The 72,089-nt window shown below is 37.7% G+C and overlaps 1 protein-coding gene across 1 annotated transcript; it reads right to left on the reverse strand.

Moving 5' to 3' along the window:
• Positions 1 to 2,580: 2,580 nt before the first annotated feature.
• On the reverse strand, positions 2,581 to 33,231 carry F9 (coagulation factor IX). Its single transcript, XM_047537173.1, has 8 exons — positions 33,079 to 33,231; positions 28,025 to 28,188; positions 27,799 to 27,823; positions 23,774 to 23,887; positions 16,488 to 16,616; positions 14,222 to 14,427; positions 4,977 to 5,091; positions 2,581 to 4,624 (listed from the first exon to the last, which is right to left on the reverse strand). The coding sequence occupies exons 1-8, from the start codon at positions 33,164 to 33,166 to the stop codon at positions 4,077 to 4,079; spliced, it is 1,389 nt and encodes a 462-aa protein (XP_047393129.1). The 5' UTR covers positions 33,167 to 33,231; the 3' UTR covers positions 2,581 to 4,076.
• Between the last annotated feature and the right edge of the window lie 38,858 nt (positions 33,232 to 72,089).

Genomic DNA, 72,089 nt, shown 5'->3' on the forward strand with positions numbered 1-72,089 from the left:
CATAGTCCTTTGTGAGCTGTGACTCCTTCACTAGCCTCCACAGTTTGTAGGACATGTGGATGGATGTCTGTGGCTCTAACCCGAAGATTTCTAAATTTTACAAGCCTCACATTTCAGAAAGAGCCCTGATTCCTGATTGCTTTTCTCAGGCCTGTCAGCAATTGTAGCATTTCTGAGTCATGCACAGTTGTACTAGACTCACAGCTTCAGTGGGCCCTTTTTAGTCTTTTATTTTTCGGTACTGGAGATTGAACTCAGGGGTGCTTAACCACTGAGCAACATCCCCAGCCCTTTTTATTTTTTTTTTATTTTGAGACAGGGTTTTGCTAAGTTGCTTAGAGCCTCACTAAGTTGCTGAGGCTGGACTCGAACTTGTGATCCTCAGCCTCTCAAGCTGCTGGGATTACAAGTGTTTGGCACCATGCCTGGCTTTCACTGGGCCTTTGATGACTTCCTCAACCATCCAACTACAGCCCCTGGAGTATCCTGCAGTCTTGGTGTGCTGTACATGCCTTCCCCAGCATGGATGCAAAGAATAAAGTTGAAATGTTGCTGGAATGGTTGTTTGCCAGATGATACCCAGGAACATGCTCTAGATGTCAAATATCACATCTGGAAAGCCCAGTTCTCACAGCTGGGCTAAACACCAGACATCAGAGTCACATGTTCACGCTACATGTATTTACTTAGTACCTGCTGTGAGCCAGGGTCTGTAGATTCAGTTTGACTGCTGCTCCACATTCCAAGTACCTGTTGGTCTTCTTGATTTTGTCATTTGTTTATCAATTAGAGCATTACTAGTAAGAATTCAAGTCAGTTTTCAGCCTCATGCTGAATGAATTGCCATCAGTGCAGAAAGTCCCAGCTGCCCTAAAAATAAAGACAGAGTTAATGTACTCCAGTTGAAAGCACTTCACTTTCTTAGCGCAGGATGGGGGATGAGTTCTATTCCTGGTTCTGCCATTGTGTTACCTTGACTTTATCTTGACCTTCATTTCCTCATCTGTAAGGGTGGAGTGGAGTGAATACTATTTAATGGACCTTGTATCTTTGATATTCTTAGATTGTAAGCATTCAGAAGTTGTTTAGAATTTGTAATTAAGCAATTTTGTAAACTGGCATGTCATGGTCCAGGAGAGTAGGGGAGAACACCCTTTCTTTTCCCTTGAAAGAGAAAATCAGAAGGAACTTTGCTTCTGTCACCATAAAGCAACTAATATTAAAGAAAAAAAAGCTAAAAACAATCATACTTAAACACAATGACTGTACTATGTTACCACACTTTTCTTCAGTCAGCAAGAGTTCTATTTTAATCTGTCACTTCCAATATTATAGCAGCATGTCTCAGCTCATTTAGGTTAAGTAGCTAAAGTGATTTTGAAAGCACTAATGATCCTTGTGTGGCATCTGCAAATGCCCTAACTGGGCAGAGCCCAGCCAGGGCCTGGCTCAGAGACTGCTGACTCTTTTAGGGGCGTTTAAAGGTTCCACATGTTTAGTGGTGATGACATGCCGCAGGTGACTTATGATAAATTCATTCATTTTTGAGATCCTAGGAAAAAGAAGAACCATTGCTCAGTAATTCGTGGGCCTAGGAGCTCCTCCCTCTGCCACAGGGAAGGCCAATCACAGGAGGTGTGAGGCCAGTTCCCCAGGGATGCCTTTGTAATGGGTGGTCTCCATGGCAACAAGACTAGAGGGTCTCTTTTCCCAATTGCAGAGCCCTGGGGCTGTAGACCTTTAGTCATTCAGTTTTGAAGTGAAATACTTCACGCATCTACTGGCATCCTCCTTAAACATAAGGTTGACAATTATAGTGTCTCCTCTTTCCTTTAATCAACAATAACAAATGAGTTCTTTCATGTGTTAATAAAACCTAAACCTCAAGCATTGTTTTAAGTATGCTCTCCTTTCCTGATACTCAAAGCAAAACTAATTGCTACTCTGCAACAAACATGGATTCAGATACAGTGGACTTCTTTACTGTGTACTAATGTTTTATACATTTCATAAAGAAATTTACATACATATTTAAGTCCCCAAATATATCCATGTTACCTCACATTTAATCAACATTATTGGTGTTTGGTACACAGTAACCACTCTCATTTGTTGCATAAAAGACTGAGAAAAGCCAGATATGGCAGCATATGACTGTAATTCCAGTGACTCAGGAGGCTGAGGCAGGAGGATTGCAAGTTTGAAGCCAACGTGGGCAACTTAGGGGGGGGTCCTTGTCTCAAAATAATAAAAAGGATTGGGGATATAGCTCAGAGGTAGAAAACCCCTGGGTTCAATCCCCAGTACTAAACATGTGAGTGCTCTCACACACATACACACACAAAGACTGAAAATTTCAGACTGTCAAGGTCACAAAGGCTTTTGGAGAGTATCCTGTCAAACTCTCTATACAAGTGGAGAAATTGAATTCCCTAAGGAGTTGTGATTTTTACAAGGTCATTTTCACAGCTAGTTAGAACTCATTCTAGGTGTATTGCATTCAGACACATTATTCTGAGTGTTTTGCTGAATGTAGCATTTGGGATACCTCTATGTGAACTATTTAACAAGAAACATGGAGAAATTTGAAAATATGTTTATTGATGCTTATGACTAAGTAGAAGGACTTTAAAGAAATCAATGAGTGAGGTGTGTCTGGGAGTGTGGTGGGGGCAAGGGGTGGGGGTTAATGTGGTTCCAAACATGATTTTGTCACTAGTCCCACATCATCAAATACAGAGTGACTGAGTCACATCAATTAAATTCATAAAAGCCCAGGTATGAACTGGAATGCCAGTTTATTAATTCACAAGTACAACATGTTGGTTGGTCAGCAGCCCTCTAGGAAATTTAGTATAGAAAGATTAATCATAATCACAAAGCTCCTCAGTGAGCACAGAATCAAAATGGTGAGTTGGTTATCTGAGCGCAATGACTCAGGTCTTTGAGCCTGTGTGCCCTTCTCCACTGAGAGATGCATTAGCCAAGGAGACCATGCTCATGGTCTCTGATCTAGGCAACTTCTTGCTTGACTCCAGGTAATGTTGGAGATACACTGCTAATTTCTTCCTTGAAGATTCTGCTAGTTCTTAGTTGCAAATGGACTGTTCTTTCTGTTAGCATTATTGTTTTCAGACAAGGGATAATATACCTTCGTTGCTGTCGGCTTTTGCAGTTAGTGACGTGCCAGTCTTGCCCTGATGGAACCATCTTCAGTCGGACCTCCATAATCACCTAGTAACAAACTCTTAGGGAACTATTCTGGATGACTCATTGAGATACACACACACACACACACACACACACACACACACAAGCTTAACTCTCTGAAAGGAACTTTCCCCTCATGTTCTTCAGTCACCTTCCTTCATCCCTATGTTCTATAAAGTCAATCTGAGACTAAATCAAAAGCAAGCCAGGTTTTAAGAGAGGCACATACCTAAGCACAGCGGTGAAACAGAATGCTCCCCTTCCCACCTTTAATGAATAGAGGGGAAATGACAGAGAGGAGTAAGAAAGAGAAAAGCTGATATGGAGATTGGGAGTCAGAAAAGATAAAGGATTCAGGAATAAAGATAGTGAAAAAGAAGAAGTGCTTCTAATGAGTTTTGGCCTGTTAACTCTTCCTGTGTTCTCTTTATGAATGTGGTGCTGGCCTTGTGATGGACAAGACTAAGGATCCGGGATACAGACCTAATAAATATTGATGTTTTGATGAGAGAGGCAAGGAAGATTTGGAACATGGAATGTGGCTAAGGAGGGAGAACCAGGTGAGCTACCACAGTGGAGAACCACAGTTCCTGTAGGGCAGGGAGAAGAATGTCACAATTTTGTTAAGGGTAGAGCCCATAGAAAATAGTCATGATTTCCTACCATACTGCATTTCTCTAGTGATTACATTTTCTAATCTACTTTCTCTAGTAAAATAAAAATGCTAGATGGAATTCTCCCCTGCAAAGAGAAAAGACAATGTTTATAGAATGTATATATTTAAATCTAACAAGAGACAAGGAAGCGATTAAAGGGCCCAATCCAGTTCCAATTCCAATGAATCAACCTTGGGAATGCATTTTTCATTAAGTGAGCTTTGTCTTTTCCTTAATCCAATTGACATACCGGGATACCTTGGTATATATTCCATATTTGCCTTTCATTGCACATTCTTCACCCCAGCTAATAATTCCAGTTAAGAAATTGGTCCCTTCCACTTCAGTAACATGGGGTCCCCCACTGTCTCCTTGGCATGAATCTCTACCTCCATCATGGAAGCCAGCACAGAACATGTTATTATAGATGGTGAACTTTGTGGACCGAAGGCATGTGGCTCGGTCAACAAGTGGAACTCTAAGGTACTGAAGAATTGAAGCTGATCTCCCTCTGTTGAAGATTCTTCCCCAGCCACTCACGTAGCCAGATCCAAATTTGAGGAAGATATTTGTGTATTCCCTGTTGGCAATGCAAATAGGTGTTACATAGCTGTTTAGTATTAAGGGTTTATCCAGTTCCAGAAGGGCAATGTCATGGTTGTACTTATTAATAGTTGCATTGTAGTTGTGGTGAGGAATAATTCGAATCACATTTCGCTTTTGCTCTGTATCTTCTTTCTCTTCAATGTTATATTCACCTGTTGGAAATAAATTTAATTTTCAGTCACAGACTTTCATATCATCAGATTTTCTGTGTGTCTACTTGGTATCACTGAAAACTGGCAACCAAGTCTCAAAGATCCAAATCTTACACATTTGGTGGGAAAATTAATACAACAATGAATAATTATACCCTATTGAGATTAGTGATTTACTTGTTCATCAAAAGAATTGTGGGGCTTGAAGGATGGAGCAAGTTAAGTTTTAACCATTTCTACTATTGGCCCAACTTATTTAGCAACAATCCTATTGGATCTTAGTAAAATATGATGCATCAATCACATGGAGGATTTGGCAATGGTATAGATGATTATCCTTTTGTTTATTTACCTGCAACAACCTCAATTTTAACACCAGGCTCAATACAGTGGGCAGCAGTTACAACCCATTTTTCATTAATGATGGAGCCGCCACAGAATGCATCAATTTTACCGTTCAAAAGGACCTGTGGAAACAAATTAAGAATCTTACTGCATAATATGTTTGTTCCAGAACAAAATAAATACATGTGCTATTAACAGGAGTGGGCAGAAAGTTGGCTTCTAGGTGCTGGCAGAAATGGAGGATTTCTGGAAAGTGTCACCTTTGCAGATGAATTAGTGTTTCTGAAGCTCAAACCAAAAAAGCCATTTCTATAACTATCTTGAAGAGAATGCACAATGAGAGACAGCGGTGATTTGGGGCCCTTGAGTTCCTTTCCCAGGTGAGTCAGATTCTCGGATGGAACAATTGCTTCATGGGGATACAGCAGGTATTTTAGGAAACACTGACTCAACTCCTCCAGATGAATAGGGATTATTGAGTCTCTTGTCTGCCTGTGGTGATCTCTTTGCTATAGGTCATCTGAAAAAGAAAGGATGACATATTCTTCCAGGATTCTTTTCAAGCCCCTTCCAAACTGGAATAGTATGAACTAGATTTAATGCTTCTATCAGGGCCACATGTAAAGCCACCGAGTCCGTGGGGCACAGTAGGACCCACATGCTCCTTCCATTCTCTCCTATCCATAACCCACCCTACCTGGCTGAATATGTAATCTGTCTTTGTGTTAAAAGGTCCAGTTAGCTGTGCTTGATTTGATTTGGGGGCAAAGCAGACAAAGATGTATCAGTGCTATGTTGAGCTTGGGCATCATTAGGTAAGAGGCCACTCCATTCATTCATCTGTATCTTCATTGCACAATCACAGAAGACACGAATATTTCCAACACTTTAAGGTCTAGATCAACTTAGAGAATTTCAGGTCCAATGTAAGCCAGGGCCTTCCTCCACCTATATTTTCCTGAAGAAAGCTGAGATTTGTGAACACTAGAGGGCACACTCAACATTCAGTAAACTCTTCAGGAGCCCATGAGCTCTTCGCGAGCAGATGCACTATTACTAAGGCCCTGGTAGTCCTAAGCACAAAGTCATTCATAAACAATGCAAAGTGGGTGGTCAACCCTTTTATGTGTGGGTCAGAGATAGTCCTTGGGGCATGTACTTTTGAAAGTTTTTCTGGTCCTGAATTCGACTTACTGAACACCTACTATGTCCTAGACACTGAAGCACTAGCCTCCCACCTTTTTTATTTTTTTAAAGACAATACCTTTATTTTATTTTTATTTATTTTTTTAATGTGATGCTGAGGATTGAACCCAGTGCCTCACACGTGTGAGGCAAATGCTCTACCACTGAGCCACAACCCCATCCCTAGACTCCCACCTTGAAACCTATAAGGCCAGCTCATTATAGGCCTCTGAACTTTTCCAAACCCTGGCTCTCCCTTTCTGTTGATTTTTACCTGAAAAAACTGTAGAACTACAGAAAAACCTCACATAATATTATAATAAACATCGTCGTGTCCATCACCCAGCTTTAGTAATCATCCTAATCGAGTGTTTATTTTGGGTCAATCACTGTACTGTTTTGTATACATTTTATATCAAAACATAATATCCCCAAAGAAAGGCAGTAAAAAAAATGTTGTCACAGGGCTATTGTGAAGATTAAAGGAGATAATTTGTGCAAATTGCTCAGCACTTTCGCCAGTATATAGTTAGCCTCAATAAATGTTAACTACCTTTATTGGAAAAAAATCCATAATATTCTTATGGAATGATATTAGGAAATCCATTCATAGATGCATAAAGTTTAGAGATATATATTAACTCCCTTCAAGTTAGTTAGTAGGATGCAGAATTAAGTCTGCCTGACTACAGTATTTGTACTCCTGAGCATCCAGTATCTCTCTAAGTGTGGTCTGTGGACCAAGGCAGGAGAGTCACCTGGGGTGCTTGTAAAGTGCAGATGTGGGGCCTTAAGTCAGACTTAAAATATTTAGTGATAGGGACTGGGGAAAATGAAGCGCTCTAGAATATTCTTATGTACAATTAAGTTAGACAAGTGTTTTATGCTCTACTGAATCAGAATTCCCAAGCCTTGGGAATAAAAATGCTCACTCCATGTGATCTACATACTTTGGGGGAGGTATTCAATGAGAAACAGAAATGTGAGTGTTTTGTTCCAAATCCAGGAAAAAAGTGCCACTGAAGATACTATAATACAAAATTTTTTCTTTTCTTCAGTGGTCATTCTAGAACCCCTTTTTTAAAACTTGATATTTAACGTCTTGCTGCCTTTGGCCTGGGGACATTTGCTGGGAGAGTGCAGATCCTTAAGGGTGCCCAGGGGTGGCACTCTACAGTTTAGCACACACACAAGACCCCCCCCCCCCCCGTGTGGCAGTCACAGGTCACTGGACTCCATCAGGGGAAGGTAAGTCAATCTTTCCTTGCCAGGGGGCCTATTGTACTACTGGCCTTCCTACTGCAGCAAACAATGCAGAGAGGTAATTCCTAAGGGATTGCAACCTTCAGGTCAGGATGTACCCAGAAGGGACACTTGGGAGAGGCTTGTCCGAACCATTCATCCTCCGATTGTTCTGTAGCTCATCCCTGTTCCAGTGTCACCTGTGACCATGTACCTTCCCCAGATAGCACAGAGTATGTGCACCTATTGTCAATCATCCTTGTGTCTGTGCCCAGGCCCTTGCCAGGGGAGAAAGTTGGCAACAGTAGCTGGCTAGAAACAAGGAGAGGGTGTATGTCTGGGCATCATGGCTTGGGGGTGGTTTCAGGGCAGGTGTGGGAGGGAGAGGCAGGGCTGGCTAAGGCACCAGGAGTAAAGGAGAGGGAGGTGAAGAGATTCCCTGGTTCCAAGGCCCCAGCACATGCTCTGTTGTCTTAACAGACTTAGTTATACATCACAAATGCAAAGCATTAAACTCCAGATATGGGGCCCTTTTCAATACAGAGCTCTCTGTAAGCACACTGGTCACAAGACCTTGTGTGAACTCTAACCCCAAGTGATTTTTATCACCAAGAAAATTTGGGCAACATGAGTCTATAATGAATGTGATGATTACAACTGAATGCATCTGTTCAAGCAGGTGGAATTAAGAATTCACTGGCTTGGATATCATGTTGCTTCTCCTTTAGCCACTGTTTGAGGCAAGGCAGGGGCTTTTAGTGGGGATTGGGTATCTCTCAGTTTAGTGGGCTACTTAGGTCAGATTGAATAAATCCACAGCCCCTGGGCACAGAGACTATGATGTAGTTTGTCTGACTCCTGCCAAAAACTTGCTACCTGGTGTTTCTATTGCTTTCCAGTGGATGTCTGAGAAATATGGTTGTTCTTTTAAGCCCAAAGAGTATTCATTGCCAACCCTGATTGGTGTTAGAAATTTTAGCAAACATCTTTGCCAAAAAAGACCTCAAATATATTTGCATTTAAAGATATTACAAATGGTATGGGTTTGGAATGCTTTCTTGGCCACCTTGGGACCACAGCTATCTAAATATTAGATATTTGAGGGATGAGCTTTCTACTTGGTCAAGGACAACTTTATGTTAAGACGTTGCTTCAGAGAACGATGGGAGAAAAGGAAAGCATACATTGTGAACAAGATAACTGAGTTCTGATCTGTTATACATTTCATAGTAGCCACAGCCTAATAGGAGCCTGTTTTGCCTCTTTTGGGCACACACATGCATACACATCAAACAACTGCATTCATCTACAAAATACATATTCACACAACTGTACTCACACTCTTCATGAAAATGCCAGTTCAGAGTACCAGTGGTTGCCCTGTTTTTCTCTTTCCAACCTTTAATTCCAACCTAGCCTTTCCCTGTGATTTCAGTGAAACTTTTATTCTCTCTCCCTTAACCACTCCAACTTTCCAATAACACTTGTTCTGTATCTTTGCTCTCTCATATACAAAGTAAAACCATTTCTGCATGACTTACAGCTTGCTCTGCCCACAGGTGTGGTTCAGTCAGCCCATGGCCCTAGGTCCTTTTACTGGGCATAGAGCAGATACTCACCTTGGTTTTTAATGGTTAACTTGAAATATAACATTATTTCAAATACATTATTATTTCAATTGGTTAACATTGAAATCTATTTCATCAAACAGTCTTAGAGAATAATAGTCTAAATGTTGTCCAAACTAGCTTCGTGGGGCCTGGTGAGATTTTATATGTCATATTCCTATTTATCATCTGAGTTATGAATAATACAGGGTTACCTTTTTCAAGAGAATATATTTCTATATTGTCCTAAGATCTCCATGTAACATCCCCCCACAAAAAAGAAAGCTCGGATTCATACAAATGGTAACTCTGCCTTCTATTTACCACTGACTTGTGTCCTAATCAAATGGAATGTATTGAATCAGCGAAGCTAGCAGTACAGGGCAAGAGTGCAGGTAAATTTAAAGATAGCTGCAGGCCAAAGCTGAGCGAAGCGGAGACTGGGGAAAATGTTAAAATACTTTAAAGATTTAGGCCAAGAATAGAATAAAGAATGGACAAACTGTTTCTCTAGACATTTTTTATAGGTTAAATAGTTAAATATTGGTAAATGCATATGATACAACGTAATAGGAAGAAAGCTTGGTTACTTGGCTTCCATATTACTTATTTTTTTCCACTGTGGTAGAATGATCTTAAGGCTATTAAATGTGGAATAAATATGCCTCATACAGAACTGAGGTTTGTGGTAAAACAGAAAATAGAGAGACCAGGTACTTCACGTACAGAGTTAGTCAGATCTTAATCCAAAGCAGAAAGTGTGTTTGTGTGGGGGGAGTTCTTGGGTCAGTTAGTGCATGCTCAGAATTGTCAGATGATAGGATCATGAGCTCGGAACCAAAACCAAATTAAAACTCTAGAATAACTGAAAAACAGTTTGTTCCTTCAAACCTGTCTCTCCCTGTGTGTGCACGTATGTATATAGGAACTATACACACATATATGTGTATGTGTGTGTTGCAGTGCTGGGGATAAAACCCAGGGTCTCTCACATGGTAGGCAAGCGCCCTACCACTGAGCCACATCTCCTACCTCAACCTCTAAACTTGTTTGTTATCAGAGATTGAACCCAGGGACGCTTAACCACTGAGTCATATTTCCAGATCTTTTAATATTTTATTTAGAGACAGGATCTCGCTAGGTTTCTCAGGGCCTCGTTAAATTGCTGAGGCTGGCTTTGAGCTCTCCATCCTCCTGTCTCAGCCTCCTGAGCTGCTGGATGACAGGTGTGCAGCACCACATTGGGCTCAAACCTCCCACTTTGGAGTTGTTGGTGAAAACAATCTGGTAATATAGGCGTTGCGATTTCCCTGTTTTCTCCGAGGTTCAAAATTTTTCATTTCTTCTCTTTGTAACTTAGGAAATTCAAGTCTTGTTTTGGTTTCCCCCTCCACTAGATACAGTAACTCTAAGAAAATCTCCTTTCTGTTCCCACATAGGGCACTTAACCTTGTAGATTCGACTCTCTTCGTCTGAAGTGGCCCTTCAGGGTGCCTGCATCCTTCCCCTCGGAGCCCAGCCGGCGGGGGCTGCGGCGGGAGTTGGAAGGAGGGCCCCGCTGTAACGGCTGCGCTCGCCTAACAACCCACCAGGTAGGAAGCACGCGACGCGCTTGCGCCTTTGGCGTGACGCTGGAGCCCGGATGGGGCGGGCTGCGCCGCTCCGGAACCGTCGGGGGCTCCTGGGCGGAGACGATAGTCTCCAGCCGGACGCGGCTGCGTTGGCCATTGCCTCCAGCCCGGCAGACTGAGGTGGAAGCACGAGAGTGAGGTAAACAAATGAGCGCGAGCGGGGACGGGCTGCGATTGGACGGCGTCCCTGCCGCCCCTCAGCCTGCTCTCATCTCCCGCCAGGTCAGCCAAGTCCTCTGAACTCCCCACGGGGCCACGCAGCCGCTACTGTCTGTCCCCAGGAACGGAACAGCTCCTCTGGTCGGCGGTTCCACAAATATTTGTTCTACCCACGTTTCCTCCCAAAGCCATCCAGCCTAGCACCCGAGTCAGTGGCCGGAACCTGCTGGGCTGCCCGCTTCCCGCTGAGACCGCAGGCTCTCCCGCGCCTCCCTGCCCATCCGGCTCTTGCACGCGGCTCACCGACACCTTTTTCTTTGACAGACTGAAATAAACTTTCGCAGTCCATGCAGACTGTTCAGTATTCGGGGTGGAAGTGAACTCTATGTCCTTCTTTGGGGGATTTCTGCTCACACCCTGAGTGATCAGTTTATCCCTCACCCCTGCCAACTTGAAAGAATCAGTTCTGAATAGAAGGGATTTTATGAAGCATCAGCACTTCCAAACACACTTTCCCAGGTGACATTCTAAATAACATTTCATATTTCAGAGCCAGAGATAGAATATGGTGGCCACTGAAACCCCAGCTGTTGTTCCCTTTCTCTGCATGGGTTGGTTGCAGTGTTGTCTGCGACAGATCTAGTATTTCCCATCCTACAGACTAACCATAACGTGGTGGAGCTGGCCTTTCCACTAAGGAGGAGAAAAGTGACTTTTGTACACTCAGTATCTCCAAGTTTTGAAAACCAAAAACCTTTCCTGGGGAACTGGGTAGCTGGGAGAGACCATTCTCTGGTGAGGGAGGAAACAGTGAAGGGTCTTTCTCAAGTATACTGCAAAAAGCTCAGCACCTTGCCTTAGGAAAAGAAGGAAATCTAGTGCTTTGTACATCCATAGTCAGTAGTCTTAATGCATATGCATGAAATAGGGAGTGAATGTATATGTGCACATGTATTTGTGAATAATCTCGAAAATGCCAAATGATCTTAGCTAGGTGGGATAGGGAAAAGGGATTTCTGGTCTTCTGTAAGAGTACAGTGAGAAGGGCATGAAAAGATTTGGAACAATGAGTATCATATCTCCTCACAAAACTGCAACTACCATTAGTCTCCTCTGCTTGAAAAAGAAATAAAATGTCTGCCAGAATTGTTAATATTTCCTTTAGGAAAGGCATTCCATTGTTAAAACACTGCCAAGCATCTGGTTCAAAGAGGGTTGGTGGGAAATAGACATTATGTAACTAAATTGAGACTTTATCCACCCCTTCCCCTGGTTTGGTTCACATTAAATTTGATTAGTCATTTCATTTCTGGTATGAGAAGGGGGCACTGCTAAGCTCACAATGCATGCATCCTGGGATTTAAGAAAAAGTGGAACTTTTTAAAAAGATGAAGTAATAGGGCTGAGGATATAGCTCAGTGGTAGAGCACTCAAAAAAATATGAAAGTGATATTCTGAACTAATAATACAGGTCCCCTGGCTCCTCTATTATTAACACTGCTTTATGTCCCACAAGCCCAAGGAGGAAAATTGTCATAAGTATTCAGGTAATTTGGATACTTAATGAATGAAAGTGCAAATAAGAGAAAGAATGAGATATGTGGATGCTAAGTAGAATGAAAACATAATTAGAGTGTATCAAAGACATTGTTCAGAGAAAGGTCAGTGGAAAAGGTCATTCTTAGGAGGAACTGTGAAGAACAGTAAAGATGTGGATGAGCAAAGGAAGCGGGGTGTGGTGGGTGAGGGAAACGGCCCTGGTAGGGTGCCTTTAAGTGGGGACTGAGGGACATGGTGTATTTTATTGGCTATAAGATGAGATCCAACAAAATATTGTTTTAAAAAAGCAAAGACAAAAGGAAGGAAAATATTAAGTCTCGGTTGTAATGTTCTGTCACCCTACAGTACCCTTCACTACAATATCCCCATGTTCTCAGGCCTATGTTTAATATCTTACATCTATTATATTGGAAAATGGCAAGCATTCTGAAGAATTTTGGATAGATACATAGCTAGTCTAAGAAAATTCCAGTGGTATTAAACCAGGAGACATTTGCCTGCTCTTGGCTTAAATTGTTACCTGTTTGATGGTTGCAAAGTCTTTAAAGCCATCAGTCTGTGATGGCAGAATTTCAAACCTCAGTAGAGGAAATATTTTGGAGTGAAGCATCCGTGAAATAACTACCAAATTATGATTGTGGCCACTAGGGAGTTTTTAAATTAGACTAAACTATTATTTATGCACTCTCCAGTAGAAATTTATGCAGTGATGGAAGTATTTTATTTACACTTGCCCTGTCCAATACAGTAGCACCAACTATATGTGTTTGTTATGCACTGGAAATGTGGCAGGTGTGATGGAGGAATTGAATTTGTAATTTTACTTACTTGTAATTAATTTAAATAGTCACATGTGGCTAGTGGTTTTGGACAGTACCACTTTCCATTAGGACCAGCCTGGCTCTTTCCCTTGAGGTGAGCAGGAGGTGGCTTATTCCTCCTCACAGATGGAATCACTTAGGTTTTAGCTGTAGGCAGTTACAACCCTGGTTTTACTACAAATATAGCTGTTGGTAGTTACATAAAAAATGTGCACAGGTAATTCTGTATATGTACGTTGTCTGTAGAACATACTTGAAGGACTATGTAAAAAACTCCACTATTTGGTGTTTTGAATGACGGATTCTGTAATATGTTTCCTTTGGACTAGTGGTTTTCAAATTTTAAGTGTGCTTCAGAATCACCTGGAGGGCTGGTGTGTACACAGATTGCTGGGCCTCACATGCTAGTGATTCTGATTCAATAGATCTGGGGTAGAGCATGAAAATTTACATTCCTAACAAGTTCCCAGGTGACTCATGCTACCACACTGAAAAACAGAGCAGTGGACCAAGCCCCCATCTCATATCCTGGCCCTAAGAACCCGTTCTTGCCTTAATTCTTCCTACATGAGTCTGGGATATGAAACTTTTTGACTCTCACTAGTTTTCCCAAGGGAAACTAGCAGTACCTTGAACTCAAGTACCTGTGACCTCCTTTCCAGACCTCCCTATTGTTGATCAGTTAGTTGCTTGCTGGAATCATGCTGTGCTCTTTTTTTTTTGTTTTTGCAGTGCTGGGGATTTGAACCCAGGGCCTTGTGCTTGCGAGGCAAGCACTCTACCAACTGAGCTATATCCCCAGCCCCCATGCTGTGCTCTTTTTGATGATGACAAATTTTTCTTAACCTTTTATGGTAGCTGTCCCTGGACTTCTCTTTCCCCAGATGCTCACCTGTTGGGAGCTTTGTCACATTGCTTAGTGCTGGAACTTAACCTAAATATTTGTCTCATCCCCCTAGGTCTTGCCAGTGGCCTAGCTTCAGCCTCCCACCTGGCCTGTCTTTTGCCAGCTGAACTCCAGTTTGACACACTATCAGTATAGAGTACCTGCCAAGGGAATTGACCTGGTTTGGCGTTTTCTCCACCAACAATCCGAGAGAAGTCATTAGATGGTTGGGTGCTTTGAGTGATGTTATCCAAAATGCTTTCAGCTTCAGTAGAATTCTCATAGTCCATATTAGAAAAAATAGTCTCAGCACGGGTGAGCTTCTTAGAAGCGTATGACACAGAAACTCTTCCACATGGAAATGGCACTAGAAAAATAGAAAAAAAAATAGTATTCCAATATTTATCATTGGCAAATGGAAGATGTATCATGAAAATGGAGAAAAAAAAGGCCCATCCCTGTTACTTCTGAGAAGCAGGCCCATGAACATTAAAAAAAATCTATAATCAATGAATATAGTTGATTGCACTATTTTCATGGAAAGTTTTCAAAGTCTTCATGGAAAGAACATTTGGCTCCAGAATCCATCATCTTTATGGAAATAGGTGTTCTGGAATCAAATTTGGTAAGACTTTTATAAAGTCCAATGACTGTTTAGTTTCTTTACTAAAGTTGTACTTCTAAGTGCTGTACCTGAATGGAAATCTAGTGCTTGGTGCCATGTAACTTTAGCTTAATGGGACTAATTAGTGAATGGAACTTCTGCTGGTTATCATTAACAGGATTTATTTTGTACACTAGAATGCCCTCTAGTATCCAAGGTGGATTTCAGGTGTTTGTTGAAGTGAGATCATTTTGATTCAGTTACCTGTCAATCATTAACCAAAGAGGTTACTAATGTGATTAATATAGCTGTATTTACCTGGAACCTGACCACCTCTTTTCCTTGAGTTGGTTTACTCCCCCTGTCCCCTGCCTCCCAATTATCTACTACTACACTGGGGACTACTAGAATTGAAATTTGTAGTCAAACAAAGTCACCTTATACTTCATTTTCATTTTTCACTTTTCTCCTAGCCACTTTCCTTATAACAGACATTTCTATAGCAACCAGCTGTGGCAAAGTATCATGAATGCAGCATGCGGTTGAGAAAACAGGAAATTAGTTCAAAATACTTATGTATAAATATACATGATCAACAATGGTGATAGAAAAGGGACCATTATCTTTGAAAAGGCAGAAAAACTTATTTTAGGTTTGGCCTACTTATTTTACTAAAGCAAAGGCTACACTCAAATGTAACTCATAATAGTTAAAGGTGGGTCTCAATTCTTTTTCTCTCTTATAACTTAGAAGGGCTTATAAGGACTTTACTCTGCCATCTGTCTACACTGGAAGGTAGCTTTTTAAAGTCAAACACACAAATGTGTGTGCACACTCGTATACACACACTCCTCCCAGGAAGGCGAGCTTTAAGGCAGTATATGTGAAGAACCAGGCAGAAGTTTAGGCGGACAGTCCCTGAAGCATTAGAGATTCTTCATTTTAGTTGCAGTATGTATATTTCTGGATTCTGTTCCTTACTTTAATTTCGTCTGCCCAATAAATTGCTAAAATAGGTATCAAACCCAGTTACAGAGGAATGGTGCATGATTTAATGCACCAATTTAATAAAATATCAGACTTTGGAAATGCAAAAGAAATTATATCTGGCTCGCTTCCCAAAAGGGTCTCATTCATCAAATATAATTGATCCTGCAGAGTTTAATGTTCTTCAGAACAAAGTTTCTACTGCTTTTGTCTTCAGAGAAGAGCAATATGAGAGTGGACTGGAGATGTGCTGAATACACCAATCAACTGTCAACATGGTGTCATGGTCAGCATGACTGGGAAGCATTGCTTTGTTCCTTCTGTAAGATAGTGCCGATCAGCCTAGCAGAACTTAAACAGTTAGTTGCTGGAACCATTCTGACACTCTGTGTAAACTCAGCTTGAAGCATAAAGTCAGGAGATAACTTTCTTAAACTAAACTAGTCAAGCCCTGACAGACTCATGCTTAAAATTCACCACCCTTCTACTAGAAATCTATCAGTCAATTATTTGTGTATCTTTTCTGGTATAGTACTATATTACTACATTACTTTGACTTGATGAATTACAAATGTATACAGAAATCACACAAATCAATTGCTTTGTGATTTAAAGGTCAGAGAAAAAATTTGACAGAAAAATTTAAGCTGTGCAAAATAACAATTTATATTTAAAATGATGATAAATTTTGAAAAACAATCTGTCCATTTCATGCTACTGATCTTTTGTTTGATTTCAAAAGGAAGTAGATGTAAGTAGAGATTAAAATTAGGGAGTTAAAATGCTAAAGGTTCAAATATAGATTTTTCTTAAAAAAAACTTATTTAGATTTTCACCTGCTGGTTCACAGGACTTTTGGTTTTCTGCAAGTCGGTATCCCTCAGTACAGGAACAAACCACCTTACTATCAACGTCTGTTTTACAAAACTGCTTGCATCTGCCATTCTTGATGTTGCATGTTGCATCTGGAAGAAAGCAAAATCAATAGTAATAGCATCATTTAACATGCCTTTCTAAAGGGTACTTGGGTGAACTGGGGTTGTGGCTCAGTTGTAGAGTGCTTGCCTAGCACATATGAGGCACTGGGTTCAATCCTCAGCACCACATATAAATAAATGTAAAGGTATTGTGTCCATCTACAACTAAAAATATATTTTAAAAAAGTACATGCAACTACTGACTCACATATGCATCAAATATAAGCTGAGAATATTCGTGGTGAGAAGCTTGGGAGCCTGGAGCTAATAGTGGAAAGAAAAATAAAATTCTCTGGCATAAAATAGTGGTAGTAGTATTTTGATTTGATGTAAAGCTGAATGACTAGATATTCTACTTTCACTAAATTATGGATTACAATTAAAAACCTGTTTATTGAAATGTAACACATTCAGAAAAGTGTACAAGACTTTTGTATGAATTTTCACAAAGTAAATACACCTATTTAATTGCTGCACAGATCAATACATAGGACATTATCAGAGCACCAGAAATTCTCCTGATGCTGTCTCCCAGTCTTGCTACCTTTCTTCCTTTTCAAAAGTTACCATTACTGCACTTCTGTGAATAGTTTTCCTAGTTCCTGACTTTCATGTAAACACATACTCACAATATATCCTCTTCTTTGTCTTTCATTTAACATTTTATAGATTCATCTATGTGATTTTGTGTAGCTGTAGTTCATTCACATTGCTGTGTAATATTCCATTGTATTAATATTACAACATTTATTCAGCCATTCTATTAATAGATATTTGGGTTGTTTTCCATTTGGGGCTTTTACGTATAATGCTTTAATAAACATTTTTGTACATGTATTCTGAAACAAAAGCTTGTGTTTTTGCTGGATTTATATGTATCAGTCAAATTATTGGATCATATGTTCAGGTTCAGAAGATAACTGCCAGGCAGTTTTCTGAAGCAATTTTACAAATTCAAATTTCTACCATTAGCATATATATATGGCAAATTTCTTCTTCCATTCTGGGACTTGACTTTTCTTTCTGGTGTGTTTTGTTGAACAGAATCTTTAAGTTTTAATATAGTCCATTTTATCAATTTTTTCCTTTGTGGTGAGTACTTTTTGTATGTAGTTTAAGAGATTTTTGCTTATCCCAAGTTAATGAATTTAAAACCTTATTGTTTTATATTTCACATTTAGATCTTTAGTTCACTTGTATTTGATTATGGTGCATGGTGTGAGGTAGGGATTCAGATGTATTTTCCCTTATATGGGTGTATAATTGGCCCATCACTATTCATTGAAAAGAATAATCATTCCCTACTCTACTGAAGTGGCATCTCTGTTGTAAATCAAGTTTCCATACATGCACATGAACTCTCCATGTTCCACTGATATATTTGTCTACCCTTGTGTCAGACTCTCTGTGTTCCACTGAGCTATTGGTCTACCCTTGTGTCAATACTACACTATCTTAATATATCTCTCTAACTCTTGATGTTTGGTAGTAAAAGTACTACAATTTTATTCTTTCTCAAAATTGTCTCCACTATCCTTGGCCCTTTGCATTTTCATGTATGTACATTTTAGAACTAGCTTTGTAGTCCTACTCCATATATACCAAAAAAATGCCTACTGTAATTTTGATTGGTGTTGCATTGAATCCATTAAGAGACAATTGTTATATTTACTGTATTGTATCCACTAATCCATGAATATAGCCTATCCATTCATTTATTTAGGTCTCCCCTAATTTTTTCAATAATGTTGCTTATTTTTGTGTATAAATTTTGCACATAGTTATTACTTTCATTCCTAAGCATTCATTTTTATTCTATTATAAAACTTATTTTCTAATTGTTGCTGGTATATGGACACATAATCAATATTTGTATGTCCAGCAGTCTTTCTGTATTTATTTCTTCTAATTCTTTGGGTGCTTTGGGTTTTCTATATATACAATCATTTTTCTGAAAATTATACTTTTATTTATTTTTTAAAAATATTTTTAGTTGTAAATGGACCTTTATTTTACTTTATTTTTAATTTTTTTTGTAATTGTAGAGGGACAGAATGACTTTATTTGTTCATTTTTATGTGGTGCTAAGGATTGAACCCAGTGTCTCACACATACCAGGCAAGTGCGCTACCACTGAGCCACAACCCCAACCTCACACTTTTATTTCTTTCAGCAAACAAGAAAAGCAGGAGCAGTCCCCTAATTTTCTGTAGATACTCCTTCTGCACTGAGGTGTAGTATCTGTTGCTTAGTTATTCTAGAAGTTGCTTGGCTTCCAGAGCTAGCCAGTTTAACAAGTTACCTCCAGAAGTAGAATCTGGAGATCCCTAGAAACTGGGGTGTTGAGAAGTCCATAAGGGCCTATAAACAACGTGAAGATGGATGAGATAGATAAGTATAAAACACAAGAGAATGAAATAGGGTCCTTTTAAATGCTAAAGATATTATGTGTTGACAGTGCTAAGCATTCCATTCTTACTCTGCTGTGAAATCTCCCTTGTTAATATGAAATATCTTTCTTTGTCTCCTGTAAAGCTTTTCATCTTAGATTCTATTTTGTCTGATGTTACAATTGCTTTGCTGGTTTTCTTTTTGTTAGCATTTACCTGATAATTCCTTTTATATTCCTTTCTCTTAGCCTCCTGGTGTAATTTTCTTTTAAGGACCTCTTTTGTCAACAGTATGCAAATTAGATTTTAACTTCAGACTGAAAGTTGTCATTAATACATTAGTCGAACCCCAATTCACATTAATTGTGATTCTTGGTATAGTTAGCTTATTCCTGCCATCTCAGTTTGTATTCTCTAATTACTGTGCTTTCTCTTTGTTTCTCCTATGCAGTCTTAATAACAGGAAGTAGCATGGTTCAGGGCTTGCTAGCTGAGACCTGCTCAGTTAGGAGAAATATGCTCTGCCCTTGGGCCTGTTTCTGTCTCTAGAGCAGCACTGGAACCCAATGAATATGAGACACATTCCACTTATATGTTCAACAACTATGCAGCTTTCAATAGAAATGCTAAGAAATGTTCAGTGTAGTTATCACGGACTGTTTGAAGAATGAGTGACTGTATTCAATACCTCCTATGTACCACCTTTATTCCTCTCAACCTCACCTATGTCTTTTACTGGTACTATAGTTATGGGCTCTACCTGTACTTTAGCTGACTTCACATGATTGCAGCTTTGAATTGCCTTGGCTTATATCTGGTCTAGGTGCATTTCACATCTTGCCTTGGGGCTTCTCTGCTGAAGTGAGGGATGTCATATGACTCTCTGGATGCCCAAGCACCCAATGGGAGCAGATGCTGATGAACAAATTCTTTCGCCTCTTCTTGTCTCTCAGGTGGACTAACCTAAGATCAGTTCACCTGGCTTTTGGAGATAGTCCCAGGAGATCAGTCAGTTGCAGTTCCAGGCAAGTAGTTTGATTACTGATAATCTTATTGGTTCTCCTTTCCTTATAGCCTTACTCTCCTGTTCCTTACTCTTGACTCCTATGACTTCACACCCTAATAAAAAAGCTTATGTTAACAGACTGTTTATTATGGGGGAACTCAAGCTAGCATAGTGACTATATGGTTTGGGAGGCTATCATGAATTTTTGAGTGATAAATCTAAATTTTAAAACTCTGGGCTATATATGCTAGCATAGACCTGAAGTAATACTTCAGTCCTTACTGATACTTCAGGAAATAAGGAAGGCAAGTCAGCTCTCATCAGGTGAACAAAGGGACTAGCCTGAGCTTTAATCTTTGTTACCAATAATCCATCAAGTGCTTGATCCAAAAAGATGATATTTTGTCTTTTTTATTCACTTATTTTTAGGACTATTTTCCTTAACAAATGCTGATAATATCCCTAGCTCTTTTCTTGTTATTGGCTATCATATTATTGCTACAAAGAAATACTAAGGTGTTCAGCCAAATCAAATACCACCTTTGGAATGTTCAGTCAATATGAGATTGTGATAAGTTAACAGAGGTGGGTGGTAGGAGTAGCCTCATTTTGTTCCAGGGCATGCACAGTGGGAATGAGTAAACGTGGTGTGGTTTTCCTCAATTCCCTTTCTGTGTCCTTGGCTAAGTAACTAGAACTCTTAATCATTGGAAAAATGAGGAACATTTGTCATTGCCTTTTGTGACCCAAAATGTTGCTGCCTCTCTTAATCTCTGACTTGGTTTGTGCATGTAGTGGGAAAGATGACTGCCTAATCAGCAGTCTTTTACCCTCAGGTAAAAGGCTCAGGATTCTAGAAACAGAACAATGGCATAGGGAATTCTGGGGAAGAGGTCAATAGGGCAGGACCTAAGAAACAATCAGAATGGAACTCATTCATCAATTATTGAGCACTAAGTCACATACTATGTTGGGTATGGGTTCTCCCTGATTTTGAGGCTGATTTCTGTGCCTAGACTGTCTGTTGAAGAGCATCAAGCATCTATTCTTCTTCCTGCATATTAGCATGAACACTATTTCTAATTCCCTTGTGCCTACTGACAAAAGTTATAGTTTTATTTTACCCTACTTTCACCTTCCCTGATATATCTACTGATGTGCCAAGCAAAACTTGGACAAAAGATGTTCTGTATAACAAGTTTACCAAAAAGTGGTTAAATTCAACATTCTTCAGTTAAACGTTCTTTTTTCCCCCTCCACAGAAATACATAGTAAATAAGACAGAAGTGTCTGTGATATGCTGCAAAAATGAAAAATAAAAACCCAAGTATTTATTGCTTGTGAATTTTTTCTTTTCATCCTACCTTACTGTGGGAAAATGCTTCTTGTATTCTTTAGAAGGGGCAGAGATGACTGAATCCTTATAGACCTTGATCTCTCTGAAAGAGATTTGGATTTGATGTGCAGCTGGGAACATATGGAGGCCTTTATTCTAGCCAAAGGACCCAGTAACCAATTAATTGCTATTCTTCTAACCAGAAAGCATGCCCTCAATGTTTGTACTTCTCTCCCCTGAGGAAGAACTTGATTGCAAGGGGAAAAGAAAACAAAAAGGTCCTGACAATGGAAATCTCCTTTCCTTTTCTAAGACAGGGTAAAGCAAGGCATTTGGGGCAAAGAGACTCTATAAACTGTGCTATCTAGTGGCTTTTGAGATTAGTCTTTAGTTCAGCTGGAGGCAACAAGCTTAAATAGGAGTTTGTATATGCTTTTGTTGTTACTTTCTTAGAGTGTCTGAGATAAAGAACATTTTGAGAGAATTCCCAATTTGATTGTGAATTAAAAGAGCTGAAAAGATTTTTCTAAACCTTGATCAGATTGTTTGGGTGAAATCAATATACCCTAGAGGCCAAGTGTTGTGGTGGCTGTAGAAATGTGGGAACTTGAAAGTATTGAGACCATGCCAGTCGTAGACTTAGCATTTTTTCTCTGTGGACCATGACCTCACACATATATAAAGAGTGTTACAGATATTTTGTGCCTATATTTATTTACATTGCTTGAGGCAATTCTCTTCCTTCTTTTAAAACATCTGTATTTTTAAACTAGATAGAGACATTTATGTTTTCAATGATAGTTTACTACAACATAGTAATGGAGACTAATTGAGTTATTCATTTTCTTAGCTCTAATAGCTTTATTATTTAAGCCGATAATGAATGACTAAGGATTTCTGTATTTCCATAATAGCAGGATCAAATTTATCTAGATAAATCTGAATTTAAAATTATAACCTTTCAGATGAAAATAGCACTTTAGATATGTTAGGCCAATGAACACATCCACAGGAAAGTTAACCCAGAAATTGGCTTGTCCCCACACTGGAACACCTAAGCGAAGGGGAGTCCAGCCCAGTTGTACTAGTTCATCCACCTGCATTTGCTGTTTTCTTTCTTTTTACCTGCTTTTTCCATGTTACATTTTTCTTTTCTTCTAAGATCTTTTAGATCTTAAGGGACGATGATCAATCAATTTCCCCTTAGTACTGAAAGGATTTCTGAACAACATTTCAGGTGACTTTTTTCCCCCTTTCTCAATAGGACAAGTGCACCTGCTACATTTCATTTCATTTTGTTCCTTTTTCATCTGTCAGGTGGCTGGCTATGATGCCTTAACAGTGTCCTGCTAATTTTCTACTCTTTTTCCTAGTTATGTAGCCTGTGGTATCAGATTCTTTCCCTGGGATTGCATCTCTATTCTTCTACAGTTTTAGAGCAGAAAGAGTGTTCCTTTGTAGCACTGTGTGCTAATCATGGTCAGAATACCTGTACTATTGTATCCAGAGCTAATAATCAATTAGGTAAAGGACTTAGGGGTTTGCTCCAGTTACCAAAACCTCAAAAATATTCTAGGCTTTAAGTATATAATAATCCTAAATTTTTAAAAATGTGATTAGTATGGTCAAATTTGGGAATGACCTCTAATCTTTGTCAACAAATTTAACAGGTGAAGTGGTTTGTATGAGTAGAGCAGTTCCTATTATATGGGATAGTTGGACGGTCATACCCCTGGTTCTGTGCATAATTGACTTCTACTGCCTAGGCTGATAGCAATTTAGTCATGAGTTCAAACAATTTTATGGGTTCAATTTTCTCTGAGTTTTGAGCATAGTTGTTAGAAGCACGGGTTTTAGTCAAACTGAAATTCAAGTCCTGGCTCAACCACTTATACCTCTCTGATTTTTGAGCTGTTGGAGCTGTAGATTTCTCATGCATACAGTGGAGATAATAATGGTACTGACCACATATGGTTGTATTGAGGATTAATAAATAGAGTGAAACAATATTATCATCTAATGTTAGCTACCAGATAGTGTTACTGCTCTGAATATGATTGCTTGAGCTTATATCTGGCAAACTGTGACTACAGATGAAGTGACTGTTTATAAACTTTGAAATTGTTTTTTTTGGTACTGGGGGTTGAACTCAGTAACACCTTGACACTGAGCTGCATCCTCAGTTCTTTTTATTTTTATTTTAATTTTAAGACAGGGTTTTGCTAAATTGCTGGCCTTGTCCTCCTGCCTCAACCTCCTACGTTGCTGGGATTACAGGTGTGTGCCACCTGTACTGAGCCTGAAAGTATGTTTTTAAGAGAAGCTCATGATACATAAACATTGCATTTTCCAGTTTCATCTGGTTTCAAAAGGAAACTTTGAACCATGAATAATCAAAAAAATATTTACTTACCTAATTCACAGTTCTTTCCTTCAAATCCAAGTTGACACCAACATTCGTAGGAATTAATGTCATCCTTGCAACTGCCGCCATTTAAACATGGATTGGACTCACACTGATCTCCATCTTTGAGATAGGTTAAGAAATGGAAAATTATCAGATAAATTGCTTAGGATGTCCAGTCCTCCCCTTATGGGGATAGGAGTCTGATTTTTGAGCCAGAGCAGGACAATTGACTTGGAAGGCAGTTGCCTATAGGCAAGTGTTGCTTCTGTCTTACTTGGTTTCTAAAAAACAGCCCAGCAAAGATTTTTAGGTTAACCCTGTCCCAGGAAATTGCCCCAAGGAAGGCATGTACACAGTTTATGCAATCCAAGGAAAGAGAGAGAAGAACATCTTTATATAAGAAATGTACCATATTGGTATAGGATGAGAATTATATAGAATTATAGCAGATAATTCTACATCAAAGCAAATCATTTCAACAAACATCGCCTACATATCATACAAAGCCTGATTTTTTGCAGGTCTTGCTGAGCAAGCAGAGTGAGATAATAAATGGTGCTTCCACTCAAGGAATTGGTGGCCTAGGCATGGAACAAATGTATTATCACTTAACCTTTAAGTATCATATATAGTAAGGGTTCAAGACAATAGAAAAGAAGCCAGAAGCATCTGTTACTGCTTAAAGATAGTTTACTGTCTTACAAGTTAGGTTCCAAATGGTTTAGGTAAAGTGAGAAACAATGTTCAATATATCATATGGAATTTTAAAAGATTCTGCAGTGTGCTTTATTTGGGCATAGATTGGCTTTCCAATGTACCTTTTCTGAAGTTTCTACATTTGCAGTTCTTGAAAGTCTTTGAAGACACTGGTAGTAAGACGATAGGAGGAAGGCATAGGCAAGAGGGGATGGGTCAGGATGAGAAGGGACTCTGTAAGTTTGATTTCTTCATTCTCTGTCTCAATGCATACTTCTAAGAAAACTTCAGGAGAAAAGAATGAATACAACCAGAAGGGAGAGTGGTGCACACTTTGAGCTCAGAAAAATAGCCCTGAGGAAAGAACAGTAGCTAGATCAGTAAGACGCGATATATGAGTAAGAAAAGAGTAAGAGATAATGATGACAGTAGGAGTCAAAGAAAGAGAAAAGGGGGAAAATCAAAGAGAAATTTCTAATTATTAGTTACACATCAAAGCAAAACTCTAAAATCCAGTGTGTGGATGCCTGCCCATTCTCCCTCCTCTCTGATGAAGCATGTATTCAGGTTCCATTAATTAAGGGACTAATATCACTTTCTCAGAAGTAGTCTCTCTCTGGAAAATCTGCTTGCTATAAAAATTAGACCTTGTCCCCTCTGCCCCTTGATCCAATGTGCTCTTGCACAGATACTTCAATTTGTTCCAATTCTATGAAAACAAAATACATTATCTCTGGTTTATTATTATTGATGTTCTGAACTGGTCTAAAAAACGAGCTACATTTGCACTTTATATTATAGACCAACAAATCTGAATTATTTAGGATGTTTCACTGAAAGGGTCTGGGCTTGCAGCCAGCTACACAGGAACTCATTTGCTGAGACATATCTTTAAAATGAGTGTCATTTTATCCTGCATTTGGTTCTCCTTTAGGTTCTTGTCTGTGTGTACTTAGGACTCAGACAAAGCCATAGTCAGTAGGGGTCAAAGACAACAAGAAACAAGGCCTTGCCAAGTGAGAGATTCCCATTTAAGACTACTAGGTTCCTGTTTAATGAATAACTGTGTTTAGATTTGAAGGCCATGAAGTATAATAGTGGAAGCAAGGGATTGGGTTTTCTTCTGGGTTCCGTGACTTCTTAGCTGCGTGACCTTTGGCAAGTCCCTCAACCTCCCTAAGCCTCAGTAGCCTTCTATGCAAAAATGAGATTCATAAGGCTTTGCTCACAAGGATGGTGTGAGAGTTAAATGTTATAGGAATGCTATAAACTCCTTCTGAAAACTGCATTCTCTAAAGTTCCTGACAGATGCTAGTTAATGTGATTAGGTGGTGATTCTTCTTCAACCACCTCTTTGTGTGGCGAGTTAAAGGTAGAGAACAGGACAGCAGTGAGGAGCCTGGATCCCTGCTGTATGTGAGAAATAGCATAAGCTACTTTTTTTGTGGATTGGAATCTCAGCTGCATGTGGAAAGAGACATGGAGTTTGTTTCTTTTTAGTTCTTGTTTTTATTTTGTTTTTTGGTAGACCAAGCATTAGTGACAGAAGCATACCCTTGATGTTTCCCAGGTATCTAAACCTGAGGTATAGCAAACAATGCACCTGTGTGACCTAGAAGGCAGGTGCCCAACTTCAAAATATGCTGCTGAAACTGTGGTGTACGTGGGGTGGGCAATGAAGGAATCATGGGGACTTAAATATAACTAGGAATATTGATTTTGGAAAAGTAGATGTCGATTTGGTTTTAAAAGTATGTCACAAGATTCAAAGTTTTAAATTCATTAGGAATAAAGAATTTAAAAGACTTATTTGGATGAATATTAGGTGGGATATTTCAGTAGAAAGTCATGGTAGCATTCATTCCTAAGAACAAGGCAGGGAAGATAAAGCAATATAACAGAGAGAATGTTTTCTTTGCTCATGAATTAAAAACAAAAAACAGGGAGATTATGGGTTATGAGGGTATAAGAACACCTAATAGTGTCTTCAGAATGGGAACTGTGGCAAATAGAAAGGGACTTCAAATTGATGGACTTCAGTAAATTTGGGGTTCAGGCTAATTTGTTCCTATCCATGCAGAGTCTTAGCTAAGTCAATCTGTGAAACTTCCCTTGACTCAAAATCCTGCTGGCTTTGAAGTTAGTTTTAAAATGAGTTGTTATTAAAGTGTGACTTTTCCTCCTTTTCTTCAATTTAGTAGACAAATATTTACTGAGTACCTTTGTTCCAGATATTGTTCTAGGTGCTAGGAATACATCAGTAAATGAAACAATTGAATCCCTACCAAAATGAAGCTTATATTATTGGGTGAGGTAGGGGGGAATGGAGAAAATCAAGGATAAATAGTATAAGTAAGAAAATGCTATGATATATAACATGGCAAATAGTGTTCCAGGTTGAGTATCCCTAATCTGAAAATCCAAAATCCAAATTGCTCCAAAATCCAGAACTTCATGAGTGCCAACATGACACCACAAGTGGAAAATTCTACACCATAAAACTTTGTTTCATGCATGAAATGATTAAAAATGTTGCATGAAATTACCTTCAGGCTATATGTATAACAGTATATGAAACACAAATGAATCCTGTGTTTAGACTTGGCTCCCACCCCCAAGATATCTCATTACATTTAAATAAATATTCCAAAATCTGAAAAAAATTGTGAATCTGAAACAATCATTTTGGGTAAGGATTATTCAACCTTTAGTACTAAAAACAGAGCACGAAATTGTTGTCTGGAGTGGTGGGGTTCCTGGGGTAAGTTGAACTATTAATAGATGGTCAAAGTAGGCCTCATAGAGATGGTGACATTGGGGCAAAGACCTGAAGGAGGCTAGGCAGTGAGCCCAGGGGAAGCTGGGACAAGCCAGCTAAAATAGCCAGGTAAAGCCTCTAGTGTGGGAGCATCCTAGTGCAAGCAAGGAGCCCAGTGTGTAAGGTGGAGAGGAGGTTAGAAGGGTGTGCATGCAAGGGTGATGGTGGAGGAACTTTTAGGCCATTATAATGAGGAATACTTTTAAGACTTGTCAATCAGCATTCTCTGAATCTCTGCTGAGGTTTGTAAAATCTTATTCAGTTCCATGATGCAGTCATTTGGGTTTCTTCCTTCTAGCTTCCTGGGTGGAATGATGATCTTTGTGAAACCCTGAGGAGGAGTTAACTTATCTGCCAGCTGATCCCTCCCACGCTGGCATAACCCTGTAGTATATCAACATTCAATCTTGGGTTAAAGAGTTGGGTTTATTTTTCTGAGTTGTTTTGACAGAGTTTACTATATTATTTCTTTATTCAGGGGAAAAATGCATAATCGAGGATAAAATGAATTACTTACCAACATATTGCTTCCAAAATTCTGTCTATAAAGAATAAAAAAGAGGACAAGTTAATGGTAGTATTTAAAGTGCTTTGATGTTGATTCCTTCTCTTATATAACATTTATAATGTAAATATATGTATGAATGTCTTAAAATTCCAAAGAGAAATTTTTGCCTTTTTCTTTTTAAAAGGTATTCTGTCCTTTGTTCTGCAACTGAAGGATATTATGTGGAAATACTCACAGTCTTTTCAGTATTTTCAAAAACTTCTCGGGCTTCTTCAAAACTACACTTTTCTTCTATGCATTCTCTCTCAAGGTTCCCTCGAACAAACTCTTCCAATTTCCCTGAATTATACCTCTTTGGCCGGCTTAGAATTTTGGTGGCATTTTCATGATCAAGAAAAACTGAAATTTAAAAGAACCATTATTTAGCTTTAGAAAAAAGAAAACATCATGAAAATTAAACACATCTCTTAAGAAAGGCTTTGTTTTTAATCCAAGTAATCCCAAAGCCAATTTCTCTTTGGGGCATGGAGCCAAAATCTATGATGATCCCACGGTACTGTATAAACATGGAGATTTAGGAATTAAAATTCAATTTTTCTTTTAGTTAGGAGAGCTCCAATAATAAAAGGTCAGATTTTTAGCCATATTTGAATTTGCTTTGGATGAAAAAGAAAGTTCTCAAATAAGCAGTTAACTTCACACTTTGTCATCGCTTGAAAATAGCTCATTGCAGATCCTTGCAAGGTGATCCATCACCCTGGCTGGGCTGTGTTTTCAGGATGCAGTTGCCCAGTGACTTTGCAACAAATGTCTCTTGAAGAGCAGAAGCCTAATTGTGGGTTCAGCTGCAAATGTGACCCTAGTGCCTCCATTTGATGTTAAAATAAAACTAGTGCATCATTATTTTTTTAATCTTCAGACTCATAACACTTTCAGTTGGCCTATATTATAGGAATTCCAGTGATGTAAGCTTTTGTCTGGATTTCAGGACATGGTTTATTTTAACTATGACTGCGTAGTCTATAGGGACGTTCCTGAACTCTGGAGGATTGAGGCCTTCAAATTCTTTCCCTCCTTCCCTGCCTTACCCCTCTCTGTGTCTGTCTTTTTCTCTCTGTTTCTCATCCTATACACACATGCACACACACATTCTCTCTCTCATATGTATGGGTGTACCTGTATGTAATTAATAGTAGTAACTCAAGAAGTTGCCTGGATTGTTCCTTTTTTCAGGAGATTATGAAGGAAGGAAGGAAAGAAAAGAAAAGGAACAAGGAAGGGAAGAAGGAAGGAAAAGGGGAAGATAGAAGGGAAGAAAAAGAAATGAACTAAATTACCTTATTTTTATAAGGTAATGCCTTGGTATCCTTGTCCCCTTTGGGCTCACTGTTTGTTTTTCTAAATTTAGCCTAGGTTTTTCTCTTCCACATTACACTTTCCAACTTCCTCAGATTCCCTTTACCCCTTGTAACTGCTGCACCACCCCTGCAATCCCAAGACCTAGAACTGTGTAGCCATTTGCCTTATTTCTTTTCTGAGGCAGCTGAGCCTTTAGAGATATGGATCACCAAATTTCACATGGGTACCATCACATATTGCTGCCTCTCGACTCCTCCAGGTCCATCTCTTTGCTCAGCAATCCATTTACTTGGTCCTGGGCACTGCTAAATAGAATCCATGTCTGCATTCATTTATACTATGGTTGAGTGAAAAAGCAGTGTTTAGAATCAGATCAGACAGACCTGGTTTTGAATCACATATCTGATTCTTACTGTGTGAACTTGGACAAGTCACATAATCTTTGTACCTTAACTTTCTGAAATGTAAAATGGGTTTAACAGTCGTATGATAAGAGCATTCACCAGGCTGGGATTGTAGCTCAGTGGTGGAGTACTTGCCTAGCACATGTGAGGCACTAGGTTTGATTCTCAGCACCACATAACAAATAAAATAATTAAATAAAGGTATAAAAAAAGAGTATCTGCCTTACCATATTATTGACAGGATCAGTGAGATAATCTGTATACCAGTGTATGTTGGTTGTCTTTCACCTATTTCTCTCATCTGACCCTTCTTTCCTTCTCAATTTTCTCAGTTCTCTCTAGCTCTTTAATGCACTTTGGCAGCTCTTTTCCTTCCATACTCCCATCCATATAATGAAAAGACTGTCACAATCAGCAATGACCTTGTAAAAGATAATTTTTAGCTCATGTATTTCCTGACCAAAACATTTCTAATTGTTGATCTCTGTCTTTTTAGGAAACTCTTTCCATGAAAGCCCTCTATCTAGTCTTTGCTCTAATTCTTTGCTCTAATTCTTGTTATCCATCTATCTCTTGAATCAATGGACTCTCCTTCCTCTGACTGACCCTTAAATGTTCAGGGTTGCTCCAGGCTCCAGCTCCAGGATTTTAGCTTTTAACTTTTAACTTCATACATTGTTGCCAGGGCTGGGACTAGAGTAAGGTTTACAAGGTATCTGGGATACAACATTCAAGGAATCCAGATGTGCAAGTGCATTTGTGTCCTATGGACCTCATTTGCTGTGCCCTAGTTTGGCTCTAACCCTTTCAACAAAATTTATTGAGCATTCAATCACTACCTCTAGACCCTGGACTAGATGCCACAATGTCCACATTCACTCCTTAGATGCTTACATACATGTGACTGTAACTGCTGCTTATACCACACTGATTCCCAAATATCCATCTCTAGGCAAATATGTCTTCTGAATCCCAGATCATCTTTCCAACTCCCTAAGTGTATACCATAATGTGGCTGGTGATAGCTGATATTTATACAGTGCTTCTGTTGCGCTGGACACTGCTCAGTACTTTGCATCCATTATCTCACTTCATCCTCACAATGGTCCCATGAGATTAGGTACTGTCATCTCATTTTTGTAAGTGAGGAAAACTAAAGTTCCAAGAGGTTAAGTAATTTGCTCAAGGTACCACACTAAAGCATCAGAGCTAGGATTTAGACTCTGTAGTCTGACTACAGAGTCTGTTCTTAGGCACTCTGCTCTTTCTGCAATCATATCAAAGTCAAAATGCCTAAGATGTGCTCCATATACTTCCCCAGAACCTTCCATACTCTTGTGGTTATTACATCATATCAGTTCTACTTCCTTAATATCTTTAAATTCCTTCTTTGGACCGCTGTTGTCCAGGTTCCAACTCTTGTGTCTCACCTGGATTATTGCAGTAACCTTAAGACTGGTCTCAAAATCTTGCCCTCCCACCAGTTCATTAGAGTGTTACCAGATGAAGCATCTGAACTCAACCATCAGTGTTACTCCTTATGTTTATTTACACTTATGATACCGTCATATTTTGTTCTATTGTCCAGTCTTCTTAGTTTAGGGTCTTTATTATCTGATGACCTGGCTCTGCCTAGTTTTCCTCACTTGTCACAGTCAAGGTGAAGCTCTTGAAATACCTCACGTTGTTGTGGATCTGAATTTTTGCATGTGAGGGATCACCTCTGCATAGAACACCCTAGATCAGATATTTAAGGACAGTGGACTCCTATTCATGTCTTAAGACCCAGCTCCAAATATTGTCTGTTTGTCAAGTATTTCCCCATTTATTGTGTCCCTTTGTGCTCCCTTAGCATGTATTACACATTTTATTACTATATCAAAATCTCTCACCCAATCTCATGATGCTTTAGGTCAAAGAGGAAGTCTGGTTTATGCCCATGCCCCTGATACCATGCCATAGTAACTTGATGAAACTGAACTGATTTCAGAATAATTTTGATTTCTAAATTCCAGATTGATGCAGTAATACTTAAGAGTAGCAGCCATGAAAATGCAATATCTCCTCTTTCCAGAAGCCAGTGACAGTTTTACAGAAGAGAGTACTGTATGAATGCTGTCCATACCTAGGCAAATTACCCTAGTCCTCTCCTCAAGGGCCTTTTAATTCTTACAACAGTGACTCCATAATCCCAATGCCTTTGTTCTCAGTGTTTTCTGGGGATTATATATTTAACCCCTATTCAGGATTATCTCTAGTCATTGTTTCCCCAGTTCTGAAACCCTGGTTTCTCTTTCAATCATTTTTCACCCCAGCATCTGAGGTTTTCAGGGGGGCAGCAGCCCTCTTATAACCTCCATCATCTCACCACTTATTTTAAAGGAAGGGTTTGAATCCTTTGTCCTCCCATATGTCACACTGATGAGATATGTCTAATGACCTGGCTTCATGTCCTGCTGTGTGAGTTTTCCAACATTTTTTTTTATTTAATTCTACCCACTTTGCTAGTTCAATTTAACCTTTGCATTCTCATATCATTATTTCTGTATTTCAGTCTGATTCCATAGCTGACATCATGTCTAGAATGGAAACCACAGGACCAGTCTGCTTTCTGGTGATGCTTTAGGGTTGGCACCCCTGATCCTGGCACTGTCAGCTACTAGTGTTGATTCTAGTAGGTTGACAAGTAAGTGTGATAAATGCTTCCTGTGAGAACATGCCATTTGTCTAAATGGAATAAGTTCTTCCCTGTGTACCTTCTCCTAGAGAGTATTATTGTCGCTGTAGTTGTGAAAAAACAAAGTGATATACATTGCATTAACTAAGTACCTACTCTTTCCATCAGTTTGTGGACTTGTTTTTGTTCCCTAGGGAGCTCATCTGAGTATCAGATATCAACTCTGAGACATTATGGAATCAGAGAAAAATATGATTTATTCCCAATCCATGGAAAAATTTTTCACGACAAATAACAACTTATTAATGAATGGTTAATCTTCTGGTATTAACTAAAGCTTTAAATGGAAGGTTATAATTTTAAAAATTAAAGACATACCTCATTATATAGTTTTAAAATTTTGAAACTTATCATGTTATCTTCAAATAAAACTTTTTGTGTAAATAAAATTGTTTGTAGTTTTGATGTTTTCCATTTTGGTTTTAAAGTGGTAAGTAAAAAAGTATTTTTTTTTTTTTGCATATTCTGCTGTTCCCTTGTTATTGTCCTACTTTCAACGTTTTAAAACCAAGGAGGCAAATGTTTTCTGAGGGGAATTACACAGTAAGATCATAAGTTCAAGAGTGTCCATTAAATAAAAAGTGCATCAAAAGCATTGTAAATCTATTTAGTTTTAAAAATGAAGAAGACCCATCTACCACAGAGCCAGCACTTTTCAATGCACATGCTGGCTTCTAGAATCTTAAAACTACCAAATCATATAATCATTATTTAGTGAAGAAGACAACACAGACATTTCTATATCTAAAAGACAATTGTATTCAAAGTATTTTTAAAAAGGAAACAAACCTGTACATTCAGCATTGAGTAGATATCCAAAAAGGCAGATGAAGATGAGGCCTGGTGATTCTGCCATGATCATGTTCAGGCACTGCATAACCTTTGCTAGCAGATTGTGCAAGTGGAAAAGTTGATCAATTGTTCCAAAGTACAACCAGAGCTCTATTTACTTCTGGGAATAATGTTCATCTCTGTTGGTGGGTCTTTGGGCTTTTTCCAATGGCCTCATGGGTCAATTGAAGAGAATGGGCAGTGGTCATCATTCAAATTCACCTCTGATTTCATGGGCTTTTGCAACAGTAGCTGACTAGAGGCTGAAGCAGGAAGTGACACATCTTCAGAGTAGGGATAGGTGCAGTGGCTATAGCTTCTGTGAGAGCCAGTTCCATCAGTGGGACCCATTTTATCTTTGTCATGATTCTGTATGGTGAAACATATGGACTTCGTTTCAGAATACATGTATGTATGAATGTGTATATATGTCCTCACATGTGTACATGTAGATGTGTACTCATTTACATACATATGTGTATTCATACACATATAAGCATATATTAATATAAACAAGTAAATTTGTGAATATTATCATATAATAGTATATATTAATATATGGTGTTATACCACTACACATATAGTGTTGACAGTAGATACAAGTATGCTACCATTTACCTGCTATTCTTTGTGATATTATTGTGAAATATTTTACTTTTACACATTATACATCCTATGTTGTTATTTCTTTTGTTTTAAATAATCAACAATCTTTCAAAGAAATTTTAAAAGTAGGCAACATCTATTATATTTAGATACATTTATTATCATTCTGATACTCTTCATTTCTTTGTGTACATCCAGGTTTCTATCTATTACACTACTAAGGATTGAACCCTGAGATGCTTAACCACTAAGCCACATCCCCAGTCCTTTTTATTTTGAGACAAGGTCTTGCTAAGTGGTTGAGGCTGGTCTTGAACTTGTGATCCTCCTGCCTCAGACTCCTCAGCTGCTGGAATTATAGGCATGCACCACCTCACCTGGCTTCATTAACAATTTTGATAGTGTAGATTTCATTATATATTTTCTTAGTTTGGGTTTATTTGAAAATGTCTCCATTTTCCTTTCATTTTTAAAGTAATCTGGTTGAATATAGAATTCTAGGTTGACTATTTTTTTGGCACATTAAAGATGCTATCCCATTCTCTTCTGGTATTTTTTGTTTCTAACTAGGAATCAGTAAATATTCTTATCATCGATTTTTTTTTTTGGTACTGGGGGTTGAACCCAGGGGTGCTTAACCACTGAGCCACATCCCCAGCCTTTTTAAATATTTTATTTAGAGACAGGGTCTTGCTAAGTTACTTAGGACCTTGCTAAGTTGCTAAGGCTGATTTTGAACTCATGATCCTCCTGCCTCAGCCTCCTGAGTTGCTGGGATTACAGGCATGTGTCACTGTACTTGGCCCTTAATTTTTAAAATAATTGTAGAGTCACAGGAAATTGCAAAAAAACAGTACAAAGAGAATTCACGTACCTTTCACCCAGTTACTCTTAATGTTCACAAGTTATATAAATATAGCACAATATAAAAAATAGATAATAGACATTTGGTATCATGTATGTATATATGTATATATTGGAAATATATACATGGAAATATATATGGAAATATATACATACATTTTATTACATGTGTAGATTAATATAAACATCATTACACTTAATATACAGAACAATTCTATCACTAAAAGTCTAGCTTGTGCTACTACACTCCCCTTTCTCCCTGTAATCATCCCTAACTCCTGGCAACACTAATCTCTTATCATCTCTATGAGAATGCTACGTGAATGGAATCAGACAATATATGACTGCTTCTCAAGATGGCTTTTGTTACTCAGCACAGTGCCCTTCAGATCCATCTAGATTATTACATGTTTCAATAGTTAATTCCTTTTTATTGCTGAGTAGTATTCCATAGTGAGGTTGTGGTATAGTTTTTTCACCTGCTAAGAGGCATTTTGATTGTTTCCAGTATTTTTGCTATTGCAATAATGTGCTATAGACGTTCATATAAAGGCTTTTGTGTGGATCTAACTTTTATGTTTCTCTGGGATTAATGCCCAGGAATGTGATTTCTTGGTCATACAGTAATTGTGTGTTTAGTTTTTTAATGAACTTCCAAACTGTTTCCAAAAGTGGCTGAACAATTTAGATTTCTAATAGCAGTGTGTAAGTGACCCCATTCTTTTGCATTCTTGCAAGCATTTGATACTGTCAATATTTTTTATTTTGGTCATTCTGATACATGCATAGTGATATTTCATTGTTTTAAACTTGTGTCTTCCTAATGGCTAATGATTTAACATTGTTTCATTTACTTGACATCTACACATCCTCTACTGTAAAATGTTTGTTCATGTCTTGTCCCTTTCCCAATGAGATTGTTTGATTTTTTTATTGTTGGATTTTAAAGGTTCTTTATACTAGATATGAGTCATTTGTCAGTTATGTGGTTTGTAAATATGTTTTCAAATCTTCAGGTTGTCTTTTCATCCTCTTGACTAGTTCTTTCACAGAGCAGAACTTTTTGGTTTTAATATAATCCAGTTTCTCATTTTTTCTTTTATGGATTATATGTAGAGTCTTCCACTAACACTAGATGATTTTCTGTATTTTTCCTAAATGTTTTACGGTTTGCAGTTTTAGGTTTACATCCATGCTCCACTTCAAGATTATTTTTGTGTAGGGTATGAGGTTTAGGTCAAGCTTTTTTTTTCTCCCTATGGATGTCTAATTCCTCTAGTGCCATATGTTTAAAAGACTATCCTACCTTCATAGAATGGCTTATATGCTTTTTTCACAAACCCTTTGAGCATCTTGTTTGGGGTCTATCTCTAGGTGCTCTGTTTTGTTCCATGAATGTATTTATCCTTCTGTCAGTATCACACTTACATGGCTAGTGTACCTATAAGAGGAAGCCTTTCTATCAGGTTGGGTGATTCTGCCCACTTTCCTCTACTTTGGAAAGATAGTTCTATGCCAAAGGACTGTACCTTTTCATATAAATTTTAGAATTATCTTATTTGTATCTAAAAATACCTTCCTGAGTTTTTTATAGGAATTATTTTAAAACATATATATCATTTTAGGGGAATTGACATCAATAATGTGTTGAGTTTTCCCAATTCATGAATGTGATATGTATATATTTCCATTTATTGTGTCTTTGATTTTTTTTTTTTTTGTGTGTGTGTGTGTCTTTGATTTCTTACATCAACATTTTGTGATATTTTTTCAGCACTTAGATCCTGTATATGCTTTAAGGGTCTAACTGTATATATAATTTTCTTTGGAATAATTATGCATCCTATTATGTTTCATTTAAATATTTTATATTTTAGAGAAATTTTAGGTTCATAGCCAAATTGAAAGGAAGGTACAGAAATTGTCCATATATCCCCTGTTTTAATCACCTTTTTCTCTGCTGCAACTGAAAGACCTGACAAAAATAATTCGAGAAGGAAAAATCCAAGGGCTCTCAGTTTCAGAGGTCTGTCTATAGTCAGCCGACTCCTTTCCTCAGGGTTCTAGGTGAAACAGAACATCATGGAAGAAGAGTGTGGCAGAGGGAAGCAGCTCACATGATATCAGGAAGCAGACAGAGAGAGACTCCATTCTCCAGATACAAATATATACCCCAAAGCCACGCCCCCAATGCCACCTCCTCCAGTCACACCTCACCTGCCTCATTTGTTGATTATGTTAAGATTCTCATAATCCAATCATTTCTCCTCCAAACCTTTTGCATTGTCTCACATGTGAACTTTTGGGGGATACTTCACATCCAAACCATGACATCCCTTTGTCCTTACAAGTACACAGTCTCCCCCATTATCAATATCCCCACCAGAGTGATATACTTGTTAAAATTGATGAACCTGTATTGCCCAAATCATTATCACCCAGAATCCATAGTTTACATTAGGGTTAACCCTTGGTGGTGTACATTTTAAATGTTTGGGCAAATGTGTAATGACATGTAGTCATTGTAGTATTATACAGAGGAGTTTCACTACCCTGAAATCCTCTGTGCTTTACCTTCTCTACCTCCTAACTGCTGGCAACCAGTGATCATTTTTTTTTAATTTCACTGTCTCCAGTTTGCCTTTTAAAAAATCATATAGTTGGAATTATGTAGTTATTATAGTCTTTTCACATTGACTTTTTTCACTTACTAATAAACTTTTAAGTTTCCTGTCTCTTCATGACTTGATTGCTCATTTCCTTTTAGCACTGAATAATATTCCATTTATCCATTTACCTTCTGAAGGGCATCTTGGTGGCTGCCATGTTTTGGCAGTTGTTAGTAAAGTTCCTATAAACACCTGTGTGCAAGTTTTTGTGTGGTCATAAAATTCATTTCCTTTGGGTAAATAATGAGGAATGTGATTGCTGGATTGTTTGGAAGAAACTTGTTTAGTTTTGTGAGAAAAAGTCCAACTGTCCTCCACAGTGGCTGTGCCATTCTGCATTCTCACTAGCAATGAAATAGAATTTCTGTTGTTCCAGCATTTTGTGTTTTCATTGTTCTGGATATTGGTCAATTTAATAGGTGTGTAGTATTACCACATTGTTTTTATTTGCAGTTTCCTGATGACATATGATGTCCAATATCTTTCCTATACTTCTTTACCATCTGTATATCTTATTTGGTGAGGTATCTGTTAAGGCCTTTGGCCTGTTTTAATGAGACTATTTTCTTATTGTTGAGTTTTAAGAGTTCTTTATCTTTAATAACAGTCCTTGCTAAGATGTACCTTGACAAATATTTTCTCTAGTCTGTGGCTTGTGTTTTTCTTTCTTTTGACAGTGACTCTCATAGAGCAGAAATTTTAAAGTTGAATGGACTCCAACTTATCAATAATTTCTTTCATGGATCTTGCCTTTGGTGTTATATCTAGAAAGTCATCACCAAACCCAGGGCCATAAAGATTTTTCCTGTTATGTTCTAGGAGTTTTATAGTTTTGTATTTTACATTTATGTCTTTGATCCATTTTAAAGTTTGTCTAGATTGTTTTGTATGTGAATGTCCATTTGTTCCAGCATGATTTGTTGAAAGGACTATCTTTGCTCCTTTGTTAAAGATCAGTTAACTGTATTATGTAGTTCTGTTTCTAGGCTTCGGTTCTTTTTTTATTTTTAGTTGTAATTGGACACAATATCGTTTTTCTATTTATTTATTCATATGTGGTGCTGAGGATGGAACCCAGTGCCTCACAATGCTAGGCAAGTGCTCTACCACTGAGCCACAACCCCAGCCCATAAGCTTCTATTCTTTTTCATTAATTTATTTATATATTTGCTCACCAATACAATACTGCCTTGATTGCTATAGCTTTACATTAAGCCTTGAAATCCAATGATGTCTGTCCTTTAGCTTTGTTCGCTTTTAATATTATGTTGATTATTCTGGGTTTCTTGACTCTATGAACTTGAGAATCATTTGTCAATATTCACAAAATGATTTGCTGTGATTTTGATCAGAATTATATTAAATCTATAGTTAATAATGAAAAGAAGTGACTGACATCTTGATAATATTGAGTCTTCTAACTGTGGACATGGAATATCTATTTATTTAGTTCTTTGATTTCTTTCATCATACTTTTTGTTTTAGTCAGATTTTTCACTACTGTTCCAAAAGATTTGTTTCAGATGTCTCAGTCCATAGATAGGTGACACCATTCCTCTGGGCTTGAAGTGAGGCTGAACGTCCTGGCAGGAAGGTGTGGTGGAGGGAAGCAGCTCAAGACATCACACCAAGAAGCAGAGAGAGACTAAGCTCAGCTCACCAAATATATACCCCAAAGCCACATCCCCAATGCCCACCTCCTCCAGCCTTCTGTCACCACCCAGTTAATCCCAGCAGGGGATTAATTCACTGATTAGGTTAAGGCTTTCATAACCATCATTTCACCTCTAAACCTTCTTGCATTGTCTCAAACATGAGCTTTTGGGGGACACCAAATATTGAAACCATAACATTTTTGGAGTTTTCCTTATATAGATCTTGTACATATTTCTTTAGACTTAAATATTTCATTTTGGGGGGATACTAGTGTAAATGGGTTTGTTTTTTTAAATTTAATTTCGGCTTGTTCATTACTGGCATATAAGAAAGCAATTGACTTTTGTTTATTAACCTTGTATTCTGCAACCTGCTGGAGTCACTTATTCGTTTCAGGAGTTTTGTTATTGTGTTCTGAATTTCCATTTTCTTAAATTTGTTTTTACTAAATAGGAATGCAATTAATTTTTGTGTATTGATTTCGTATCTGTTCACCTTGCAGAATTTATTTATCAATTTTAGGAGTTTATGTCCCCTTTTTTTTGTAGATCACTTGGAGTTTTCTACATAGACAAGCATGTTATCTGCAAATAATACAATTTTATTTCTTCATTTCTAACTTATATGCCTTTATTTATTTTTCTTGCCTAGAGCGATTACTAGGACATCCACTAATATGTTACAGTGATAAGAGCAAACATCCTTGCTTTTTCCTGATCTTAGTGGAGAAAGCATTCAATATTTCTGTAAAAAGTATGTTAGCCATAGGCTTTTTATATCATGGATAGGTATTGAATTTTGCTATGTTTTTTCTGTGTTAACTGATATGACTTTCTTTTTGTACTTTCCTCATTATGTGGATTACATTGATTGATTATTGAATATTGATCCTGCATTGCCTAACTTGCAAAAGTCCTATTTGGTCATGCTATACATCAGTTGTTTCCATCTTGTTATTATGGCAAAAACACAACATGAGATCTACCCTCCCAACATATTTTTCAGTGTACAATATTGTTGGCAATAGGTACAATGTTGTTCAGCACATTTTTAGAACTTTTCTTATTTAACAGAAACTATTGGTTAGTTGTGGCTCTTCCTCCCTTCCCAACAACTGGCTACTACCATTCCACCCTTTGATTCTGTGATTTTGTTTTTTATAGATATTTCATTATAAATGGAATCATGCAGTTCTTTTTGTGTGATGGGCTTATTTCACTCAGCATAGGTACTCAAAGTTCATCCTTGTCATTACATATTACAGATATTTTTTAAGGTTGAATAACATTCTGTTGTGTGCATGTAGCACATTTTCTTTATCCATCCATCTGTAGTTGAACCTTTAGGTAGGTTCCACCTTTTAAAAGAACATTGTTATATTTAGTTTGCTATTATTTGGTATTATTTCATTGAGGATTTTTACATCTAATTTCATGTGCGATACTGATTTTTAGTTTTCTTTGTGTAGTTTGGTATTGGTGTCATAGTAATAATGACCTCCTAAAATGGTTTCGGAAATGCTCTTTGTGGTTCATTTATTTTCTAGAATAGTTTATGTAAATTTATGTTAATTATTTAGCTGACTTGTAGAATTCTCCAATTAAAGAATCTGGGCCTGGAGATTTCTTTTTCAGGCGGTTTTAAATTATAAATTCATTTTCTTTCATTGTAGGGTTATTCAGATATTCTACTTCATCTTATTTGAGTTTTGTTAGTTTGTCATTTTCAAGGAATTTGCCCATTCTAAGTTGTTGAATATATGAAAATAAAGTTATTTGTTGTGTTCATTATATTTTAATGGCTACAGGATCTGTAGTAATATCCTCTGTTTTATTCCTGTTATTGTTGATTTGTATCTTCTCCCTTTTCTTGTCACTATTGCTAGAGGTTTCTTAGTTTTATAGATTCTTCCAAAGAACTGACTTTATAAAATATTTTATTTTATTTCTATTAGCATCTATTAATTATATATATTGATGGGGTTTGGTGTGCTATTTCAACATGCACACAGCAGGAACTTATCAAATTCAGCCTTCCTTTATCTACTCCTTACCCGCTACCATGCCCAAACTCTAGTAATCACTATTTTACATTCAGGTTGGCATTTTTTAGCTTTCACATATGAGAGAGAACATTGTTTCATTAACTTTCTCTACTCTTTTGCTGTTACTGTCATTGAATTCTGCTCCAATATTTAGTATTTACTTTCTCATGCTTACTTTGGTCTTATGTTTTTTCTTTCTAGTTTCCTGAGTTAAGAACTTAGGTTATTGATTTGAAAACTTTCACATTCTAATGTGAGCATTTATTGCACTAAATTTCTTTTTCAGGATTGCTTTAGTTATATCTCACAAAATTGTTGTGTTAAATTTTTATTTTTATTTAGTTTGATGTATTGTTCAGTTTCCCTTGGAACTTTCTCTTTATGTTTTATTTGCAAGTTAGTTGTTTAATTTTCATGTTGTTTAGGTATTTTCATGTTGTTTTTCTGTTACTGATTTCTGGTTTGATTCCATTATTGTCAGAGAACATACTGTATGATTCAGTTTTTATAAGTATGTTATGGTTTGTTTTATGGCTTGGGGTATGGTCTATATTTGTGAATGTTTGCTGGCTCTTGAAAAAATATTCTATTTTGGGTGGAGTGTTATATATACATATGTATATACATACCAGTTCAATCCTGTTGGTAGACTGTGTTGTTCAGATCTTCTATATTGTTAATTTTATATCAAGCATTTCAATTTGTTACTGAGAAAGAGGTGTTGAAGTTACCAACCACAATATTGATTTGCCTGTTCTTTGACCCTATCAGTTTTGGCTTCATGTATTTTGAGCCTCTGTTGTTTAGTGTGTAACACAGGAGCATTGTGATTCCCTGGTGGATTGATCCATTTTCTCTTTGTTGCCTCCCTCTTTGTCTTTAGTAATTTTCTTTGCTCTGATGCTTTTTCTGATATTAATACTCCTGCTTGTTTTATTATCAATAACTGCATGGTATATATTTTTTATCCTTTCACTTTCATCCTACCTATCTTATTGAATTTGGAATGTTTCTTATAAGCATCATATAGTTGAGTCATATTTTATTTTAACTTTTCTGTCATTTTAGGCCTTTTGACTAGTATATTTAGACCATTTCCCTTGAAGATTATTATTGATATTTTAGTGCTTAGTCTGCCATTTTATTATTTGTTTTTTTTTTTTTCCCAATGTATGCCTTTGGGTTTTATTTCTTTGGTTTTCTTAATATGCATTTCTGTCGGTTACTTGAAAAATTTTGAGATTCTATCTTGATTTATTTGTACTTTTTAAAAACATATCTTATTGTATAATTTTTGTAGCAGTTGCTATGGGTAATATAATATACATATATCACTTGCCACAGTCATTGTATTTTAATATTTCGTGGTTTTTTAAACATACTGTATTGTTTGTTTATCATTTTTGTCTTATTGGTGCATTGTAATTATATATTAGAGGGGAATTCATTATGCCATATTTGTACATTCTCATAATTTGATCAACCTCATTTCCTTTCCTTTCCCTTTCGCTCCCCTCCTTCTTCCCTCAGATCCACTTGCTCTACTTTCCGATCCCACTTCTATTATTATTATTATTATTATTTATTATTATTTAATTGGTGCATTATGATTATATCTATATATCTATATATCTCTATATATGAGGGATTCATTATGGTATATAGCATAATTAGGTAGATTTTGTTTCCAAGTACTTCCCCATGCCCTCATGAACATAGAAGAGAGACCAACAGAGTAGAGGATGAGGAAGGAAAGGAAAAGAGGAGGGAAGGTCATGGGGAAGTATTAAAATTTAACATTTCAGGGGATGGGGGTGTAGTTCAGTGGTGGATGGTTTGCCTAGCATATGTGAGGTACTGTGTTCGATTCTTAGCACTTCATAGAATAAATATATAACATACGGTATTGTGTCCATCTATAATTAAAAAAAAACATTTAAAAATTTCACATTTCAAGCAAAGTTTGAAATCTTGCTTTGATTTTTGTCCCTTAAACTTTTCCCACATTTAAATATTATTTTCTTGATAATCGTTATGGTTTGGATATTAGGTGTCTCCCAAAAGCTAACATGTAAGACAATGCAGGAAGGTTCAGAGGAGAAATGATTGGGTTATAAATATCTTAACCCAATAAGTGAATTAATCTCTGATGGGATTAATTGAAGTGGTAGGGTGTGGCTGGAGGAGGAAGGAATTGGGGTGTGGCTATGGGGTATATATTTTGTATCTGGAGAGTGGGGTCTCTTTCTCTGTTTCCTGATGATGCAAGCTGCTTCCCTCTGCCATACTCTTCTGCCATGATGATCTGCCTCACCTTGAGCCTCAAGGAATGCAGCTGGCCTTCTATGGACTGAGACCTCTGAAATAGTGAACCTTCACATAAACTCTTCCTCCTGTACAGTTGTGCCGGTTAGAACCTTTAGTCACAGCAGTGAAAAAACTGACTAAAACAATAATTAGATGGTGTTTTTTGTTTTATTCATCAACTATGACATAAAAAACATGAGGAAAAGTATCATTCATATCTCTTATTATTTGCTTCCTTTTGAACAACTTATTTTAGTGTTTCTTTAAGGATAAGAATATTGGCAACAAATTTGTTTCATTATCCTTTCTCAGAAAATGCGCTTATTTCTCTTTATTACTGAAGGAGAGTTTCACTGGATATAGAATTTGTGGTTGTAATTTTTTTTTCTTCAGGACTTGAAAAATGTGACACATCCCTCTGGCTGCCATGATTTCAAATGAGAAATTGACTTATTAAAATTCATCCTCCTCTATATGTCATGTGTTATTTTTCTCTGACCACATCCAAGATTTATTTCTTTTTCTTCAGTTTAAAAAGCTTAGTTATGATGTATTCTATGATGCATTTCCTTGGCTTTGTACTATTTGGAATTAACTCACTTTCCTGAATCTGTAAGCTGGTGTCTATTGCCAAAAATTTTAAAGTTCAGCTATTATTTGTTTGGCCCTATTTTCTTTCACCTCTCTTTCCAGGACTCAGGTGATATGAATATTCCATGTATTTTAGTGTCCCACAGGTCCTGAGTCTCTGCCATTTTTATTAATTTTCTTTGTTCTTAAGTAAATTCTTTGAATTTAGTGGTATTGAGTGAACTTCTTGAAGTTCACGGATTGTATCAGATTGTATCCTTTGTCATCTCCACTATGATATTGAGGCCATCCAGAGAATTTTAAAATTGGGTTAGTTTGTTATTATTTACTTTATTTCATTTTTATTGAGATATAATACTTGTACATCTTTATGGAGTGCATTAGGATAATTCAATACATGTTTACAGTGTATAATGATCTTTGTTTCAATTTCTAATTTCCATTTTTATAACTTCTACATTTTATTGAGATTCTGTGATTTTTAATTTTTTGAGATAATTTGTAATTGATTGTTGAGACATTTATATGATGGCTATTTTAATACCCTTGTCAGGTAATTCCAACATCTGATTTAATTCCATGTTGGCTCCCCTTGACCTTGTTAGGATTTTTCTGGTTCTTGGTGTGATAGGTGATTTTTAATTGTATCCTGGACACTGGACATTTTGTAGTTTATGTTAATAGACTCTGGATCCTGTTTAACAGGCAGTCAACCTGTTTAGGGTTAATATTCAGGTTATGGACTTTTTCCTGGGTCATAATTCCAATTCCAATTTAATTTCTAGATCCATTTGGTATTATTTTGACAATTAAAGTTCCAACTCAGTTGATGTTGTGATAGAGATTATCTGGGTGATCCTGGCCCAATCAGGTGTGCTTTTTTAAAAGCAGAGAACTTTCTTACAGCTGATAGCAGAGGGAGAAATAATGGAAAATCAATGCACAGGAAGGATTTGATGAAGCACTGGAACTTTGAAGATGGAGGGAACAATATGGAAGGAAAAAAGATTGGTTTCTAGGAGCTCATAGCAGCCCATGGTTAATAGCCAACAAGAAATTAGGGACTGTAGTTCTATAGACAAATAGAATTTAATTTGTGAACAACCTTAATGAACCTGAAAATGGATTATTGCAACCCAGTTACTTGATGTTGTGATTTTTACCTTGGGAGACCCTAAGCTGAGATCTCATCTGAGTTCACTTGTACTTCTGACTTGTACAACTATGATATAATAAAGGGGTATTATATTAAGCCACTAAGTTTATGGCAAGTTGTTATGTGGTAATAAAAAATTAACCCTCCATTATTAGTGCTTAATTTGTACTAAACGTTGCTTTCTCCATGAAGTTTTTTTTAAATATTAATGCCAGTACAGTTCCATACCATCTTTATAACATAGAGTTTATAAATGCTTTAATCATATATCTTGAATAAGTTTTGTATGTGGAGTGAGACAATAGTCAAGATTATGTTTTTCGTTTTATACAGATGTGATTTTTCCAGCACTACTGCTATCACTGGAAGTATTACCTTGAAACCTTGAAACATCAGTTGGCTCTACACATGTGAGGTTCTTTTCCTGAACTCTGCATTCTGCTTAGTTTTAATTCATGTGAGTGGAAGTATATTATATGTCAGTGTTTCTTTACTTTAAAAAATCAGGGTCATTTTAAGGTCTATTTTTATTACCATATGCCTGTCTAGTCTAATGCTTCTGATTAGTGCCTAATATATATTTTCCTAACTACTCTCCAAGTGATTGACACTCAGATTGCCTAAAACTCCTTGCTTCTACAAGTAATACCACCATGGACACCTTCATAGTCCTGATTTGTCTTAAGCACTGCTAGTTACTCTCCAGATTGGCTGCACCAATTTGCAATCTTAGCAGCAATACATACAGATTTTTATACTGTATATTCCTTCCAAAGCTTGACAATACACTCCTTTGTGTGTTTTGTTGGTTTAAAATAGGTAAAGTGCTGTTTTAATTGATATTGCCTTTATTACATTTTAAATATGTCTCTATATGCTTTTTACACCTCTAAATTTCCCTTTTTGTGAATTGCCTGCTTTTTTGCTCATTTTATACTAGTTCTGTTAGTTATAAAATACAAAAATTTATCTCAAAGGATATTTTTATAGTTATTATAGTAGCACAAAAGCAGTCATGACTCAAGTGTCCATCAATGTATGGATGGATAGAAAATGTGGTCTATTAATTTAATGTTATTCAGTCATAAAGAGGGATGAATTAGGGGCTGGGGATAAGGCTCAGTTGATAGAGGGTTTGCCTCACAAGCAGAATGCCCTGGGTTTAATCCCCAGGACTGAAAAAAAAAGAAGGATGAAGTATTGATAAATTCTGCAACATGGGTGAAATTTGAAAAATTATGATAACTCATAAAAGCCATATTGTATCATTCAATTTACATTAAACATCCCAATGAAAGAAAGTAGTAGTTGCTGGGAGATTAGGGGGAAGACAAGAGCATAAAAAGGATTTACTGCTTAAGGAGAACAACTTTCTTTTGGGAATGATCGAAATGTTTTAAAATTCATTGTAATGACAGTTCTAGAGTTCTATGAATATACTAAAATCATTAAATTGTACACTTTAAATTGGGGAATAATATGGAATATGAATTATCTCAATGAATACAAATAAGTGGACTGGATCTAAAAATTTGATATGGTTTACAATAATCCTAAGCTGGAGCATTTATTTTATTTTCAGGATTACATGAATGGTATGAATCTACATTGTGTACAACCACAGAAATGAAATGGTATACCCCATTTGTATACAATGAATCAAAATGCAGTCTGTAAAAAATTTAAAAATAAAAAATAATTTTAAAAATCTTAAAATTAACAAAGTCTTGAATTTAAAAACAGTGATAAGGGGACTGGGGTTAGAGCTCAGTTGGTAGAGTGCATGCCTTGCATGCACAAGGCCCTGGGTCTAATCCCCAGCACCACACACATACACACACAAAATGATAAGGAAGAGTGACATGGAGATGCTTACAATTGCTGAGCAAGGAAAAAATGTCAGCATGTTAGTGTAATCATATTTACTATGTTTTGTTCAAGTGTATATAAAGGATTTTAAGACATGTACATTTAGTCATAGAAGTTTATCCCAAAAATTTCAAAGCATTTTTTTCTGAAGTTCAGTTATAGGATTTAGTATCCTTTTCTCCTTGTTCATAATTTCTTAAAATTTTCTATTGAGCATAAATTTTTTAAAAATTCAGAATAAAACTGCGGGAGCTTATATGCTCAGATACAGTGGAGAGGTGCATTGAACTTGAGCTTTTCCCCCACATATCTCTTCTGTTCCAGGGCAAGTATGATGGAAAACAAACCTAGCATCAACTGAGAAGACAAATTGAGCCTGCTCCCTTCCCCATTTCAAGTGAAAGAATGGGGGAATAATGGCATATGTTGCTATTCCTATTTATTTTTTGGGGGGGACTCTCAGTACAGCAGGCATATGCACAATCAAATAGAGGATCCCCAAACACCCAAAAGCTGAGCAGAAGTGCTTTAAGAATGCCTATCATTTTTCTGATTGAGTTCCCTGCATCTTTGTTAATTAGCATCAGTAAAATTGATATGTTATTTGATATTTGTTTGTAGGTTTTTATTGTATGTTTTGTTTGTATATTTTTGTTGTCCCTGAGCAACTTGTAAGTTGTTTTAGGGTAGATTTTTATTTTTTTCCCCTGTTCTTGCTCTGCCAGAGCGTAGCAATGTTGCTCTGCACATAGCCAGGACACAGATAATGCAATTGCACTAGAGTAAAGCAAGAGAAATTTTGATCATCAAGTAGCCTTGCTATCCATTTGTGACCAGTAAGATTTTTTGTATTCTCAAACCAAAGATTTCCTAGTTGATAGGTGTTCCCTACCATTTAACTGACTTGTAGTTAACAAATAAACTGCTATTTTGCCAAACATTTTAGAATAAGTCTGTGAGAGTGTATTGGGTACCTATTCCTGTAAAACAAATCATCTCAAACTTAACAGTTTAAACCAACACTCATTTATTATTTCATAGTTTTTGTGAGTCAGGAGTCTAGGCATGGCTTAACTGGGTCATCTGCTTAGGATATTACAAGGCTGCAATCAAGGTATGAACCAGGCTATGAAATCATTTGATACTGAACTGGGGAAGAATCTGCTCCTAAGTTCATTTAAGTGGTTGCCAGGGTTCATTCTCTTGGGGTTACGAAAACAGAAGATGCTAAGTTTATGTTGGGTGTTGACGGGATGCTGCCTACACTTCTGAGCAGCCACCCAAAGTTCCTTCATATGTGGGCTTCCCTAGTATGGCCCTTTATTTCATCAAGCCAAGAAGAAGTCTCTAGAGCCAGACTACTAATAAAATGAAACCTTATACTATGTAACCTAACCACAAGAGTAGCATCCTGTCACTTTTGCCATATGTTTTGGTTAGAAAGTAGTCACAGGTCCCATCTATATTCAGAGCATGGATGCCAGGAAGAGGGCATCATGGGAACAACCATTTTATTTATTTATTTGACACACTTACCTTTATTTTTAAGTGTGTACCAGAAACAACATTGTTCTAGGTTAGGTATTTTATGATTATGTCATATTTCTAAGTAGCATGGCTATTTGATTCACTATAGCTAGACTTACTGATAAAATACATGGTTCAAATTTTAATTGGTAGTCTAAAAGAGCTTCATTGAAGTGACTTATCAGGGAATATGTACACGAAATTACTGACACTAAAAATGAAAACTCAGATGTGGTAACCATATTTATGGAGGATTACTTAAAAGTTATATAGTCCACCCATTCCTACAGAAATTCTAAAATGCCTCTCTAAATTAAGCCAGGCTTTTGGAGAGCTGCTGACCTGGATCTCATCATTCTGACTCCCTGTGGAAGCTGGATTGTGCTTTGGCCTGAAGCCATTAGTCAGCGCGAGTGGCTATAGAGGAAACAGCTCTATGAAATGTGTTACTGTAGATAATGTGATGCCTGGATTCAGTACCAGGAATACTCGTGTTCCTTTTGTTTGGTTTATTTCCTACAGGCACTATAAATCATGTAACCACTTTTCTTCCTTCATTCGGGTGAATTTTGAGGCCCACCAATTAGCAAGTATTCCAGACTTCTAGTAGACATTTTGAATACTAACTTTACATCTGGCCCTATTTTTAACCTTTCTACCATTATTTTCACCTTACCCCAATTTCTTGACTTTTTAATATTCTTACAATTTTAATTTTATTGTGAATTAAAATGAGATGAATAAAATTATATAGTAAGCTATCTTAAATTCTTTTGGTAACCAAAGGGATTATAAATAACTCATTTGAATGCTACAGAAATCTCAAAGTGTACACTGTAGTTTTGTCCATAGAAGCCAAAGCATTTGTCTTAAATGGAAATGTATTTTAGTCAGCTTTTTCACTGCCGTGACTTTGTTCATTGCAGAACAACTGCAGAGGAGGAAAAGTGTATTTGGGGGCTCATGATTTCATAGGTCTCAGTCCATAGGCAGCTGGCTCCATTCCTTGAGACTTGAGGTGAGGAAGAACATTATGGCAGAAGAGTGTGGTGGTGGGAAACAGCTCACATGGTGATCAGCAAGCAGAGAGAGAGATTCCACTTGTCAGATACAAAATGTATACCGCAAATACCCATCTCTTCCAGCCACAGCCTACCTGTCTTCAGTCACCATCCGGTTAATCCCATCAGGGGATTGATCACTGATTGTTTTAAGACTCTTACAACCCAATCATTTCTCCTCTAAACCTTCTTCCATTTTCTCAAACATGATCTTTTGGGGGATACCTCATATCCAAACCATAACAAAATGTGAATGCTATTGTGCTAAACCATTCAGCCAAACCTGCTGAAGATGCTAGTGTGATCAGCATCCACACTGAAAGATATTTCTTTAGTAGCAGTCACTTTTATTGATTAATGAGAATACCAATCCAAATAACTAGATGCTGAAAAGAATTAGGGAGAAGACATTATGTTTGGGTGATGGTGAAGATTGATCTTAAAAGAAATTGGGCAAGAATGGAGGAAGGAGGGACTGTATAGAGGGAAAAGAGGGGTGGGAGGGGTGGGGGGAAGGGGGAAAAATAACAGAATGAATCAAACAACATTACTCTATGTAGATTTATGATTACACAAGTGGTATGCCTTTACACCATGTACAAACAGAGAAACAACATGTATCCCATTTGTTACAATAAAATAATAAATAAAAAAAGAAAAAAAGAAAAAAGAAAAAAAAATTGGAACTGAGATAATGTGAGGGAGAAGGGTGAAAAGTGGGGGTGAAGGGACCTATGGAGAAAGTTTTATTCTGTAAGAATCTCATTTACCCTCAAGTTCACGTTTTTTGTGGATATGCCTGTTGGGTTGCTGACCCCTGTGCCCCACCTTGCTCACTTGTGTCACTCCAGGGCTGTATGCAAGGCTATGGTAGAACAGGTTTAGGAAGCTGCCTGCTGGGGCAGTGTATAAGCAGAAATTTTCTAGGGAGCCAGACTGATCCAAAAAGGATGTTTACTCTGCAAATTATCAGAATGCATGAAGTAAGGAGATAATGTAAACTTCAGCTATGAAGAAGCCAAGGAGGGAAGTTTGGATGGATTAGATTATGTGTCCAGATGAAGGGGTGATTTACTTTTAAAAATTCACCTTTCTAATTGACACAAACTTTTATATATTATGGGATACAGTGCAATATTTTGATAGATATATGGTGGAATGATCACATCAGACTAATGAATGTACACATCACCTTGTGCAGTTATTTCTTTGTGGTTAAAATGTTGAAAATGAACTCTGTAGGAATTTGGAATAAATATACATTATTATCTATTCTCATCACCATGCTGTGAAATATATCTCTAGTATTTATTCCTCCTAACTGAACTCTGTACCCTTTGATTAATGTCTCTTTTCCCATCTATTCCCAACTCCCCAATGAGGGGGATATTTAATGTTGAAATGATTAAGAGCAAGAGGATGAAAGGAGTCAGTGAGGAAAAGGTATGGACTGAATGACGTGGGTAGTTGAGATGAGCTTGTGAACACTGGGTATGTGGCACATTGTGGCAGGGATAGCTAGTAAATGTTCGGTCCCGGGCAGATTCCTGTCTTGCTGGGAAGAGGACAGTTAGAATGTTTCTGGGAATTGATAGCTGAGGTTTGATACCATTAAGATGAAGTTAGCCACTGGGTTGATTTCTGACTCTGCTTGCCTGACATCTACATTGTCTACTTTTAGCCAAAATGTTTTATTCAAATGTCACAATGTTTTTTTTTTCTCACAAACACAACCCCAATGAAGAACTGCTGAAACAATTGTCAAGTGAATAAAACTGAGTAATAACAGCATATTCAAATAAAAATAGCATTATTTTCAGGAGTATTATTGGAAAAGCTGAGATAAAAGTCTCCTTTCATTCTCCCCACTTCTTCTAAGAAGGCTTGAATTTTTCATTTTTTCTTGTCTGTCTTCCTACAAATCTTGGCTTAATCTTTAAATTTAAGGAGTGATAAGGTAATATGAAACTCACTCATTTGTCCTTTTCCTATTAAATTGTAAAGAGAGAAGGAAGTTGTCTTAATATTAAACACCTGTTATGTGCCACGAACTTTATTAATGCTATCCCCTTGATTCCTCTCAGGAACACCCGGAAGAAAGAAATTTTTGTTACATATGGGGAAATTGATACTATTTATTTATTTATTTTTATTTATTTATTTTTTTATTGTAAACAAATGGGATACATGTTGTTTCTCTATTTGCACATGGAGTCAAGGCATACCGTTTGTGTAATCATAAATTTACATAGGGTAATGTTGTTTGATTCATTCTGTTATTTTTTTTTCTTTTCCCTTCCCCCCCACCCCTCCCACCCCTCTTTTCCCTCTAAACAGTCCTTCCTTCCTCCATTTTTACCATCCTCCTTATCCTTAACCCTAAACCTAACTCTAACCCTAATGCTAACCCCTCCCACCCCCCATTATATGTCCTCATCCACTTATCAGTGAGATCATTCGTCCTTTAGTTTTTGGAGATTGGCTTATCTCACTTAGCATGATATTCAACAATTTCATCCATTTGCCAGCAAATGCCATAATTTTATCATTCTTCATCGTGGAGTAATATTCCATTGTATATATATGCCACAATTTCTTTATCCATTCATCAACTGAAGGGCATCTAGGTTGATTCCACAATCTGGCTATGGTGAATTGAGCAGCAATGAACATTGATGTGGCTGTATCTCTGTAGAATGCTGATTTTAAGTCCTTTGGGTATAGGCCAAAGAGTGGGATAGCTGGGTCAAATGGTGTTTCCATTCCAAGCTTTCTGAGGAATCTCCACACTGCTTTCCAGAGTGGCTGCACTAATTTGCAACCCCACCAGCAATGTATGAGTGTACCTTTTTCCCCACATCCTCTCCAACACCTATTGCTGCTTGTGTTCTTGATAATCGCCATTCTAATTGGGGTGAGATGGAATCTTAGGGTAGATTTGATTTGCATTTCTCTTATTACTAGAGATGTTGAACATTTTTTCATATATCTGTTGATTGCTTGTAGATCTTCTTCTGTGAAGTGTCTGTTCATTTCCTTAGCCCATTTGTTGATTGGATTATTGTATTCTTGGTGTAGAGTTTTTTGAGTTATTTATAGATTCTGGAAATTAGTGCTCTATCTGAAGTATGGTTGGCAAAGATATTCTCCCACTCTGTAGGCTCTCTCTTCATATTACTGATAGTTTCCTTTGCTGAGAGAAAGCTTTTTAGTTTGAATCTATCCCAGTTGTTGATTCTTGCTTTTATTTCTTGTGCTATGGGAGTCCTGTTAAGGAAGTCTGATCCTAAGCCAACAAGTTGAAGATTTGGACCTACTTTTTCTTCTATAAGATGCAGGGTCTCTGGTCTGATTTCAAGGTCGTTGATCCATTGTGAGTTGATTTTTGTGCAGGGTGAGAGATAGGGGTTTAGTTTCATTCTGTTGCATATGGATTTCCAGTTTTCCCAGCACCATTTGTTGAAGAGGCTATCTTTTCTCCATTGCATATTTTGGCACCTTTGCCTAGTATGAGAAAATTGTATTTATTTGGGTTTGTGTCCATGTCCTCTATTCTGTACCATTGATCTACCTGTCTATTTTGGTACCGATACCATGCCGTTTTTGATACTATTGCTTTGTAGTAGAGTTGAAGATCTGGTATTGCGATACCCCCTGCTTCACTCTTTCTGCCAAGGATTGCTTTAGCTATTCTGGTTTTTTTATTCTTCCAGATGAATTTCATAATTGCTTGCTCTATTTCTGTAAGGTATATCATTGGGATTTTAATTGGAATTGCATTGAATCTGTATAGCACTTTAGGTAGTATGGCCATTTTGACAATATTAATTCTGCCTATCCAAGAACATGGGAGATCTTTCCATCTTCTAAGGTTTTCTTTAATTTCTTTCTTTAGTGTTCTGTAGTTTTCATTGTAGAGGTCTTTCACCTCTTTTGTGAGATTGATTCCAAAATATTTTATTTTTTTTGATGCTATTGTGAATGGGGTAGTTTTCCTAATTTCTCTTTCTGAAGATTCATCACTTATGTATAAAAATGCATTGGAATTATGAGCATTGATCTTGTAACCTGCTACTTTACTGAATTCACTTATGAGTTCTAAATTTTTCTGGTGGAATTTCCAGGTTCCTCTAAATATATAATCATGTCATCAGCAATAGGGATAGTTGGAGTTCTTCTTTTCCAATTTGTATCCCTTTAATTTATTTGGTTTGTCTAATTGCTCTGGCTAGAGTCTCAAGGACGATGTTGAATAGAAGTGGTGAAAGAGGACATCCCTGGCTTGTTCCAGTTTTTAGGGGGAATGCTTTCAGTTTTTCACCATTTGGAATGATATTGGCCATGGGCTTAGCATATATGGCCTTTATAATGTTAAGGAATGTTTCCACTAACCCAATTTTTTCTAGTGTTTTGAGCATGAAGGGATGCTGTATTTTATCAAATGCTTTTTCTGCATCTATTGAAATAATCATGTGATTCTTAACTTTAAGTCTGTTGATATGGTGAATGACATTTATTGATTTCCGGATGTTGAACCAACGTTGCATCCCTGGGATAAAACCCACTTGATCGTGGTGCACTATCTTTTTAATATATATTTGTATGCAATTTGCTAAAATTTTGTTGAGAATTTTTGCGTCGATGTTCATTAAGGATATTGGTCTGAAATTTTCTTTCCTCGATGTGTCTCTGTCTGGTTTAGGTATCAGAGTGATATTGGCTTCATAGAACGAGTTTGGGAGGGTTCCCTCCTCTTCTATTTCATGGAATACTTTGAGGAGTATTGGAATGAGCTCTTCTTTAAAGGTTTTGTAGAACTCGGCTGAGAACCCATCTGGTCCCGGACTTTTCTTTGTTGGTAGGCTTTTGATGACCTCTTGTATTTCATTGCTTGAAATTGATTAATTTAAGTTTTGTATGTTCTCCTGGTTCAGTTTAGGTAATTTGTATGTCTCTAGAAACTTGTTGATGTCTTCGAGGTTTTCTGTTTTGTTGGAGTATAGATTTTCAAAATAGCTTCTAATTATGTTTTGTATTTCACTCGTGTCTGTTGTGATGTTTCCTTGTTCATTCTGAATTTTAGTAATTTGAGTTTTCTCCCTCTTTCTCTTTGTTAGTGTGGCTAAGGGTTTATCAATTTTGTTTACTTCTTTTGTTGAATGCACCCCATGAAATAAATCTTCCTCTAAGTACTGCTTTCATAGTATCCCAGAGATTTTGATATGATGTGTCTTTGTTCTCATTTACTTCTAAGAATTTTTTTATTTTCCTCCTGATGTCCTCTGTTATCCATTTGTCATATAATAGTGTATTATTTAATCTCCAGGTATTAGAGAAGTTTCTGTTTTTTATTCTGTCATTTATTTCTAATTTCAATCCATTATGATCTGATAGAGTACAAAGTAGTATCTCTGTATTCTTGTATTTGCTAACAGTAGCTTTGTGGCATAAAAAAAGGATCCATGTGATGCTGAGAAGAAAGTGTATTCATTCTTTTGGATGGTATATTCTATAAATGTACGTTAAGTCTAAATTGTTGATTGTGTTCTTGAGATCTATAGTTTCTTTATTCAATTTTTGTTTGGAAGATCTATCCAGTGGTGAGAGAGGTGTGTTAAAATCGCCTAGTATTATTGTGTTGTGGTCTATTTGATTTCTGGAATTGAGCAGGATTTGTTTGACGTATGTGGATGAGCCAATGTTCGGGGCATAGATATTTATGATTGTTATGTCTTGCTGATTTATGGTTCCCTTAAGCAGCATGTAATGTCCTTATCCATTATGACTAGCTTTGGTTTGAAGTCCACATTATCTGAAATGAGGATGGATACTCCAGCTTTTTTGCTGTGTCCGTGTGCATGGTATGTTTTTCCCCATCCTTTCACCTTTAGTCTATGGGTGTCTCTTTCTATGAGATGAATCTCTTGCAGGCAGCATATTGTTGGATTTTTCTTTTTAATCCAATCTGCCTGTCTATGTCTTTTGATTGATGCGTTCAGGCCATTAACATTCAGGGTTATTATTGTGATATGATTTGTATTCCCAGTGATTTGACTCATTTTTGTTTGTTGACATGATTTGGCTTCTCCTTTATTTGGCTATTCCTTTAGGCTAGCGCCTCCTGTTGCTGATTTGCATCGTTGTTTTTCATCTCTTCCTCATGGAATGTTTTGCTGAGAATGTTCTCTAATGCCGGCTTTCTTTTTGTAAATTCCTTTAGCTTTTGTTTATCATGGAAGGATCTTATTTCGTCGTCAAATCTGAAAGTAAGTTTTGCTGGGCATAAGATTCTTGGTTGGTATCCGTTTTCTTTCAGGGCTTGGTAAATGTTGTTCCAGGCCCTTCTAGCTTTTAGGGTCTTTATTGAAAAATCTGCTGATATTCTTATTGGTTTCCCCCTGAATGTAATTTGATTTTTTTCTCTTGTGACATTTAAAATTCTGTCTTTATTTTGTATGTTAGGTATTTTCATAATAATGTGCCTTGGTGTGGGTCTGTTGTAATTTTGTATATTTGGAGTCCTATAAACCTTTTGTACTTGGTTTTCCATTTCATTCTTCAGATTTAGGAAATTTTCTGATATTATTTCATTGAATAGATTGTTCATTCCTTTGGTTTGTTTTTCTAAGTCTTCCTCAATCCCAATAATTCTTAAATTTGGCCTTTTCATGATATCCCATAATTCTTGTAGATTCTGTTCATGATTTCTTACCATCTTCTCTGTTTGGTCAACTTTGCTTTCAAGATTAAATAATTTGTCTTGAATGTCTGAGGTTCTGTCTTCAGGTGTTCTATCCTATTGGTTATGCTTTCTATGGAGTTTTTAACTTGGTTTATTGTTTCCTTCATCTCAAGTATTTCTGTTTTTTTTTTTTTTAACATCTCTAACTCTTTATTGAAATGATCTCTTGCTTCCCGTATTTGGTCTTTTAACTGTTGATTGGTGCGATCAGTTAATGCCTGCATTTGCTCTTTCATCTCCTCCTTCAATGCCTGCATTTGCTCTTTCATCTCCTCATTTGCTTCCCTGATTGTTTTAATTATGTACATTCTGAACTCCCTTTCTGACATTTCTTATGCTGTGCTGTCATTGGGTTTTATTGATGTAGTATCTAGGTTTGTTTGGGACATTTTCCTCCCTTGTTTTCTCATATTGGTCAGATGTCAGTGGGACTCTGAGATATTGCAGATTTCCTCTATTGGCTTATAGTGTCCCTGTAGATTTCCAGTATATCACCTCCCAGCCTTCAGTATCCTGAAGTCTTGGATGAACTTGACAATGTAGTGCTTCCGAAGAAAGCTGCCCCTAGCCCGTTACTGGTTCCAGGGCTTGGAGCTGATCCTGTGCAGAAAGGTTCTCACTGGGTGACCTGCTCCAAGAAGCTGGCCATGTGGAGGTAGCCCACCGCTGGAGTGAGCAGGGCTACCTGGGGGAAACTGTAGCTGCCCTGCCCTGCTCTGATAAGCTGCTTGTATCCGGGCCTGCCGCCCAGACTGAGCTTCACCCGGTGGGGGAGACTCACCCCATGGCTCTATTTTATTCCGAGTCTCTCAATGCCTCCCCTTCTTGAATCCTGGGTTCTGGAGCGACAAGAGATGCATTCACCCTCTAGTCCGCCATCTTGGATCACCCTGTGGAAAGAGCTTGCGGCCAGAGGGGATAGGACCACCTGGAGAAGTCTCTGGCTGCCCTGCCCTGGTCCCAGAGGCTGCCTGTGGGTCGGAGCTCTCCGTTGGCTTGGGGACTTGTGACTGGCTCTGTGTAGAAAGGCTCTCACTGGGCGGTCTGCTCTGAGGAGGTAGCCTTGAAAGGCGCCTCCCGCCGGGGAGCCGGGCTGCTTGGGGAAGTCCCTGGCTGCCCTGTCCTGGTCCCTGAAGCTGCCTGCAGGCCGGAGCTCTCCACTGGCGGGATTTGGAGCTGGTTCTGTGCAGAAAGGCTTTCACTGGGTGCCCTCTCCGAGAAGCTGGCCTTGTGGGAGGAGCCCACCGCTGGAGTGCACAGGGCTGCCTGGGGAAGACTCTAGCTGCCCTGCCCTGCTCTGATAAGCTGCCCCTATCTGGGCATGCTGCCCAGACTGAGCTTCACCTGGTGGGGGAGACTCACCCGTGGCTTTATTTTAATCTGAGTCTCTCAATGCCTCCCCTTCTTGAATCCTGTGTTCTGGAGTGACTGGAGATGCAGTCACCCTCTAGTTCACCATCTTGGATCACCCTGTGGAAAGAGCCTGTGGCCAGAGGGGGCAGGGCTGCCTGGAGAAGTTTCTGGGTGCCCTGCCCTGGTCCCAGAGGCTGCCTGTGGCTCCATTGTATGTTTTGGACTCCTTTGTCTAGTATGAGGTGACTGTATTTATGTGGTTTTGTCTCTGTGTCTTCAATTCTGTACCTTTGGTCTGCCTGTCTGTTTTGGTACCAATACCATGCTGTTTTTGTTACTATTGCTTTGTAGTATAGTTTAATGTCTGGTATTGTGATACCTCCTGTTTCACTTTTTCTATTCAGGATTGTTTTGGCTATTCGAGGTCTCTTGTTCTTCCAAATGAATTTCAAGATTGTTTTCTCTATTTCTATAAGGAATGTCATTGGGATTTTCATTGGAATTGCATTGAATATGTATAGTGCCTTTGGTAGAATGGCCATTTTGACAATGTTAATTCTGCCTATCCAAGAACATGGGAGATCTTTCCATCTTCAAAGGTTTTCTTCAATTTCTTTCTTTAATGCTCTGTAGTTTTCATTGTAGAGTTCTTTTACCTCTTTTGTTAGATTAATTCCCAAATTATTTTATTTTTTTGAGGCTACTGTGGATGGACTGGTTTTCCTAATTTCTCTTTCAGAGGATTCATCACTTATGAATAGAAATGCATGAGATTTACACGTATTGATTTTATATCCTGCTACTTTGCTGAATTCATTTATTAGTTCTAGAATTTTTCTAGTGGAGTTGTTTGATCTTCTAAATATAGGATCATGTCATCAACAAATAGTGACAGCTTTAGTACTTCTTTTCCTATTTGTATCCCTTTAATTTCTTTGGTTTGTCTAATTGATCTGGCATGTGTTTCAAGGACGATGTTGAATAGAAGTGGTGAAAGAGGGCATCCCTGTGTTGTTCCAGTTTTTAGAGGAAATGCTTTCAGTTTTTCTCCATGAAGAATGATGTTGCCTGTGGGTTTTGCATAGATAGCCTTTACAATGTTGAGATATGTTCCTACTATTCCTATTTTTTCTAGTGTTTTAAGCATGAAGGGGTGCTGTATTTTATCAAACGCTTTCTCTGCATCTATTGAAACAATCATGTGATTCTTAACTTTAAGCCTATTGATGTGATGAATTACATTTATTGATTTCTGGATGTTGAACCAACCTTGCATCCCTGGGATAAACCCCACTTGATCATGGTGCACTATCTTTTTAATATATTTTTGTATGTGAGTTGACAGTATTTTGTTAAGGATTTTTGCATCTATGCTCATGAGGGATATTGGTCTAAAGTTTTCTTTCCTTAATGTGTCTTTGTCTGGTTTTTGGTATCAGAGTGATATACAGAATGAATTTGTAAGTGTTCCTCCTTTTCTATTTCCTGGAATACTTTGAGGAGTATTGGTATCAGTTCTTATTTAAAGGTCTTGTAGAATTCGACTGAGACCATCTGGTCCTGGGCTTTTTTTGTTGGTAGGCTTTTGATGGCTTCTTCTACTTCAGTGCTTGAAATTGATCTGTTTAGATTTTGTACATCTTCCTGATTCAGTTTGGGAGGATCATATGTCTCTAAAAGTTTAGCAATGTCTTTGATATTTTCTATTTTGTTGGAGTATAGATATTCAAAGTAGTTTCTATTTTATGTTATGTATTTCAATGGTGTCTGTCGTGATCTTTCTTTTTTCATCATGAATTCTAATAATTTGAGTTTTCTCTCTCCTTCTGTTCATTAGTGTGGCTAGGGGTTTATCAGTTTTGTTTACTTTTTCAAAGGACCAACTTTTTGTTTTGTCAATTTTTTGAATTGTTTCTCTTGTTTCAATTTCATTGATTTCAGCTCTGATTTTAATTATTTCCTGTCTTCTATTTTTGGTGTTGATTTGTTCTTCTTTTTCTAGGGCTTTGAGATGTAATGTTAGGTCATTTATTTGTTGACTTTTCATTTTTTTAATGTATGTGCTCAATGCAATGAACTTTCCTTTTAGTACTGCTTTCAGAGTGTCCCAGAGATTTTGATCCATTGTGTCATTTTTCTCATTTACCTCTAAGAATTTTTTAATTTCTTCCCTGATACTTTCTGTTATCATTGCCTCATGTAATAGCATATTATTTAGTCTCCAATTGTATGAGTAGTTTTTTTTCATTTTTTTAATTATTGTATACAAATGGAATACATGTTGTTTCTCTATTTGTACATAGAGTCAAGGCATATCATTTGTGTAATCATACGTTTACATAGGGCAATGATGTTTGATTATTTTTTTCCCTTCCCCCCCACCCCTCCCATCCCTCTTTTCCCTCTATACAATCCTTCATTCTTACTGCTCTCCTTATCCCTAACCCTAAACCTAACCCTAAACCTAATGCTAACCCCTCATACCCCCCCATTATATGTCCTCATTCGCTTATCAGCGAGATCATTTGTCCTTTAGCTTTTTGAGATTGGCTTATCTCACTTAGCATGATATTCTACAATTTCATCCATTTGCCTGCAAATGCCATAATTTTATCATTCTTCATCGTGGAGTAATATTCCATTGTATATATATGCCACAGTTTCTTTATCCATCCATCAACTGAAGGGCATCTAGGTTGGTTCCACAATCTGGCTATGGTGAATTGAGCAGCAATGAACATTGATGTGGCTGTATCTCTGTAGTATGCTGATTTTAAGTCCTTTGGGTATAGGCCAAGGAGAGGGATAGCTGGGTCAAATGGTGTTTCCATTCCAAGCTTTCTGAGGAATCTCCACACTGCTTTCCAGAGTGTCTGCACTAATTTGCAACCCCACCAGCAATGTATGAGTGTTCCTTTTTCCCCACATCCTCTCCAACACCTATTGTTGCTTGTATTCTTGATAATCGCCATTCTAATTGGGGTGAGATGAAATCTTAGGGTAGTTTTGATTTGCATTTCCCTTATTACTAGGGATGTTGAACATTTTTTCATATATCTGTTGATTACTTGTACATCTTCTTCTGTGAAGTGTCTGTTCATTTCCTTAGCCCATTTGTTGATTGGATTATTTGTATTCTTGGTGTAGAGTTTTTTGAGTTATTTATAGATTCTGGAAATTAGTGCTCTATCTGAAGTATGGTTGGCAAAGATATTCTCCCACTCTGTAGACTCTCTCTTCACATTACTGAGAGTTTCCTTTGCTGAGAGAAAGCTTTTTAGTTTGAATCTATCCCAGTTGTTGATTATTGCTTTTATTTCTTGTGCTATGGGAGTCCTGTTAAGGAAGTCTGATTCTAAGCCAACAAGTGGAAGATTTGGACCTATTTTTTCTTCTATAAGATGCAGGGTCTCTGGTCTGATTCCGAGGTCCTTGATCCATTTTGAGTTGAGTTTTGTGTAGGGTGAGAGATAGGGGTTTAATTTCATTCTATTGCATATGGTTTTCCAGTTTTCTCAGCACCATTTGTTGAAGAGGCTATCTTTTCTCCATTGCATATATTTGGCCCCTTTGTCTAGTATGAGAAAATTGTATTTATTGGGTTTGTGTCCTTGTCCTCGATTCTGTACCATTGATCTACCTGTCTATTTTGGTACCGATACCATGCCGTTTTTGATACTATTGCTTTGTAGTAGAGTTGAAGATCTGGTATTGCAATACCCCCTGCTTCGCTCTTGCTACTGAGGATTGCTTTAGCTATTCTGGTTTTTTATTCTTCCAGATGAATTTTATAATTGCTTGCTCTATTTCTGCAAGGTACATCATTGGGATTTTAATTGGAATTGCACTGAATCTGTATAGCACTTTAGGTAGTATGGCCATTTTGACAATATTAATTCTGCCTATCCAGGAACATGGGAGATCTTTCCATCTTCTAAGGTTTTCTTTAATTTCTTTCTTTAGTGTTCTGTAGTTCTCATTGTAGAGGTCTTTCACCTCTTTTGTGAGATTGATTCCCAAGTATTTTATTTTTTTGATGCTATTGTGAATGGGGTAGTTTTCCTAATTTCTCTATCTGAAGATTCATCACTTATGTGTAAAAATGCATTGGATTTATGAGCATTGATCTTGTAACCTGCTACTTTACTGAATTCACTTATGAGTTCTAAAAGTTTTCTGGTGGAATTTCCAGGTTCCTCTAAATATATAATCATGTCATCAGCAAATAGGGATAGTTTGAGTTCTTCTTTTCCTATTCGTATCCCTTTAATTTCTTTGGTTTGTCTAATTGCTCTGGCTAGAGTCTCAAGGACGATGTTGAATAGAAGTGGTGAAAGCGGGCATCCCTGACTTGTTCCAGTTTTTAGGGGGAACGCTTTCAGTTTTTCACCATTTAGAATGATATTGGCCATGGACTTAGCGTAGATGGCCTTTATAATGTTAAGGAATGTTTCCACTACCCCAATTTTTTCTAGTGTTTTGAGCATGAAGGGATGCTGCATTTTATCAAATGCTTTTTCTGCATCTATTGAAATAATCATGTGATTCTTAACTTTAAGTCTGTTGATATGGTGAATGACATTTATTGATTTCCGAATGTTGAACCAACCTTGCATCCCTGGGATAAAACCCACTTGATCGTGGTGCACTATCTTTTTAATATATATTTGTATGCAATTTGCTAAAATTTTGTTTAGAATTTTTGCGTCGATGTTCATGAAGGATATTGGTCTGAAATTTTCTTTCCTCGATGTGTCTGTGTCTGGTTTAGATATCAGGGTAATATTGGCTTCATAGAACGAGTTTGGGAGGGTTCCCTCCTCTTCTATATCATGGCATAGTTTGAGGAGTATTAGAATGAGCTCTTCTTTAAAGCTTTTGTAGAACTCGGCTGAGAACCCATCTGGTCCCGGACTTTTCTTTGTTGGTAGGCTTTTGATGACCTCTTGTATTTCATTGCTTGAAATTGATTAATTTAAGTTTTGTATGTTCTCCTGGTTCAGTTTAGGTAATTTGTATGTCTCTAGAAACTTGTTGATGTCTTCGAGGTTTTCTGTTTTGTTGGAGTATAGATTTTCGAAATAGCTTCTAATTATGTTTTGTATTTCACTCGTGTCTGTTGTGATGTTTCCTTGTTCATTTTGAATTTTAGTAATTTGAGTTTTCTCCCTCTTTCTCTTTGTTAGTGTGGCTAAGGGTTTATCAATTTTATTTATTTTTTCAAAGAACCAACTATTTATTTTGATAATTTTTCCAATTGTTTCTTTTGTTTCGATTTCGTTGATTTCGGCTCTGATTTTAACTATTTCCTGTCTTCTACTACTTTTGGTATTGGTCTGCTCTTCTTTTTCTAGCGCTTTGAGCTGTAGTGTTAAGTCATTTATTTGTTGATTTCTACTTCTTTTTTTGAATGCACCCCATGAAATAAATCTTCCTCTAAGTATTGCTTTCATAGTGTCCCAGAGATTTTGATATGATGTGTCTTTGTTCTCGTTTACTTCTAAGAATTTTTTTATTTCCCTCCTGATGTCTTCTATTATCCATTCATCATATAATAGTGTATTATTTAATCTCCCAGTGTTGGAGAAGTTTCTGTTTTTTATTCTGTCAATTATTTCTAATTTCAATCCATTATGATCTGATAGAGTACAAGATAGTATCTCTATCTTGTTGTATTTGCTAACAGTAGCTTTGTGGCATAAAATATGTTCTATTTTAGAGAAGGATCCATGTGCTGCTGAGAAGAAAGTGTATTCGTTCTTTGTTGGATGGTTAATTCTATATATGTCTGTTAAGTCTAAATTGTTGATTGTGTTGTTGAGATCTATAGTTTCTTTATTCAATTTTTGTTTGGACGATCTATCCAGTGGTGAGAGAGGTGCGTTAAAATCACCTAGTATTATTGTGTTGTGGTCTATTTTATTTCTGAATTGAGAAGGATTTGTTTGACGTACGTGGATGGGCCAATGTTCGGGGCATAGATATTTATGATTGTTATGTCTTGCTGATTTATGCTTCCCTTAAGCAGCATGTAATATCCTTCTTTATCCCTTCTGACTAGCTTTGGTTTGAAGTCCACATTATCTGAGATGAGGATGGATACTCCAGCTTTTTTGCTGTGTCCGTGTGCATGGTATGTTTTTCCCCATCCTTTCACCTTTAGTCTATGGGCGTCCTTTCTATGAGATGAGTCTCTTACAGGCAGCATATTGTTGGATTTTTCTTTTTAATCCAATCTGCCTGTCTATGTCTTTTGATTGATGAGTTCAGGCCATTATCATTCAGGGTTATTATTGTGATATGATTTGTATTCCCAGTGATTTGACTCATTTTTGTTTGTTGACATGATTTGGTTTCTCCTTTATTTGGCTATTCCTTTAGTCTAGTTCCTCCCATTGCTGATTTGCATTGTTGTTTTTCATCTCTTCCTCATGGAATGTTTTGCTGAGAATGTTCTCTAATGCCGGTTTTCTTTTTGTAAATTCCTTTAGCTTTTGTTTATCATGGAAGGAGCTTATTTCATCGTCAAATTTGAAGGTAAGTTTTGCTGGTATAAGATTCTTGGTTGGTATCCATTTTCTTTCAGGGCTTGGTAAATGTTGTTCCAGGCCCTTCTAGCTTTTAGGGTCTTTATTGAAAAATCTGCTGATATTCTTATTGGTTTCCGTCTGTATGTAATTTGATTCTTTTCTCTCGCGGCCTTTAAAATTCTGTCTTTATTTTGTATGTTAGGTATTTTCATAATAATGTGCCTGGTGTGGGTCTGTTGTAATTTTGTATGTTTGGAGTTCTATAAGCCTCTTGTACTTGGTTTTCCATTTCATTCTTCAGATTTGGGAAATTTTCTGTTATTATTTCATTGAATAGATTGTTCATTCCTTTGGTTTGTTTCTCTAAGCCTTCCTCAATCCCAATAATTCTTAAATTTGGCCTTTTCATGATATCCCATAATTCTTGTAGATTCTGTTCATGATTTCTTACCATCTTCTCTGTTTGGCCAACTTGTTTTCAAGATTAAATAATTTGTCTTGAATGTCTGAGGTTCTGTCTTCCAGGTGTTCTATCCTATTGGTTATGCTTTCTATGGAGTTTTTAACTTGGTTTATTGTTTCCTTCATTTCAAGGATTTCAGTTTGGTTTTTTTTCAGTATCTCTAACTCTTTATTGAAATGATCTCTTGCTTCCCATATTTGGTCTTTTAACTGTTGATTGGTGCGATCATTTAATGCCTGCATTTGCTCTTTCATCTCCTCCTTCAATGCCTGCATTTGCTCTTTCATCTCCTCATTTGCTTCCCTGATCGTTTTAATTATGTACATTCTGAACTCCCTTTCTGACATTTCTTCTGCTGTGCTGTCATTGGGTTTTATTGATGTAGTATCTAGGTTTGTTTGGGACATTTTCTTCCCTTGTTTTCTCATATTGGTCAGCTGTCAGTGGGACCCTGAGATATTGCGGATTTCCGCTATTGGCTTATAGTGTCCCTGTAGATTTCCAGTGTATCACCTCCCAGCCTTCAGTAGCCTGATGAGTTGGAGGAATTTGATAATGCAGTGCATCCGAAGAAAGCTGCCCCAGCCCCCTACTGGTTCCAGGGTTTGGAGCTGGCTCTGTGTGCAAAGGCTCTCACTGGGGGCCTGCACCGTGCAGCTGGCCGTGTGGGAGGAGCCCACCGCCGGAGTGTGGAAGACTACCTGGGGAAGACTGTAGCTGCCCTGCCCTGCTCTGATAAGCCACCTCTATCTGTGCCTGCCATCCAGGCTGAGCTTTACCCAGTGGGCAGACTCACCTGTGGCTCTATTTCAGTCCGAGTCTCTCAATGCCTACCCTTCTTAACTCCTGGGTTCTGGAGCGACTGGGGGTGCAGTCACCCTCTAGGCCGCCATCTTGGATCACCCCGTGGAAAGAACCTGCGGCCGGAGTGGGCAAAGCTGCCTGAAGAGGTCTCTGGCTGCCTTGCCCTGATCCCAGAGGCTGCTTGCGGATCGAAGCTCTCCATTGGTTCAGGGACTTGTGGCTGGTTCTATGTAGAAAGCCTCTCACTGGGTGGTCTGGTCCGAGAAGCTAGCCTTGAAAGGCACCTCCCACCGCAGGGGTCCAGGCTACGTGGGGAGGTCTCTGGCTGCCCTATCCTGGTCCCTGAAGCTGCCTGCATGCCGGAGTACGCTGCGCTGTGCTGGCTCCAGGACTTGGAGCTTGTTATGGTCAGAAAGGCTCTCACTAGGGGGCCTGCTCCGAGAACCTGGAGAAGCTGGCTGTGTGGGCGGGGCCCACCGCCGGAGTGCGCAGGGCTGCCTGTGGAAGACTCTAGCTGCCCTGCCCGGCTCCGATAAGCCACCTCTATCTGGGCCTGCCACCCGGGCCGAGCTTTACCCAGTGGGCAGACTCACCCGTGGCTCTATTTCAGTCCGAGTCTCTCAGTGCCTCCCCTTCTTAACTCCTGGGTTCTGGAGTGACTGGGGGTGCAGTCACCCTCTAGGCCGCCATCTTGGATCACCCCGTGGAAAGAACCTGCGGCCGGAGTGGGCAGAGCCGCCTGAAGAGGTCTCTGGCTGCCCTGCCCTGATCCCAGAGGCTGCTTGCGGATCGAAGCTCTCCGTCGGTTCGGGGACTTGTGCTGTATGAGTAGTTTTGATTGTTATTTTATTGTTCATTTCTAATTTCATTCCATTATGGTCTGATAGGATACAGGGTAGGAGCTCTATTTTTTTGTATTTACTAATGGCTCCTTTGTGGCATAGCATATGGTCTGTTTTGGAGAAGGATCCATGAGCTGCTGAGAAGAAAGTATATTCACTCAATGATGGATGAAATACTCTGTAAATATCCATTAAGTCTATATCATTGATTATTTTATTTAGTTCTATAGTTTCTTTGTTCAGTTTTTGTTTGGAGGATCTGTCCAGTGGTGAGAGCGGTGTGTTAAAGTTCCCCACTATTGATGAGTTTCAGTCTATTTGATTCTTAAAATTGAGAAGAGTTTGTTTGATATACATAGATGCTCCATTGTTTGGGGCATAAATATTTTAAATTGTTATATCTTGCTGGTTTATGCTTCCCTTAAGCAGTATGAAATGTCTTTCTTTATCCCTTCTGACTAACTTAGGTTTGAAGTCCACTTTATCTGATATAAGGATGGAGACCCCTGCTTTTTTACTGGGTCCATGTACATGGTAGGTTTTTCCCCATTCTTTCACCTTTAGTCTGTGGATGTTTTTTTCTATGAGATGAGTCTCTTGAAGGCAGCATATTGTTGGGTCCTTCTTTTTAATCCAATCTGCCAGTCTATATCTTTTGATTATTAAGTTTAGGTCATTGATATTGAGCGTTATTATTGTGATATGATTTGTGTTCCTGGTCATTTTGGCTTATTTTTGTTTTATAATGAGCCTTGGTTTCTCCTTTGATTGGCTTTTCCTTTAGGGTAGTTCCTCCCTTCACTGACTTGTATTGTTGCTTTTCGCTTCCTCTTCAGAAAATATTTTGGTGAGAGTGTTCTGTAGGGCAGGCTTTCTATTTGTAAATTCTTTTAACTTTTGTTTATCATGGAAAGATTTTATTTCATTGTCAAATGTGAAGGTTAGTTTTGCTGGGTATAGAATTCTTGGTTGGCATCCATGTTCTTTCAGAGCTTGAAATATATTGTTCCAGGCCCTTCTTTCTTTTAGCGTCTGGGCTGAGAAATCTGCTGATATCCATATTGTTTTCCCCTTATATGTAACTGATGCTTTTCTCTTGCAGCCTTTAAAATCCTATCTTTATTTTGTGTGTGAGGTATTTTCATTATAATGTGTCTTGGTTTGGTTCTGTTGTAATTTTGTGCACCTGGTGTTCTGTAAGCCTCTTGTATTTGATTTTCCATTTCATTTTTCAGGTTTGGGAAATTTTCTGATATTATTTTGTTGAAGAGATTGTTCATGCCTTTGGTTTGTATCTCTGTGTCTTCCTCAATCCCAATAATTCTCAAATTTGGCCTTTTCATGATATCCCATAGTTCTTGGAGATTCTGTTCATGATTTCTTACCATCTTCTCTGTTTGTTCAACTTTATTTTCAAGATTAAATATTTTGTCTTCATTGTGTGAGATTCTGTCTTCCACAAGATCTATTCTCTTGGTGATACTTTCTGTTGAGTTTTTTAATTTGGTTTATTGTTTCTTTCATTTCAAGTATTTGTTTGTTTGTTTTTCAGAATCTCTATTTCTTTATTGAAGTGTTCTTTTGTTTCCTCATTTGCACTTTTAAGTGTTTACTAGAATGGTCATGCATTACCTGCATTTGCTCTCTTATCTCATCTTTTGCTTCACGGATCATTGTAAGTATGCAGATTCTAAACTCTTTTTCTATCATTTCTACTGCCACGCTGTCATTGGATTCTATAACAATAGCATCTTGGTTTATTAGGGACACTTTCTTCCCATTTTTTTTCATATCATTTCTATATATTCCCCTCTAGCAGTGAAGATCAGAGATACTGAAGTTCCCCCCTGCAGACTTATTATGACCCTGCAGTTTTCCTCTACCTCTCCTTTGAAGGGGAGATCAATACCAGTAGCACCCAATACAGAGAAAATGCAGCCCTGAACCAGATAGCCCCTATAAAGACTTTAACATTATTGTAATGAACATGATCAGTTCGATTACTATTTATAGTATTTCTAGTTGTGAACAAGAGGATGGGGAAGGGTGTAGGATGTAAGTGAGTAAATAGAGGTACCTATCAGAGGGCCTCCAGTCTCCTGTAGGTGTCTCAGGAGGGGAGCTGCCCTTCCAATGATGATGGCCATGCCCTCAGGAATAATTCAAAATGCCTGCACCAGCCTCCAAAGGAGCTGGGGAGCCCCAGCGAGGGTGTGCTGAGTTAGCATGGAGGCAGATGCAGTGTCCCTCAGCAGTAGGGGGGCAGGTGGGCAGGCTCAGCTACTGGCCTTCGTCCTTGGTATGGGGGCGGTCTGGGGGGCTCAGCGCCAGGTCTGACCTTGGTGTATGGGTGGCGTCCGACCTCTGTGTGTGTGGGGGCAGGCTCCCCATATTTTGAATGTGAGCCAAACACCAGAACTTATCTTCAGTTCTTTTCAAAATTATTATATTTTCATTTTCATGACACTTTAAAGTTGGCATTTTTGCTTTTCCCAATTTATAGATGAGGAGGCTGAGACTCAGAAAGATGAGCTTTTTGCTCAGTCACAGCTAGGAAATAACAGAACTTTGATTGAAGTTTGAGTCCCAAACCTATGCTTTAAAAATGTCACCCTCTCTCCTCCCTGTAACTGTAACACTAAATTACTGAATTTTTTTTTAACTTCACTTAATTGTTGCACTGTAGAAATAGTATTCTCCATGTACTGGGTCATGATTTGATGTGGGTTCACACCAAATTTCATTACAGAGAGTTTTGGTTGTGACTGCAGGTTTCCAAGGACCTTATTAACTTTCACTCAAACTGATTGGCTCAGTTATTCTGTAAAGGGACAATCAATTGGCAGAAAATTTGAGAGTATAAATGCTCTGATTAAATCTTTGTTAACCACCAGTCTGATCTTTGTGACTGTAAAATGGGATCCAAGGATGCTTCAGAAATTAATGGGGACACAACTCTCAGAGCATGGTAAAGGTTCAAAGAACTACCTCAAAACATGGTACTGAGAAAATTCCACATTGAATTTTATGATCAAGATAATTCAGAGTCCTGAATAGTGAGGTGTTTGAATGTGGAAGCAGCTATAATTGACTCATAAAGACCAATTTTTAAAAATTAAAAACGGTTGGTAACGTTACTTTTCTTTACCAAATCCTGTGGAACAAGAATGATGTTGAACATACAAAGGATACTAAAACACATGAAGTATCCTGTATTTTGGAGGTTGAGAAAGCAATTACTGAAAATGGCATTGAAACAACTGTTAGGAGGAAGAAATGGTATTAGACGTATTCTCTCAGAGTGGCTCAGCCATCCGCAAAATAAATAGCTCTCATGCTATACCTGGGAATCAATTATGGCTGTCAGATGGCCTCTTGGTAATTATGGCTGTCAGATAGCCTCTTGGTTGTTAGCAAAACAAGTCAGTATACTTAGAAAATGAAATCCCAAAGAGACAGCCTGTATCAGGTTGGGCAAGCAAGTCTCATGCCAAGAGTGATCTCGTGGGATTTTGCTGGCAGAATTTTATCTTCTCCAATTCACTTCTCTCTGAGGCTTGCCTAGCTTGGGGAGTGAATGCTTCCAGCATTCTCTCTCAGTTGCTGTCCCCTGAAACATTCTGCATTTTGCCAAGAGAAACAGCTTTTAGAAGTAATGGAAGGCTGGGCGTGGTGCACACACCTTAATCCCAGCAGCTTGGGAGGTTGAGGCCAGAGGCTCACAAGTTCAAAACCAGCCTCAGCAACTTGGTGAGGCCCTAAGCAACTTAGCAAGAATCTGTCTCAAAATTTTTAAAAAAATTTAAAGAATGGGCTTAGGATGTGGATCAGTGGTTAAGCACCCCTGGGTTCCAACCCTGGTACCAAAAAAAAAAAAAAAAAAAAGGGAAGCAGTAATGAAGTAATGTTTCAGAAATAAGTGCACTGGTTTTTAGAGATATGTTTATGTTACAGGAGCAAAATATGAGGTCTTTGACCTGCTCCTTTCCCATACATCAGACTCTGTAGGAAATCTATTACTCTCTCCAATACAGTGCTCAGCTTTCTTTCTGCTCAGGGAAAACTTTGAGCCGTAACTTCTGTCTCTCCAGTCTCTAGGCTAGGGATTCAGCCCCAATCAGCCCTGAGGCAGAAAGTATAAAAAGAAGTCCCATGTCTGCCATCAGGTGAGGCCTGGACTTCCTTCTATAGGCAGGTCCTGTATTCACTGTGCCTGAGGTGAAGCCCTCAACCAGACTATCTCACTGGACTTCTGCCTCATTTTCTTCTACCTGGCCCACCAGTTTTCCTTTAAACTCTCTTCTACCAGTGTATGGTCTCTTTTACTCTTACTTTTCATGGAGCTGGGAGCTGGATTTTATTATCTCAGCTGCTCACAGTTTTCAATTCTGATGTGCTAATGTGTGACTTTTTGGGCTATGTGCAGTGGACTATTGACCACTCTGCTCAGGGATCATTGCTCTATGTGTTTAGAGCATCCTTCTCCATCCTATTGGCTCCCTGCAGAGGTCTCAGTGTGCCTCTTGACTGAACCTGCACTAATTAATGATCCTTGTGCATAGGTGGGCACTTGCCATCTTTTTCACATGGTACAGGCAGTGTAATAAAATGACTAGAGCAGGAAAAGAGTGGTTTTTCTAATTACAGTTAGCAACTCTTTTTCTCCAAAAATCTTTTGTGGAAATGGGAACAATGTCTCTTTCACATGCCACTTAGTGACAGGCCTCAAAAATTAGGGTATATTAGTAAACTGGAGGCAGACTGTTGAGACCAAAGACCTACATTCAAGTTGCATTTCTGTCATTCATTGTGTGAGATCTTGAGTAAGATGTATCAGATTTCTGGGTCCTAGTTTCCTATCATAAAAATGAAAGTGATAATGACTTTATATCTCATGATAGTGTAAGAGGATTAAATGAAAGAACAGATGTGAAAACATTCTGTGAACTGCTCTTTATCCTGTGGAGATTAATCTTGTGTGCAGGATCAAATTGTGATATTTTGTACTGGAGAGCTAGCTCAGTGGTAGAACCTTGCTTGGTATGCATGAAGCTTGAGTTCAATCCCCAGTACAGCACCTCCCCACTCTTATGATATTTTATGTATAAAATTTTAGGAACTGCTCCTCACATGTGAAGTAATGCATCAGGGCATTATGGCATCTAGTAACTAAAAAAAGTCTGACCAACATCTGACTGACACTTATAAGACAAATAGTAGAGTTTCATTTTTTGGCTTATGGAGTGGTTCTGTGACTTGGTGTACAGAAATTCAAAGATTATGCATTGAACTACAGGTAGTTTAAGGAGGCAGCACATAGTGGTGAAAAGAACATGGACTTTATAGTTAGACAACCGGTTCAAATGTGAGCCCAGGCTCTTTGAGGCTAGGTGCTCTTGGGTAAACAATCTCTTTGAATCTTACTTTTATCATGATAGCACTGTGCCCATATTACTTTAAGTGGTTGTACTAGAATTACAATATACACTCCTAAACTTTACTAGTTTATTTAAAATTAATATGGTTCAATTCAATGTAAAGCATAGAAACTTTTTAACCATGTAGGTCCCTTTAGACAAGTGTCACCCTTTGTGTTATTATATGTATTGCATCTACCTACGTTGAAAACCACATAAGAAAATGTTATACTTTTTCTGAAATAGTAATATATATTCAATATTTAAAAATATGTATTAAAAATAAATTAATAGAAGGAAGACCAATAGAGTAGACCAAGGGAATCAGGGGGAGGGAGGAGGGAAGAGAAGGGATAGTCCTGGAGATTGAAATGGAGCAAATTATGTTATATGCATTTATGAATATGTTAAAGTAAACCCCATAATTATGTAAAACTATAATATACTAATGAAAGCATAATAATAAAA

This window comes from Sciurus carolinensis, chromosome X (genome assembly GCF_902686445.1).
Source record: "Sciurus carolinensis chromosome X, mSciCar1.2, whole genome shotgun sequence".
Classification (NCBI taxonomy): Eukaryota; Metazoa; Chordata; class Mammalia; order Rodentia; family Sciuridae; genus Sciurus; species Sciurus carolinensis.

Excerpts from the sequence above, each read along its gene's own strand:
- F9 (XM_047537173.1), bottom strand. The coding sequence starts at position 33,166 with ATGCAGTGCCTGAACATGATCATGGCAGAATCACCAGGCCTCATCTTC. Across the intron at positions 5,092-14,221 it reads CAGGTCAATTCCCTTGGCAG|GTCCTTTTGAACGGTAAAAT; the intron begins GTACTCTATACT and ends TTGTTTCCACAG. Across the intron at positions 4,625-4,976 it reads TAAAATTGAGGTTGTTGCAG|GTGAATATAACATTGAAGAG; the intron begins GTAAATAAACAA and ends TATTTCCAACAG.